At 46.6% G+C, this 72,089-nt stretch overlaps 1 protein-coding gene and 1 long non-coding RNA gene across 2 annotated transcripts; one reads left to right on the forward strand and one right to left on the reverse strand.

Annotated features, from left to right (window-relative positions):
* Nucleotides 1-3,216: 3,216 nt before the first annotated feature.
* Nucleotides 3,217-34,111, reverse strand: LOC139047042 (uncharacterized). Its single transcript, XM_070520985.1, has 5 exons — nucleotides 34,073-34,111; nucleotides 32,640-32,733; nucleotides 29,036-29,065; nucleotides 22,090-22,226; nucleotides 3,217-5,916 (listed from the first exon to the last, which is right to left on the reverse strand). The coding sequence occupies exons 1-5, from the start codon at nucleotides 34,109-34,111 to the stop codon at nucleotides 5,530-5,532; spliced, it is 687 nt and encodes a 228-aa protein (XP_070377086.1). The 3' UTR covers nucleotides 3,217-5,529.
* On the forward strand, nucleotides 11,552-15,661 carry LOC139061230 (uncharacterized). The gene is made up of 3 exons (XR_011515265.1): nucleotides 11,552-11,933; nucleotides 12,704-12,790; nucleotides 15,467-15,661. It is a non-coding gene; the product is annotated as an uncharacterized lncRNA (long non-coding RNA).
* Nucleotides 34,112-72,089: the final 37,978 nt, after the last annotated feature.

Genomic DNA, 72,089 nt, shown 5'->3' on the forward strand with positions numbered 1-72,089 from the left:
ACGAGTGAAAATTTCTGCTTGTTGATAAGCTCATCAATCTTTCCGCAGTGCTGATGTGGAAGTGGCCCGTTCAGAAGCATTTGTTGTTGAACGCATACTTGGGTTCCTTGGTGTTGAAATTATCCTTCCTTTCTCTAAATCCAAGGGCGAGATCTTGCATTCTGAATGTTTGCTTGCGCTCTCATTATTCGCCTTCACCGTGCTTTCGTCAGTGGTCGTCTGCTTGGTGAAGCGGGAGCGCCTATTGAACACTGCCTACTCACTGATGTAGAAGCTGAAGCAAACAGTCAGAAAGCTAGAAGCTTGCGCAATCTCATCCCAGGTTTTTAATCCAGTTTGACATTGAAGCATCCTGGTAGTATTAAAGTACTTAGAAAGAGGTTCCAGAAGCATTTCCAAGTTTGCCACTTGGTGAAATTTGTAGTTTGGAAACAATTTAGGCTCTTAGCGAGATTAGTAGTGAACAGAGGTTTTCACATGGCGATTGGTGTAGTCCAAATGCATGAAGAGGTCGCAGTACGAGTACTTAAGCTGATAGTGTCGGGTAACCATAAGCACCCGCAGGGGCCCCGTGACAGTGTCCCCTTTAACTTCAGATATGCTTCACTGCATGATGCTAATTATGCTTCGCCGCATAACACGATTCTGCTGCAGTGAAGGTGACCTAAACCGACAACAGCCGAGAAGGTGCAAACAGCACTGGGCTGCCTGGTTCTTGCTCTTGGCCTTTTCTTCTTTTCACAGTGTGCTTACTGTAAGTGCACTCCAGAGTTACAATGCAGGAATATGCATGTGTGCATAAGCTTTCATTCAAGAGTAACTCATGATCATAAGTTACGTCATCATGGTGTCGTACCATGTCACGGCACCATAAGCGAGACATAATAAAGGGGGCCTCAAAGGCTGCGGGAGAGACTAATCTTTTGTGCGAGATTGTGCTATCCTTGCTGCACGCAGTGCAATATTATATGACTCTCATGACTATGGTGGCATCGTCGATTATGAATGTTTCCTTACTGCGTTAAAAAAATGTGTAGTGCATCTTTCAGATAATAATGGCATTATAGCTTCAGAGTTGTTCAAGTTTGGGGTACTTGTTCACTAAAAGTACATTATTAGAAAAGCTTTAGAATGTCTAGGTCATAATTGCATTTGAAGAAATGTAAGTCTTCCTACACATAGCAATTGGTAGCTTACTGTGTGATGTTGAAGGTGCTTTTTATTCATAGGCCCTACGCAGAGAGCAGCAACACAATGCCTGGCATGTGACCAGGGTTCGTAACAGTGTTTGCATTTCCAGTGCTCGTAACTGATTCAAGTCGTAATGCATAAATTTGCTTTATGAATTCTTTGTAGACAGAAGATGCTTGAATATCGGTTGCATGAAATGCTCCAATGCACACTGTAAACGTACAGGGTGTCTTTTATTACCATACAGATTTTCTTGTTTTAAAGTTATGAGCGCGGCAAATGTGGCATTCTTGCAGAGGAATTCCTCTATTTTGGAACTCCACAAATTTGGAGGCAGTCACATTTTATAGCACTCTCATTTCTTACAAATCTTGAAAGTTGCACCTAATTGAAGATTTTCATCATTGAATTTCATTGGTAAATCGAGGCAATATTGGAACCGAGTGTGCTGGGAGCGCAGAAAAGAAGTTCCCGCTATCTCATCAGATGGAAACACCCCCGACAACAGGCTCCAGAAAGTCTGAAACAACATCTTGGCCAGTCATTGTAGCAGCTGATACAACACACTTTGCCTGGCAAGCTTGTGCGTCAGTGTGCAGTGTCAGGCTATCATTTAAGCTTTGTCCCACACTTCTTGACAGGGCACTGCCGCCTGATGTGGAGGAGGATGCACCAAGTTTTGATTGTACTCAATTGAGCGCGATAATGAATATTTCAAAATAAGTGCAATTTTCAAGATTTAGAAAAAAAAGGGTGTGTTCACATGCGACTGCCTCAAAATATGCCATTTAGAAGGCTGCCGCCAAGTTACTAATAAAAAAGTGACTGAATTTTTCAAAATTAATTTTCTGAAACTCGCATTAGCTGCAAAGTGTGTCCACCTCACCTAGAAACTCCTTTGCAAAAACGCCAAGCTCTCCGTGCTCAAAACTTTTTGCTAAATATCTGCATGGTTAAAAAAAAGCTAGATATGCATAATTGTTAATGTATGAAAATATTACACATTCACTTTTCAAAACTTTTGTGCTTCTATGCAACACCAGAAAATTTGGAAATAGAAGCTTCAGGTGACCTATCTGATGTGCAAGTTGCGTGGCCATATTATTGTTTTAATTTTTCGCTATTACCTTTTACTGTGATGTCGCCACTGCAGCAGCTCGATGGCTGTGGCTTTTCATTCCAGGTCACAAAGCTGCACCCAGGTAGAGGCAGAATCCAAAAATTCTGGTGTGCTTAAGCATAGCTGCACATTACAGAATCAGAGGCCCTCAAGATTTATCCGTAGCCCTCGTGTAGCCCACGAGTTCCATATTTTTTATTGGGATTGAAGAGTAACGTTTCTGCTGTATCCCTCTATTTCAGAATAAATAATGTGCATGCAAAATTATATCTTTATTACTTTACACCATTGCACCAATATCTGTTGTGCGTTGATTTTCTGATGTCCTTGCATTTGCTATAGCAAGGATTTTTAAAAATCAGCCACAAAAGAAAAAATAAATGGTCAAGGAACGAAGTGGTGTGAAGCAGCTCCCTTCTTTTTTTAAACGGCGGCAAGTTTTGCACTCGTGTGTTGGCAACACTGTTTCGCCAGTTGTGTACTTCAAAAGAAGTGTTACCTTTCTGCTTTGGAAATTCATGGTTTTGTTCTGCCAGCTGCTTGACCAAAACAAGCAAAATGTACTTTGGATATTCCACAAATTCATTCTGTATGCATTTGGTACAATAAAATTTGTTTCAAGAATGGACAAATGAAGTGATGGTTAATTGAAAACTGCAACATGCCGATTTTAGTTTCATGCTTCATTAATTTTCTCAGCCCCAAAGAAAGCATGCGAGGTTTGAAAATGCATCATGTGACATTAGTGCACTAGGTCTAGAGAACTGATTAATGCTGCACATACATTGAACATGGTGGCCATGACCATCCCTCATGAATTGGCATTCCCTGCCTAAACCACCTCACCAACACAGCTTGTTAACAGCAAGAAAGCTGACGGGGCTTCCAAGAATTTCTATGCACTATTTATTAGTATCGCCCTACTGAAATTGCTCCATTGCTTTGCTGACAATTGTCTTGACAAAAGTGGAAGCCGAATCGGTTGAGTTCGATCAGTTTTATTTACATACAACCTATTATAAAGTGGACCTTTCTTCGCCTCTTCAACTGTTCCCACAGCTGCTGCTGCCATCTTGTACGCCACATCGAGGAGGAGGGGCAATGTACATGGCAGGTGCTTGGGAGGATTTTCCAAGGAACTCTGGAAAGCTGTAATCAGATTGTGGGCAAAGTTAAAAACAAATACAAAAAGGGTGTAGAGTATTGTAACCTTGTTCATGTTGATCACACCACATGTTTCAGCTACAGCTGTAAGTGCCTTGTCTCATCCACCGAGCTACAGTTCTTGCAATGTTACACTTTGTGATACTCAGTATGAATTGATAAGACTAGCTGCTATTCTAGTGGTTGTGCAGGCCACAAGGGAACAGTGCCTGGCCTTTGTGCTTGTATGTGTCAATTTCTTTCAGTCTCGCCCAAGCCACACCAAAATGTTATCCACAAGCGTCGTGCCAAAATGGCCTGGCGACATTTCGTATTAAGCCGTTTGACCCATTTATTGCACTGATGCATACAGTGCAACCAAATGAAGGAAATGACATCGCCTAGGTGATTAGTAAATTACCCTTCTAAAATACCACAAGAGCAACTTTAACTGTGGCAAGAGCCTTAGCAAAAACATAAGACACAAAAGTGAAGGAATAGCGACATTTAAGTTCCCGCACCAACTCACCGTGACAAGAGCGGATTTTGACAGTGTCTGCTTAAGCTTAGTTATTTGGAGATACACGGAGTTGAATGTTTTTACGAGCATCGAGATGCCGCACTAGGCTAGGTTGCCTTTTATGGCTATAGAAAGTTGTATACTGCCACATGTCTATGCCTATATATTGCCCTATGCCAATCTATACTGAAGCTGCTTTGAGCAATGAGCGGCGTTTTATTTCAGTGCTAAGGATACATTGGGAGTAGTGTGCCTAGACAAAAGTATTGCGGAAGCTGCCGTGCTTACCTTGTGCTCGCTGAATGATCACGGGAGAAGGTAAAGATGCCGTCAGAAAGCACCCTTTGTATGGAAAAGAAAGCACTACAACTAGACATGGTGACAGTTGTGGGCAAACTAAAAATATTATAATGATAATTCAAGGTATGGTATGGCATGTTTATGCTATTTATGAAAAATAAACATGGGAAGTGTGTCCATGCCAACAATTGGCACAGGATGCAAAGCTGCAATACAGCACCACGGCGTCAAAACGACAGTACGCAAGTAGTAGTCCAGCATCGAAACTTCAAGCAATGTCCCCACACTGCAACACTGGGAGGTCATGCTGTGTGACATAAGCCTGTGTACACAGGCCAGCAGGCGCTGGTCCGTCGGGCACAGGAAGCAACTATTTCTCCTAAGGATTCAATAAAAGGATTTGTTTACCTCACACATCATGCGATGTGCCGTGTGAGGAAATGACAGTGCCACTACTCTTGCAGGATATGAATAGTGCACAACACCACCTCGAGCGTTGGAGCGCATGTCTCCCTGTGTACTGCAAACACAAGTGTTGCACGCAAGGTAACATTTAATACATCACTGCCAAATGCCATCAACGAACACAAACAGCAAAGAAAGCTTAGCTTAAATAATTGTCAGTGTGTTGGATCTGCATATTGTTTACATCCTGTCTGCATGCCACATTGCTCATTTGTTTAATGCATGTATGAGAGCACTCGCGTCACTGTTCAAAAGTGCATAGTTGCATGGTACTTTTTCCGATTTCGTGCACTTTCTTTTGTGCTGAAAAAATAACCACAGCGGCTATATTCATAAAAATAAAGCAGTTAGATATTTCTCAATAAGCCGTCAGTATTGAAGTTGCTCTAAAGGGCAGTCAACTGAATTGATTGCATTTGAGTACTGCAGGCTTAGTTTCTTTCGTTCTTTCTCTTTTAGAGCCTCGGCACAAGTTAGCTAAAACACCCTGTATATTGTACAAACACCCTCACTATCAGTAACAGTTATACTACAATTCTTATCCCTTTTGCACTGCATGGTCTCAGCAGTGCTCTGCATATGTTATTGCAGAAACTATAAGTATGCAATTGGAAGGAAAAATCCTAGCATTATGCCAGATGTGCATCCTTACCTTCCTGACATACCTTGCTAAGCAAAGCGATTCCTAGCTAAGCAGGAAAATTGAGAGGGCAACGGTCAGGAGCATCTCAAACCTGCCGGACAACGTATGGGTGGCCCTGAAAAGGCGCCGTTTGATGGCAGGCAACATTTAGTGTTGTGTTGACAGGTGCCGAGAAGCTGGCCTACAAAACTTCACGCATTCATATGATTTGTGGCCCTTGGTGTTGTAGAAGCAGCACTTGACTGCCTTGTAGACAGCGCCTGGTTCAGCACGTGCAGGTGACTTGACACAATGGCCAAACTGCTGAGCAAGACCATTAACAACGATCTTTGCCAACTGGTCGATTCCTCGGCCCCTGTGCACATGGTACCGATCGTCAGCAAACATGGGGCGCCTCGGCTCCTTAGATGCATTGAGAAATCGATGCTGGAGGGGGAAAAAAAAGAGGAGTGCAATTGGGACAACTGTTTGTAATGTATTCAGATCACTGCGATATGTACAGTCTGGAGCACAAACATGGACATTACAGGCACATTCGGCGGATTTTCAACGCGGTGAGCGTGCGGGCCTGTTCAGACTGGACAGCTTGCATGGCTGCCCGCACCGCCGAGGAGGCGGAGCATCTAATGTTTTTGTGGCGCACGTCTCGCCATCTCGTGGCACCTGTCGTCCATCCTCATCACGGGCACACCGGCGTCGTTACTGCGCCACCGTCGTCTCGTGTTCCGAATGGCTGTGGCAAAGCGGAAGGCTCCAGCGGGCGGGAAAAAAATTGGTCCGCGAGCGATTGGACGCCGCCTCATTTTGCGCCTGGCGAGGAGGTTTGCCTGCTTTAGCTGCCCCGTCTTCGGTGTGAACGTGCCTTTAGAGTCAAAATGAACAGCTTACACTTGCACATTTTTTTTTGGCTTGGTAGCGCGTTCAAGTTGCTTGCTTCTACCTAGTCTTTTAGATGTCTAGGCTCCTCACATCTTAAAGCTCCACACATTTTAACGTGGCTGAACAAATAGTGCACAAATCAGAAACGCGAGTTTCTGTGGCCTAGCCTTCTCACACTTGCTCGTGTCACCTGATCCCATATCTCAAGAACTTTCTGCACTTGCAAGGATACCATTCAAGATTTACCTTGTGTGTTTTTCTTATGGGGTGCCCACTGATTACGAGGATGCTGACATCGAAGGATCTCAAGCGGTTCTCAATCATTTTGGTGACAAACGGAATACAGTATGCTGAACTACAACTGACTTGATATCTGTCAGCACCAATGAATGCAGTAGTTAGTGTTCTTATTAAATAGAGTCCAGCCTAACAGCAGATGGACACCCATGGTTTGAATCCCCGTGTTGGCGAATTTAACTGGCTGAAATCAAGCATTTAAAAGACATTCACTTAGTTCCATCCCTTCAATCTGTGAGCGCAATGAAGATCAAAGGTCAGGTTATGTGGCTGCAGCACCTTCTGTTCATGCAACATAGCTTTGCTTTTTTTTTTACCCAGAAATTTAGCATGCGCATGCCTTGTGTGCAAGCCACATCTATTACAACAGAAACAGCATTTCCCACTCGTGAGCAAAAGTTTAGATGCAAGATATGGTAGAATGTTTTTATCTAGCTTACGCATTCACGCTGAAATCCAAGTGGTACAGCCAATACGTGCCTGTTCAACCAATGCAATGCATTGAGACACTTCTGACAGCGCATGGCTGTAACAGAAAAGGTTTAAAATTTTCACTAATGCCATGGACTTATGAACTTTTATGAATGTACCTCCAGCTTTCGCAGGCTTTCGAGTAGCTCAAACGTAAGGTGGCCTGTGAGTTATTGCTATCCAGTCTGAGCGTAATAGGAGCCAGTCAAATTAGTAAAACATATGAAGTCAATGTGCACACAAAGACTATATGTAGCATGACTTTGTGCCACAGGTAGCTAACAGCTTCCAATTCACAGTTCTTGTAATATGCTTGTGGCATCCATCTACAGTGATCTGTTTCATATAACAGGGATGTGTGTGTTGGCTGAAAACAAGAAAATATGCTAGAAAATGTATTAACCAATCGATGCAATATATACTTTCCGGTAGAGTTTTGCATAGAAAAGTTAGCAGATTCCATGCATACGTGAAAATCGGCTATAAGTGAAGCCTTTGTAATGTTCAGTAATATGTAATCACTCGTTCACTTCTATAGCTCAACACTCAATGCATGCCCTGGTGTCTAGTTCATTTTTGTCCACACTCGGCTGCCTTTGAGGCTGGCTTTCCGACTTGTCTGTGGCTGACTTTTTAAATTTTCTGTTGTATACTTAATTTCTTTCCTCTTGTTCTACTTGTCTACCCAGTGGTACATGTTGAGCTGCACTTAACCGGTAATCTAAGTTCCTATTTGGACACATGCCAAGTAGCACATATCCAGTGCCAGGCACACAGTGACCAATATTGGCAGGACTGCAGCAGCCACCACTCACTGATCAAGGAAGAGTCAAAAAGGGTTTCGTTTTAGAAACTATGAACATGGTCTTACCTCTGAATAGTGTGTGCATCTTAACCCTTTCATGGACGCAAACAGAGAACAGATTGCTTTGTGTCCAAGACATTACAAGTGCTTTTTTTGTGAAGTATTTTTCACATAACGTAAAATCTCAAAGCTGACCATTCTGTAATAGCAAAAAGGGAATACGTCCCAGTATACAGCCTCAAGGTCTGTTTCTACCTACTCGTGGTCACCTGTAATACGATTACAAGCATCCAGTGTAGCCAGTACATTATACATGAAGTTTGTGCAAGTTTTCATTATACTTATCCAGCATGCTTTGTATGAGAATCCTCATTCAGGGCTTTCCACTATCGCAAGGGATCTTAGAAAAAAGATGCTTCTTGAAAATCCTTGAAAATCCTTGAGGGCTATGCAGTTCTCATATTTAGCAATGTGGTTTGTTCGCGATGCTATTAATTTGATCACCTGTTTTGGTAGCTATGGGCACCAGAAATTTAGGCATCTAACCGCACCAAAATCCAGCTATTATGAAAACACGGAATTTCGATCAAAAGAGTCCATTTGCCGCTATGGTGGTTTGAATGAAGGATGGATGGATGGATGTGTGTTGTTTAGTGGCGCAAGGGCCAGGTATGGCCAAAGAGCGCCATGACTGATAATGTTGTGTTAAGCGCTGATTTGTGAGTGGCGATGGTGGAATGTAACATGGCTGTAAAGTGGCCTAAAATCAATCAGTGACATGGAAGCGTAAAATAGGATACAGCATAAAATTATGATAGTGATACATGTAGTGGTCTCTGGATATAGTACGCGTGATAAGTGATCATGGAGCTAGAATGCGAGAATATCTAAACAGCACTAATGCCTCCGGGGGCCTTTGAGTACAAAGGCTGAGAGGCAGGTGCTTTCTTTTATTGCACCTACCGCAGCAGAAACCTCTGTTAGAGGCTGTGCTACGGATTTCCTGGGGCTATAATATGGAAACTACCTACATCTTTTAAAAATCTAAACAGGGATTCATGTTTGAAGAAAGGTTCCCCTTATGAAAATGAACCATGAGTTTCTGTAGAGGACGTGATGTGTTCCTAAGGTGACATCAGACATGCATAAGGAATGCATCGTCTAATGTTTTTTGGCATCACAAGTACATCAGAGACTCAAATGACAATGCACCTTAAGATTTCTGATGAGAGGAGTATACAGCTTTTTTGTGTTATTGCTAATGTCAAAGTACATCACGTATGAATGTGTAGGATGCCAAGTCGTGAAAAATTCTTTGTAATGCGATAGCATTAAATGGCTCATGAGCCGGAAAATCCGGCATTGTCGGCCTGAGCACTCGATGTACAAAGAGGTTACAAACTCTCAACCTTTCATGGGAGTTAAACCCACTACCTTTGGCGGTAATTAAGGCTACGAACCCACGACCTTTGGTGTTAAGATACCGTTAATTAAGACAGTTATTGAAGATATAGTTAATTAATGCACTCGAACGCACGTACCACCCTTATTGGAAGTCGAAGCATGTTAATTAATATGTTAATTAATGTGCACCTGATTATTATGTCGTTAATTAAGACACTCGTACCCACGACCTTTGGTGTTAATGAAGGCGCTGTTAATTAAGGCGTAGTTAAGATACAGTTATTTGAGGCACTCGAACCCACGACCTTTGTTAATGATGACGATGCTAATTAAGGCGCAGTTAATTACGACCTAGGAATTAAGTCACTCGAACTCATTACCTTGTGTGGGAATCGAACCCACGAACATTGTTGTTAATGAAGGCGGTGTTAATTGAGCACAGTTAAGATACAGTTATTTGAGGCACTCGAACCCACGACTTTTGTTAATGATGATGGTGCTAATTAATGCACTGTTAATTAAGATCTAACAGACAAGTCACTCGCACCCAGTACCTTGGGTGGGAATCGAACCCACGACCTTTGTTGTTAATGAAGGCGATGTTAATTAATTTACTGTTAATTAATAGAGTCACTTAAGGCACTCGATCCCACGGCCTTAGTTGGTAAAGTTTATGTTAATTAAGGCATATTTAATTAATATATAGTTAATGAAAACACTCGAACCCATGATCTTGTGTAGGAGTTGTGCCCACGAACGTTGTCGTTAATGAAGGCGATGCTAATTAATGTACAGCTAATTAAGATATAGTTGATGAAAACACTCGGACCCATGACTCTTGGTGGGAGTCGAACTCATGAGCATTGGTGTTAATGAAGACGATGTTAAGTAAGGTACCATTAATTAGGATACAGTTAATTAAGACACTCGGACCCTTGGCCTTTGCTGGGAGTCGTTTTGATTCATCGTTGGGGGCAGTCTAAGAGACAAAAATGAAGAAAACGATATAACACAGCGTGAGCGCCGAGTACTCTGGAAACGCTTCCGATATATCAGGGCTAGGCACAAAACAACGACGTCATTTTCTTTCCTTTTTAAAGAGCACTGTAAGATTGTGTTACCCCGTTATCACATTTGGTAAACAGTGCCAAACTATAGCGTATGCCTTGTTCTGGGCAGTTCGATTACTCGGATGTGTTACTAGTCTTTAAGTGGCAAACCGACAATTCTGCAGATTGACATGATCATGACATGGAAAACTGCGCGTAAAAAATTATGGGGTTTTACGTGCCAAAACCACTTTCTGATTATGAGGCACGCCGTAGTGGAGGACTCCGGAAATTTCGACCACCTGGGGTTCTTAACGTGCACCTAAATCTAAGTACACGGGTGTTTTCGCATTTCGCCCCCATTGAAATGCGGCCGCCGAAGCCGGGATTCGATCCCGCGACCTCGTGCTCAGCAGCCCAACACCACCATAGCCACTGAGCAAGCACGACGGGGAAAAAAAAGAAAAGGAAAAGAAACTGCGCGTAAGCGGCAGCGTCTATTTGCTGGAACGCACTGTAGTACTTGGTTGCACGCACATCGTACGCCAGCGCACACTTCTGGCATATACCACATAGGACAAATGCACGCTGCCGAGACATGTGGGTTTTTCGAGGAATCTTCGTGGGTAGCACGATCAACACGGAAGGCACGAGCGACAGGAGTGCAACCCGCGCACGTTAAACACGGCAACACGAAAGCAAGATACGGACGACAGGGGTGTAAGCTGCGCCACACGAGCAGATTTGATGATTTCCGACTGACACTGTTGCAACGGGCACTAAAACATCGCACACTGCACATGTGTCGCTCGGAGATCGCGTCAACGATGTCTGAGGCTATATAGTTGATGTGAACGACAGCAGGAAGTTATTTAAATTGAAGTGACGGCCCAGGTAGCACGGGGAGCAGCGAAATGCGTAATTCACGGTTTTTATGAGAGGTAACTGAAGTGAAAATCGTTCGAATAGCGTCACCGCAACGGCTTTCTATAGGGTTAACATTTTCAGATCTCGAAGGCCATGCTTTTGCTGGCTGCAGATAGCCGAAGCGATTCAAATTGAAAATGCGTTATAGAATTTCTTTCTATGCCAAGCTATAGCTTACAATATAGACTTATCTTTGGTTCTCTTTGTCTTGCAACAGCTATGCGCAATTAGGCAGCCGCACAAATCCTCAGATGACGCTAGCCGAGACATTGGCTGGCCCCAACCGACCTGTTCGTGGCGCCACCTACCGTCCCGTTTCCTATCCAATCCAATCCAATCAGCCTGTCGCTCTGTTTTCGAGTCGGTCGGGTGTGCGAGCTGCAACGATGTGCTTGTTAGATCGTGTGTTTTTGTGTTTGCTGTAACCAAATGTGACTTAGTTCGCGTGCGCATAAGCGCCACAGACAACTTGTGTCTCGCTGCAAACTCGCCGTGTGCGTGGCGCGCCAGCGAAATGTGGACCAACGATGTTCATGCTGTGGAGTGCGTTCCCTTTGTCTCTGGTTGTCGTGGAAAGTTCGGTGGACGTCGCGAAGAAATAATGCGTGTTGTTAGCGTGCCACTGCTCGTCCACTATGCACCGGTATGTCTGCTGGGAGTAGCATCGAAGCACTGGCAACTTGGAGGGCGCTTTTCGACCGCGTCGGGCCGTTCAAAAGGTGAGTAACCGTGCTTGCTAACTACACACGTGTTGTGCGTGCTTCTCGTGTGGGCATAGGGTGCCTTGCGAACGTAGGAAAGAGAACTCCCACGACAACAGTGAAACCTATGCCGATGCTTGCTGGGTGTCAGAGTTTAGTTGCGCGAATTAATTGCCATAATGCAGAATTGAAAATCTTGATAAGCGTTTTCTTCTGATGAGAAAGATTACGTTCAGAAATAATCGTGTTCATCATGCGCGCTTGTGCGTGAGCTCCCGTTTTTCTGCTGAAGTCGCATGATAACGACTCATCTACCTCTTGACCGATTCTTACTGCTATGACGTTTCCTCGCTTATAAATGATTCGACGTTGTAGATAATCTCTGTTTACAAGGTTTTCGGTTTACGAGCAGTATTGGGGAAAAAAAAATGTAAGCAATCACAGCGTGCTACTAGTACAGGTTTGTTTTGAAGGGGTGTTGCCATAACTTCGACGTAAGTAAACATTACAAGGGATAGTTACTTGAGTTATGAAGGAAACTCTAGAATCGTTATGTAAACAAACATTCATGTAATGCGCTGCTGCTCCTGCGTGTGAAATTTTGCCTTGTTGAAGGGGTCCCTGTTATCGTGACATTCATCAGTAACTTTGACTTTGTGCTCTGTTGCCACCCTGCACCAGTGCATGCATTGTTTTCATGACTGTTTTTACATGCTCCTTGCATGTGTTCACTATGTGATAGTCTTACTGTGCCACAGCTATAAGTTAACACAGAATTCTCTTTGTAGTGGTGAAGCCGTGACCCACAACAGTGTCCACATAACCCGTGGCCATGGCTGCAGCAACACGGCGTGTAATCTGGATGGATATGTCAGGTATGCTTTAAGTGTACGTGTTCACAAAAGTAGGATCTCGGTATCATTAGTGGATAAGTGTAACGACATATTACTTAATGCATCTTGCTAAATAGGCTAAATATTTCTGCAACATCATTCCACTTGCTGCTTATTTGTGTTTGTAGATATTATGCACACATTATCTTGTTCTGTTAAAACTACACGTCACATGTCCTGACGTTTAGTATTTTTCTCGCATCAATTGCTTGGCTCTAAGTCCATTTTATTTTTGCCTATTACACAGTATGTTTCTTTTTATCTTGGTTTTATTTGTTTGGAACTGTTTCTTATGCTGTAGCCCATATTTCCCTGTTTTCATTTCTGCTTATGATACACACATGTGCTGTTTTTGTCCATGTAAGAATTCGAAGTGTAGTGTGCCATATATGTCACAGGTCTCAGCACGCAGTGTGCCTACCATTGTTTAACATTGATATTTACAATCATGTCTGTCTTGTTCTCAGAATAACTGTCACTGGCAAATACACATTTGATGAACTAGAATTTCTTGAAATGAAATAGGAAGGCCAGTATTCATTGTGCTGCAGTTACTTAAGTAGTGAGGTGTTTTCTGGTAAGCTTTCTATTTTTTCTCTCACTTTCTTCGTATTCTTTTCTTTGCAAGCTGCCCTTATTCATGCTGGTAGGCATTGTAGCAGTTGTGAGTGTGTTTACTGCAGCAATGTCACAGCTAGTTTGCACACACTAGAGGATGCCAACAGATACCCATCACTGTTTTTGTGCATTTCTGAGAACCAGCTGTGTCCACTCGGCGAAACTTGTAGTGTCCATTTGAATTTACCAATCAGTTCATGTAACATTTCAGGACAAAATTTACGCAGTGAGAGAAGGGAGACTATGCAACATGACCTTGGCTAACAACTGACTGTTTAAGTTTGGAAGGAAGGACTAACAAAAATTGGAAGGACTAACAAAAATAGCACTGGATGTGCACTTGTGTTGTGCACCAGTTAATTTGAGAGGGATGGCAGAAGTTATAATTCAAAGGCATAAAATCATAGTAAATGGTGTCTGCATAAAAAGAAGTAAATAGGCACAGACTAATTTCTATCCCTTGTAATCTACAAAGGATGCCTTTCTTCATGCATTGATAATGGGGGCTGGCTCACACTTATTGTTATTTATGTGGTGCGCCTGACTGATTTCTCTTGCCAATTTTCAGCCATGGGTGAAAACAGATAAACAATCCTAATCTGGGCTGAAGCCCCATTGCAGATATGTGTGGCCAAGTCGGACGAGCATACTGGTCTTTTGAATGAAATATGGGGATCTCACAGGTACATATTTAGGCACCAGCCAGTCTGCGCTATGTACATTTGACCACACGTGAAAGGAATACAGCACAGTGCCTCTGACACGCACTGGACAAATTTGGTGCTACCTTTAACCAAGCAAGCCTCGCTTGCCTCCTTGCGTTTCTCGATTAAATGTTCAATTCAATCAGTTCATGTAACTTTTCAGGACAAAATTTGCGCAGCGAGGGAAGGGAGACCATACAACATGACTGTTGTGCATATGCTGCCTAATTTATTTTTGCTGAAAATATACGTGCATTGCAGTCCACAAGTGAATTGACAAAGGCACCCAGGCATTGGAGGCTTGCTTAGTTAAAAATACCCAAAATTTGTCTCGTATCTTTCAGGGTTAATGTAGGCTACTCTTTTGATCACGTGCATATTTGGTCCAATGTACATCGGGCACGCTGACTAGCCGGTGCCTCAGCATGCGCCTAGGAGGGCACCATAATTCACTCAAAGGACCAGTGTGCTCGTCTTATTTGACCATGCATTGACACGACAAGCTGTGCACTGGATTTAGCTTGTTTATCTGTTTCGTTCGCCTATGGCAACCGACTGATACAACAAAATCAGTGAAGAATACCACAGCCAAAAATGGGACGTGTGTCAGTCGACGCTCATTATGATTGCATGACAAAGAGGAATACTCTCTAATGACGTGGCATAGCAACCACCATGCTTATTTATTAAATTATTTTTATGCAAGCTTGTTTGTCATGCTTCTACGCATTTGTTTTTCAACTTGTGCCCTCCCTCTGAAAGCAGTGCTCGGGTGTAAATGATAAAAAACCCCAGACATGGTGTGGTGTATTTCTTGAATGGGATATATGCCATCATTCAGGAGGCCAACACATGCATGACATAGTAGGCTTGGAATGTATGAGAACTGTGCCCGTAGCTGATGCAAATATTCTATAACGACTGGCACTTGGATGTCTCTGGGATGCATTGGGTTGCCCATACACAAACACTCCTACGCTTATTTCCATGCCAAGTAATTAGTGAGAATTTCTCATTCACGCTAGCAATCCACAGACACTGCTGTCCTTTGTCAAGTGGAAACCGATGTAGCTGAAGTAGTTCACGACATGTACACACGCCACAGCTGATCCATGTTGCACATTTGTTCAGCCAAGAGCAATTTCTGCTTACTGTAGTTACTGCTGCACCCAAAGGCCACACAGTGGTTCCTCAACTTTGTGTGAACCGACACCACATAAATTTTTCGCAGAACTAGCTATAACGTCTCCAGACCGTTCTGTAGCAAGTGATACAGCGTGTATTTCTGTGGTTGATTGCCAAGTTTTGTTAATTATCTGTCCTTTCTACCATGCAGGGTACACATGCACTTACTTCAAGATGACGACACTCCACCTCAAGAACAGCCTCTCCTCAGTGATAAGTAGCGAGATTAAATGAAAGGGAGATATCACATCCGTAACCAGGCTGATACTGTGTTTTCCTTTCATTTAACCTCCTTCTGCATTTAAGGAAGCATTGATATGCCCAATAAATGTTTTTGTTAAATTTCTTTCGTTGAGTAATGTCTAACATGCAGCATATGTAATGCCCATGTACATGTCAGAAGTGCTGCATCTTCACTGGACATACATGCATACAGGCTGCATATATATAGCACCAAAGATAGTCACGCACAGGTAACATATTTAAATAAGGTCTGACTGCCATTGGGACACATGAGAAAATGTTACCACACGTGGTGGCCAATTTTGTTATAGGAGTAATACGAGCACCGGCAGTCTAATGTATAAGCTCATTAGAGATTCGCTAGGAAGACGTGAGAAAGTCACAAGAAAACTGCTTTGGAGCGCACATTAGGAAGACATTTCATGCTCACAAGAAAAGCACTCGTCAAGAGTTCTACAGAAAGACGGTGGCCAATATGTTATAGAACGACATTAGGAATACATCAGAAAATTCCAAAGAAACTCATCAGAAAGTCTAATGGCTGTGATGTCAAAACTCGTCAGACTTTCATGTGAAACTCATCTCATATTTTCATAAGGGATATGCCTATAATCATTTGAGGATGAAGTGGAATTTGTTGCCGGTGAGGTAATGGAAAATGCTTTTTCCTATTTGCATCTAATTGTCTGCATTGTATCAGGATGTGAAGCACGGTAAGTGGCTCACCACACTTATCACACATGGGTGGATCACCACCTGACAAGAGGTATGCGTGTGTACTGTATGTATGTCCTATTCTAAGCCTGCAAAGTATTACTTCCGTGTGGCGGTTCTTTGATACCGGCGGCCAGTTGCCAAGATATGGCTTGATAACATGGAGTTTATTTTCTGTTTCTTTATCCCACAACCGCTGCCAGAAAGCCCTGAGCGCTTTCCTTATGGAGGGCTTAAGGTCCATTACAGGGACAGTCATGGAAATGTCTGCAGCGTTCGCGTGGATGGATGTGGCTAGCTGGTCAGCCAACACGTTTCCTTCAATCTCGCGGTGCCCCGGCACCCAGCATACCACGATTTGCTGCTTGGAAGCATAGGTGGTTAGTAATGCTGAGTAAAGAGATACAATGATAGGGTTTTTATATTTTTTGACAGTTTTCAAAGCGTTTACAACGCGCAATGAATCTGTGTATATAATTGCCTTTGGGATATTACTTTCTTTAATGTGTTTAACGGCAGCCAATATGGCGTAGGCCTCTGCTGTAAAGATACTTGTGCTCGTGTGCAGAACACCGGTATCCGAAAAGGATGGACCGATTGCTGCGTAAGATACGCCAGAATTACACTTTGATGCGTCTGTAAAGAATTCAGGACATGAATATTTGTGTTGTAATTCCAAGAAGTACATTCGTATATGCGCGAGAGGAGCGCGCTTTGTAACAGTTATGAAGGATGTATCACACTCTGTTGGTTGCCACTGCCACGGTGGGGGCCGTATAGCAGGGGACATAAGGTGGTATTCAAGCAGGGGAACTCTTGTTTCTTCAGCTAGGTCTCTGACACGCAGTGAGAAAGGCTTTGCCACTGTGGGCCTGTTGCGAAAAAGTTGACAACTGGACAGATCGTTCACGGTGTAATACGCGGGGTGCTGACTGTTTCCGTTTACTCTAAGAAAATACATGAAAGAGGAGTATGTTCTCTGCAGTTCAAGTGACCATTCATCCGATTCAACGTACAGACTTTCCACTGGGCTTGTTCTAAAGGCACCTGTGGACAGGCGAATCCCTAAGTGGTGGACAGGGTCTAGCATCTTTAGAGCCGTTGGAGTAGCCGACTGGTAGACTATGGCTCCATAGTCTAGTCGTGTGCGCATGAGTCTTTTATACAAGTTCATGAGACATTTTCTATCGCTGCCCCAGGTTGTGCGTGAGAGCACCTTTAAGATATTCATTGTTTTCATACATTTGATTTTGAGATACTTTATGTGCGGTACAAAGGTTAATTTCGCGTCTAAAATTATGCCTAAAAATTTATGTTCCTTGTTTACAGGCAGACGCTCACCATGCAACAGAATTTCAGGATCAGCGTGCAGGCCTCTTTTTCTCGAGAAAACGACACACGTGCTTTTTTGTGGGTTCAGTCTGAACCCGTTCTCGTCAGCCCATTTGGAGACCCTGTTAAGGGTTAGCTGGACCTGTCGCTCACAGATTGCAAGAGAACTTGATTGGAATCCTATCTGCACATCGTCAACATATGTTGAATAGAAGATGTTAAGTGGTATGTGTAGTCGAAGAGAATTCATTTTTACTATAAATAGCGTGCAGCTGAGCACACCGCCCTGCGGCACTCCTGTTTCCTGTACAAATTTCCGTGACAAAACATTGCCCACTCGAACACGAAATGTGCGATTAGCCAGATAACTTTCGATGACATTGAACATATTACCACGTATACCTAACTGTGAGAGGTCTCTCAATATCCCAAACCGCCACGTTGTATCATAGGCTTTCTCCATATCTAAGAATACCGATAAGAAAAACTGCTTATGGACAAAAGCTTCACGGATACGTGCCTCGATGCGTATAAGATGGTCACTGGTAGATCGACCCTCTCGAAACCCGCACTGGTACGGGTCGAGCAAATTGCTTGATTCGAGGAAGTGTAGCAGGCGACAGTTAATCATTTTTTCGAAAACTTTGGAGAGGCAACTTGTTAATGCTATGGGTCTGTAGCTTGATGCAGAGGACGGATCCTTTCCTTGCTTTAGAATTGGAATTACAATAGCCTCCTTCCAAACAGGAGGGATCTCGCCGGAAAACCATATAACGTTGTAAAGGTAAAGGAGGGTTTTCTGTGTTTCGGATGGTAGTTGTTTTAACATCTCATATATTACGCGGTCTGAACCTGGGACGGATGTATGACAACAGTTAAGTGCTGCCTCCAGTTCTGCTATGCAGAATGGTTCATTGTACGCCGCACTTTTAGCAGATTTTGTTTCTAACTTTTGTCGTTCTATTTGCGTTTTGTACTTTAGGAAGGCTTCGGAGTAGTGTGAGGAGCTCGATATGTATTCAAAATGTGCTCCAAGAAAGTTGGCTTGATCTTCAAGGCTTTCTCCGTGGCTATTTACTAGAGGTAAGGAATACGTTTGTTGCCCATTAACTTTCTTCACTCTATTCCAGACTTTTCTCTCATCTGTATAGGAGTTGATGCTTGATATAAAGTTTGCCCAACTCTCTCGTCTTGCTTGTCGGCGCGTTCTCCTTGCCTGGGATTTGACATGTTTGAAGTTTTCCAGGTTTTCAGCAGTTGGAGAATCTTGAAGTATCGCCCACGCTTTGTTCTGGCTCCTCCGTGCTTGCCTGCATGCATCGTTCCACCAGGGAACACGCCGCTTGGAACCCATGCCGCTCGTTTGCGTAATACATTTACAGGCGGCATCCAGTATAAAAGCTGTAAAATACGCAACTGCATCATCTATGGCTATACCAGACATCTCAGTCCACGTCATGTGAGTAAGAGTTCGGTACCGTTCCCAATCGGCTGAGTCAATCTTCCACCGAGGAACCTGCGGGGGAAGTTGATCTTGTTTCGGCGTGGTTAGGGTTATTGGGAAGTGGTCACTCCCATACGGGTTGGTAAGCACATTAAATTTAAAATAGGGTAAAAGCGTCGGCGATAAAATGCTAAGATCTATGGCAGAGTATGACTTGTTGGCTAGGTTAAAATATGTGGGCTTCTTCGTATTCAAGAGACATGTTCCGGAGGAGTAAATGACCTGTTCAATGACGCGACCTCGCGCATCACAGCGTGAATCGCCCCACAAACTACTGTGGGCATTAAAATCACCGAGAATCATATAGGGTTCTGGGAGCTCATCTATTAATGATTCTAAATCGCGTCTGTGAAGCTGATAATGTGGTGGTATGTACAAAGAGCAGATGGTAATGAGTTTATTTAAAAGTATGCCTCGAACGGCCACGGCCTCAAGGGCCGTTTGGAGCTTTAAATGCTGACACGCTACACTTCTGTCAGCAATAATGGCTACACCGCCAGATGATGCAACAGCATCCTCGCGGTCTTTGCGAAATGTAACGTACTTTCGGAGAAGGTTTGTGTGTATAGATTTTAAGTGTGTTTCCTGTAAACACAGCACTTTTGGATTGTGTTTGTGGATCAGTTCTTGCACATCGTCAAGGTTTCTGAGAAGACCTCTGACGTTCCATTGAATTATTTGTGTATCCATATTGGAAGTTAATAAGTGCTGTGTGTACAGAAACAGAAGTAGTGTTTATGGAGATTACGGAGATTAAATTACAGAGCCCTTTCGAGGCCCTGTAACGGGAGTTTTGCCTTTTCTGGAGCGTTCGAGGGAGCCTCGCCGCTCCTTAGGCGCTAGTTGCGCCTTGAGGATAGGTGTTGTGTCCATTGCCTCTTGTGAGGCGCCGGACACGTGCTCTTGCGAGCGAGAGGTTATCAGGGAGAGTCCCGCCTTGGAGGGCAAGACCGCTGCGCCCACCAGCCCGGAGGTCGTTGGGGCTCCTTGGGGGATTTGGCTGCGCCGGCCGTTGCCAGCGCTGGAAGGGACCTGGGAGGTTGAGGCAGCCTCGGCTGCGCCCACCTTCGGGATCGATGGTCCCCTCTCCACGGCTGGCGGAGCAGCGCTAGCTGCAACCGCCGCAGGGGCAGACGGCGTAACTGCCGACTCACTGTGTGTGGGTCGGACAGCCGCCGGAGGCCGTTGTGACGCTGCCCCCTGACGCGTCACTTCGGCAAAGCTTTTCTTGGGCAGGTATGAAACCCGCCTGCGTGCCTCTTTGAAAGTGATGTTTTCCTTGACTTTAATTGTAACAATTTCCTTTTCTTTCTTCCAGGATGGGCACGACCGCGAGTAGGCGGCGTGCTCCCCATCGCAGTTTACACAGCGGAGAGCGTTCTCACAGGTTTCAGTGGTGTGTTCTTTGGCACTGCATTTAGCACAAGTTTGGCGGCCTCGGCAGCTCTGCGAGCTGTGGCCGAAGCGCTGACATTTGAAACATCGGAGTGGATTAGGCACGTAAGGCCTGACACGGAGCTTTATGTACCCGGCCTCAATTGATTCGGGCAGGACACTTGAATTGAAGGTGAGAATTAGGTGTTTGGTTGCAATTTCTTTACCATCGCGCCTCATCTTTATTCTTTTCACATTAACAACATTTTGCTCATTGAAGCCCTCTAGGAGCTCTGCCTCTGTCAGCTGAAGCAGGTCATCATCTGAGACAACGCCGCGTGAAGTGTTCATAGTGCGGTGCGGAGTCACTGTCACTTGTACGTCCCCAAATGACACGAGACTGGATAACTTCTCAAATTGTTTCAGATTCTGGAGCTCCAAGAGGAGATCTCCACTTGCCAACCTTGTTGCCTTGTAACCTTGACCAAGAGCCTCAGTTAAGAACTTTGAAACTAGAAATGGGGAGATTGTGCGTACTTGTGTGTCTGACTTTTCCGAGTGAATAACATGGAATCGTGGGAAGTTGGGTCTTTCACGACCAAAGAACTTGAATACATCTTCGGTGCGCCCTCTTTTCTGAGGGCGATCAAGGAGGGGTGGGAAGGAATTTGCCATAGTAGAAAGTTTTCGGCAATAACGCCAGCCACCCACCATGGAGCCCAACAAGGGGACGTTACAGGGACTGTAAAAACAGGTCCTGCAAACGCCAGCTGTACGTTGTTACTATAACCAAATATGAGATAACCTAGGTTGGTTATTCACACAAGGTTAACCCTTGCTGCCAGGAAATATTGGAAGTAAACGGAAGCTAGGAGAAGACAGGAAAGATGAAAAAGTGAGAAAAAGACGAAGGCTGGAGGGAGAGAGAGACAGGAAAAGGCAACTACCGATTTCCCCCGGGTGGGTCAGTCCGGGGGTGCCGTCTACGTGAAGCCGAGGCCAAAGGGGTGTGTTGCCTCCACCGGGGGGGGGGGGGCTTAAAGGTCCGAACACCCGGCATTGGCTCAACCCCCAGGATCCCCTTTTCCCCGGACACGGCTAAGCCGCGCACGGCTACGCGCGGGAGGGTCCAACCCTCGTGTGCTCGGGTACGTGGTGTCGCAACACACCAAACGCCTGCTTACGCAGACGCAAACATTGTAGAAAGGGACGTAAATCTGCGCAATCGCTATATCGCGTTGTTTGACAAAGAAATGGACGAAAAAAATATGCTTAAAGTGGTTCAGAAACATATATCCACACAGGAATGTTCAATTGTTGGAATTACACTTCACCGCTACAGAGTAGCGAAGTTGCCCTGAAAAGTGGGACTAATATTTCCGACCGTCCAACAAAGGGTGAAGTGCGCACAGTATGTACCTCAACACTTGCTTTGTCCACCGCAGTAATGCGATTCTGTAATGGAGACACAACTACGACAAACGGTCTGCATTTCTACCGCAGCGAGCAGCGACAAAAAGTAAAAAATTTTCAACCGAGTCAAAAATAAGCCAAGCATGTTCCGGACGGTATGCAACGGCATGCCGCTAAACAAAGGGGGTGCATACCTCGGGGTTCAAAATCCGCAGACACGGCATGCGCTTCAGCGTAGCCGTCAATTTGCGGTTAAGCAAGCGACGCTTTTTCATTTTCTGCTCCGCATCAGCACCTTCTAGACAGCGAGGGAGCACCTTGAAAACAAGCACTACGGGGGCCACGTCTCGTTGGAGTTGAACAACCAAGGCCTAAAATTTAAAGGAAATCACAACTATCAGCGCTTAATGTTTAGAATTTTGTGATTTCAGTACACTCGCCTTGATGTTGTCGCATATTTCTTGTGGATCCACGTTGCTATCAAGGTCGTTTCCGCCAACATAAAGCACGGCGAAATCGACACGCTCGAAGCGCATCGTGGAGACCGCTCTCGCCAGTCGCACTGCATTGTAGCCAGCAAAACTGAAAGTGCAGGTTTTAACTGACTCAATTAGGCGCAGGCGCGACCTATTTAAGAATTTAACCTGACTGTCGCCGACAATGACACCGCGCAAGGAAGGCATGATTCAACACGATGCAGCGAAGGGTAAGAAGACCACGTGAACGTTAACCCACAGAACACAAACGTGAGCCAGCAGAAACCACAGGGATTTAGCAGCAGCACCTAGCAGCGTCTTTCCCTAGGCGTACAAGTACCTATCTGGGGCAGGGAGTACGGCACTGGCTCACGTCACATCCGGTTTGCCTCCAAACCGGGTACAGCCGGCCTGCGGGGATACGCTTCTGTAGCCACCAGGGGCCGCTCCGTGACGTCACTAGCTCCGCCCTCACCGCGAACCACCGCGCGAGTGGAGCGCCACCACTAAAACTGGTTCGCAGCAAGGACGAGGTGGCTAAGGATTACAGACATGGGTGAAATGCGCCCGCGCAATGGCGCGTCGAATTCCCCAAATCCCCACAAGGTTAAGCATCAGAACGGAGGTGTGGCAATGTAAAAGCGACTGGGCATTTTGTGTATGCTGTGCGGGGAGAGGGTAACGTTGAGTGTACTTGCAACCATAAGCGAGTGCGAAAAGAAATCTGCCCGAGTATTCTTATGGTGCTTTAAACTGAGGCACTAGGTGATGTAAACGTGTAGCGAGCTCAAACGGGGCACCTAAGACGACAGAGACGGACAATTGCTCTGTCGCTTAGTTTGTCCCGTTTGAGCTACACATCGCTTCAGTTAAGTTCGTAATCTCCTTGGAACGGAAAGAACTTAGGTACTATTGACCAGCAAAATCTGGCAGTCTGGCAGTCTATCAATGACTTGAGCATTTGATGTCTATCGCTCACTTATGGTGTGCGCACGAAGGGCATGGCTCTTCACATACCAACTTTAAGTTTCACGCAATTTTATCACGAGGAGGCATAGTGCTGCTTTGCATGTAGTTCAGTAGACAGTGCACGAACTTCGAACTATTCACGATTTATAGACAACACAGTTTTCGCCGCATCACTGCACGACATGCACGGGCGAAAACAGCGGAGCGCATGTGGAGTAACTGTTGCCGTTCGTCCTCCCGTTGTTCTCTTTCCGACCAGGGACTAAACACTTACTCTCCAAATCTTGCACACGGCACGCACATCCATGCAGTTACTCCCTTGAGGGACGAAAGCGCCCTTTTTGGGACTAACTGCGCAGTTACTCCCGTTTTCCCCGGAATTCTTCTTAGAGTGTATACGAAGCTTAGGGCGAAGACGGCAACGCGCAGCGAGAACTGGCTTGGACGTCTCGTATGCTGTACAGCGCCAAGCGAGGCGCAACCTTATGCGAACGCGAATTCGTTCATTGTCAGCGAAAATTGTTTGGCTCCTTAGTTTAGCTCGTAACCGGCCGGGAACATCGCGCCCCACAGACGAGCAAGCGATAACGCGAAAAAGACAAGCTCGTGGTTTCTTGGAGCACGTGGAGCGAATTTCGCTGCGTAACGTCACAAGGCACCCGGCGCCCTAGCAGACGACGAGGAAAAGACAGCGCTCTCCGTGCTCATGGCCCTTGCGCCGTGCCCTGTCAAGTGGTATCTGTACGAAAATAATGAACTACAGAAGCACCGAATCGCAACCAATATTAACTAATTTTTCTTACGTTCATCGATCAGGAACCGCTCTTCCACTACAACAGTAGGCGCAGTCCTTTCCTCTCAAGTGGCCCAAGCAGAGGCCGTGGCCCTTATACATCTGCCCCCACTTGAGCTCCGCCAGGACACCCAATTAAGCGTCATTTCACCATGTATCACATCTGAAGAATTGTCAAAATACCTCGTGGTCATGAGTAAAGAACACTTATAGAAGCGAAACCAAAGTTGAGAATAAGAAGAAGCGACTTACAAAATTCTGCCGTTTAGGCACTGTTTGAAAAGTGAAGCGATCCTACGTTGACACATAGGTAACTCGAGCTTCATGTAATTCATAACGGAAACAGTGACTGCTACGCAATGTTTTTTTTTGCTTCTGCTGTGTTCGTGACCATTCAAAGGTGGTAATGTAATAATAAAAGAACTGCTCAACGGAAAAACTGTCCAGCGTAACCGGTCTGTGCAGGAAGAATTCAAATACATTCGGCAGATATAAATTGCAAGGTTTAAACCCGTGTAAAAAATGAAGAGCAACCGCTAACATATACCGAAGAGATATTTCCGTCTGCGCGTCATCTAGCATCAATCGGCCAAGTATATATATGGCTTCAGTTTAATTCTTACAACACCGCAGAACAATGCACCGCGCCAAACCAAAAAAAAAAGATATTCACTTGAAAACAAGCGCGGAAGATCTGCCGTTTCGTCCTATAGCTGCTTTGATAAGCACAGCGCTTGTTTCTTCATAACGCCTGCAGAAAAAAGTGTGCTTACCTTATGTCAGCTGGGAAACGGAAAACATATCGACCTTGCCTCGCTCCCTGAGCTGCCACATCACACAGCCGCACAGCGAGCTTTGAATCCTTTCCTCAGTTTTTCCGACATTACCGCAACATTCGCACGTACGGAAAAAGTGTTAAACTGCAGGCAATACGAAAAAATGCGCGCGCGAATAGACGGTGGCAGAAGCAGACGAAGAGAATGGCAGCCGAAGCGATAAGAGCGAAAGTGCCGCCTGTTGGCGCAACAAGTGAAGCGACCAAATAAAGGCGCAAAGAAAATGGCCAGAAGCACACTTTATTTCAACATATAACTGCATCGCTTCACTTTATTGGTGTGTAGTTTGAACAGATAGAGCCACATATTCAAAAGTTATTGAATTTTCCTTTCACTACCAGTGTCGTGGCGACACTTTATTTCCAATACCGAAAATAGAGCGTACTAGGGCGCGTTCGCTTCGGTGCTCTGCGCATGCGTCGTTCCTTCTCCTTTGAACCATAGAGAAAGGGATTGAACAAGAGCGGACACTCGGTGAAAATTGGAAACAGGAAACACGTCACGCTATACTTTTAACATCGATGAATTGGGGCCGCGAGCATCGAGAAAAAGAAGAATGTGAAATGAGATTAACAGAAATTGTTTTATTTTTTTATTCTTTCCCGGAAAAATTAAAAATATCTGCGTATAAATTAAGTTAAACTTTGCGGCTTACTTTCGTTGCCTAGCGACAGGCGAACTGGCGAATGACGAGCCAAATGTTTACGTCATTCGTCAGACTCACCACCGAAGCGAGAGCGACCGGCCGCGCATCTGAGCGTTGGCCTGTTTGGTCGCTCGACTCGCCCGTCTAACTGTTTTTCTATTTTGGGATTTAGCCTGGTTTGGTGGCCTCCCGCCGAATTATTGCGTTCATTCGGAACTTCGACAAGGCAGCACTGCACTATTGGACTACGGCAAGGTGAGAAACTTTATTCGACAGTCTGCGACGCACTTCAGGCAATTAGGCTTACTGCCCGGCAACTAGGCTAGACTTGTGACGCAGTTAACGTAAAACAGCGTGGCCGTCGTGGAGCAGTTAATTTGAATTAAAGAATCGCACTGGGAGATGTTTGCGACGCTTCCTGTAAGCCACAATATTGTTTTAACTAATTTCAGTGGTATTTGGGCACGCTATAGTCGCACAGGGTGCTGTGACGCAGTTTCGCGTGTACTGAATTTTACTGCGACAAGTTTTGGCGCTTTCTCTGACTGCCAGCATTATTGAAACTAATTTCATTACTTTTTGGGCCACCTTTCGAGCACAGTGGGTGCGCCTGGCGCTGTGACTCGTTTAGCGAAAATCAGCTCGGCCGTGTTGCGCGGTTTCGCGCTTTAATGCACTGACAAGTTCATGGCGCTTTTCTTTCTCTGACGCTCAACATTGTTGAAAATTATTTTCGATACTTTTATGTTATGAGGCCCGCTCGCCGCGCCTGTTGTGACTCAGCGAAGAGCAGCTCGGTCGTGGTGACAGTTAGTTTGGCGCGTACTGAATCTTACTCCGACAAATTTGTCGCAATTTTTATGTCCCCACAACAATCTAAGCCTTCTTTCGGTACCCACGCTTGTCGAAAACGCGACGAGCAATCGTCAAGAGTGATAACACGGGAGTGCGTTGCTTGCGCCTGCAGAACGCAGAAGTGATAAGCCAAGGAGCTCAAACGCCAGGAACTAGTAATTCGAAAATTCTGTCTTGTGAACGGCACCCACGCATTTTGTCTTGAGTGCGAGTAGGGCATTCTGCAAGCGTCCAGCATGCTCTGGTTGAGAGCGTTTGTTGTGGCCACCTCTCTGTATTCGTACCGTACTATCGCGTCGGATGTAGCCAAGTTCGCGAAACGCGCCGTTGCCCACGCATTCGTGCCATTAAAGTGCAGGAAATAAGTATTGGGAAGAGGGGAATGTTTGGAATTAGAATGTGTTTGTGGTATGTACGGTATTGCTTGGGATGAGTCGGGTATTTTCTACGCCGTGTATGTAAATACGAACTGCTCTTGTTTGTAATGCCACCCACTCACCACTTTCGCACGCTTCGCCTCTACAGGCATTATTCTTAGATGTTAATACCAAAATAACGCTTGTAATTTTTTTCAGCTCACGTCGTCAGGTGGAGCTTCCTGCGTAAACTATTGCTGCTTACTTGGTGCCACAACGCTGGATGAATGCACAAAAAGCCCGCGACGAGCATTTACAAAGAATAAAATAAACGTTAATTTTTCCACATTTCACAAGGTGTCTTGAGTCTTTATGAAATTGCACGTGGCACATATTCAATGGAGACTTGTGAAGATCGTTCGCAATCAATTTTACTTTATAAAATAATTTGCACATAAATATTTATTAAATAAAAAATAAGTATGTAAATAAATATTTGCTGCAAAAAAAAAAAAGAACGGAGCCGGCGTGACGCGCACCAGCTAGAATTCAAAACGCGCGCGCACAAAACCGAAACCGGAAGTGTGATTCAGGTTTTAACATCGACGGCTTGGTGCGCTGCAGTCAATTCAGCCGCTAGGCTCTATGGGAGTGTCCGCTCTTGTTGTATTCCCTTCTCTATGGTTGAACCAGCAACGGGAAGTGGATTCTTGTGGCGTTGGTTTGTTTGACCTGCTGTAACATCTTTAAAAAGAAATGATGAAACTTACTTTCGGAACCTCCCTCGCAGAAGCCGAATCGTGCCGTGCCTTACTATGCGTGAAATTTCGCAACTGTGAAAGCATCTTAGGCTGCAACGACAAACGAGGGCGACGAAAATAAAGATGCGCAGCCAGTGGTGCGCGCACATGACCGATAAGTTAGTTTGTGGATTACTCGGACGCCGCCTCCTGGAGCGCCGTTCCTACACAAGGAGGGTTCCGTGTCCACCTAACTATCCATTTCGGGCGCCATTGATTGGCTGAAGCTGTACGAGCGAGAAGAAGATAGGTGTCACAGGCCAGCCAATCAGAACTTCAGCCGCAGCCGAAATGGACAGTCCATTACAAAGACACTTAGGGAATTATTCCCCCCCCCCCCACCTCCTCTTTGAAAAAGAAGCTCAGACAGGCCTTTGCAAGTGTAGGTCGACCCGTAGTATATCTTCGTGTGGGAAAAAAATCTCAAGTTGTGAGGTAACAGGCTTTATTATGACTTGGCTGTCACCCATCCAGTGAGCATGAGCCCCAGCGCACCGAAGAACAAGGCGCCGCCGGCGATGGCGTCGCAGACAAACATGTTGGACACGGCCGCGGAGTATTTCTTGAAGAACGGCTTCTCGTGTTCGTACTGGTGCTTGCACTCCTTGACGCCATCGTTGACGCAATTGAGAGAACCCTGGGAAGACCTGCGGAAAAGCGATGCGGGGTCACCTCGTAGTTCCCAAGCCTCTCAAACATGCTGGTCCGATACTTTTTCGCCGGATCGAAAAGTGCATATTACGTGTATCCTTGTGACAAACAAAAATTGATGGAGAAATAAGTAAAAGAAATCAACACTGTAGTTGGTGACCCTCCTATGTTTTCTACTGCCAACTAAATGTGTTGCAAGAAACACGTGGTTCTACTAAATTCGCAATCATATTCATATGAAATACGGCCACAAATTGCTTGGAGAGCACTTGTACGTTTGCCAGCCTTCACATACGATGTGCCTTAGGCAGAATTATCCATCAATACGGCGTTGTGACCTATCTGAGCGTGATGAGGAACATGGGTATATGTGAAATACCAGGGAGAGTCATGTTTACGTGGCAGCACAAAGTCGAAAAATTGCGTATAGTTAGCATTGCTAACACGGACCTTTTTTAAAATAGTTTGGCTGTTTGCTTTTCTAGATGTCGAATATTCCCTGTTAAACATTATGGTTCCTACAAGGATCACCTGACCAGACAAACAACTGTGATTTAGGGCGAAATAAAGCGAGCAGATTGGAAAAGTGCTGTGTGGGATTGTCATCCGCGCTCTTGCGACAAAGGAATGACAACCCAGTACTGCAAACAATCACGAGGGCGTTTATTGCACCTTTCATACATCAACGCCTGCTAGCCCAGTACCTATTCACAAATCATGGCGATGGGCGCGCATCAAATCGCGAAAGTCCGACTCACCGCTGCCGGATAACGAGCGAATATGTTCGCCTCATGCTGGACACCAACGCCTGGTCACTCGCGTGTACGGTCACATGAACGGTGGCGCGTTCGAACGAGGCCACGCGAGACGGTCTCTCAGAAGCATGGATCGGCGCACGCGCGGAACGTCCGCGCCACTTGCCGATCCGCAGCCAAAGTGGAAGTGCCATCTCCTTTCAGCGTCCAAGTAACCCCGTCGTTAGGTGGTGTTAGCACGGACACGGTCAAGCAGCGCGACTGCTTGACATTCAAGCACATTCGAGACATGGTCAAGCAGCGCAGCTGTCGCTCACTAAGCACTGTAAGTGAACTGGGAGAAGCAAAAGGTCTCACCGAGATTTGAACTCGGATCGCTGGATTCAGAGTGCTAACGTTACAACATGAGACTGCACACTTCCGACGCCGGGAATCGAACCCACTATTCCTGGGTGAAAGCCAGGTATCGTATTAACTAAACCACGCCGGATCTTTTGTTATGCGAAGCATATTAACGTAGGTTTCGGGCCTTCGCGCGACGCCCGGCGGTGGCCACCATTGACCCTGAAGTGGTGTCACGTGACATGACGTCACGTGATGACGTCACACCGGCTGCAGATGGGGCCTCATATCGCGCCGTCCGTCGCCTCCCGGCGGTGGCCACCATTGACCCTGAAGTGAGATCACATGATGTGACGTCACGTGATGACGTCACACCGGCTGCAGATGAGGCCTCATATCGCGCCGTCGTACGTCGCCCGGCGGAGGCCTCCACGCTTCGGTTCGCGCCGTCGCGCGCGACGTGGCGGCGGCGCCACCATCGCTGCATCACGTGATATGTGACGTCACGCCAGGGATGAAGCGGCGCACACCCGCCGTCGCGTCAGTCTCTGTGCCCGCAACCGCGCCAGCGTCTTTGCGCCGGGCGTGTATGCGGTCAAGATGCCTTCAAACGCTAAGGATACGCTAAGGTTAAGCCCAGTGGATGCTTAGTCCAGTTAATTAACGTCCAGTGGATGCTTCGTCGATCCACTGGGCTTAACCTTGATAAGCCTCCAATTTTTTTTCTTGTCTTTATTGCCAGTCCTCGAGATGTCACAACACACATTCCTTAGATATATACAACAATATATTCAACGACACCAAACACAAGGGAAATGAATACAAGAACCGAACAATAAATAGTACTATACACATGCGTTGCCGTCCGCTATACCGTAGGATGACGTTGTCTCATGAAAATTCTTTGAGCGCTGTCAGAGGTTCAACCCTGTACAGCCACTCAGGAACAGGCTGTTCCAACTTCTCTACTTCCACGTAAGATTGCATGCATTCACGTAAGTATAGCCATGCCAGTCGGGCATCCGGATCACAATGGGCGCCCGCCATTCTTGTGCGCCATAAACAGTGGAGGGCCGTAAGCATAACGACCTTCCTCGCCATTTACTGGTAGAAACCCGATTCCGTGGGGATCAATCGGTAACTCCTTTTTTATAGTTCTTTGCAATACGTCCCAGAAGAAGACCCCTTCCCAACAGTGGATGAAGACATGATCTATAGTTTCCGTTTTTTTTTAATAAGGCAACGTGTTCTCCATGGCATGTAGAACCCATGTTGTTCCAGGAAGATTTTAACAGGTAAAGTGCCGGTATGTAATTTAAAAAAGAATTATTTCGTGGCTGGTTGAACTGGCATCATCGTCACTCTTCAGTACGTCTAGGCCTGGGTCTCCAGTGTACACGGCAATGTACGTGGGTACAAGCAAGACACTGTCACGCAAATCACGGTATAGCTTTTTTCATTTTGCACTCCACAAATTTGCATTTCAAAAGCGAACACGGAAAATGGCAACACTCTGAACTATTTCTCGAAAGAAACCACGGACTGGTCCTGGAATTATTTCGGTACCTACAAGGAATTCGGGAAGTGATCTTGACAGCCTGATTTGGATCACGGTGCGCAGAATTGGGTCGTTTGTGTCTCGAAAAAAGAAGAACCTGTTCACCAATTGACGCAAGAAGAGGTGCGCCAACCCCAGACGGCCATTCTTCACACGCCGGAAAAGATTGTCTCGGCTGCATCGCTCCCAGATCGATGCCCACATGAATACAGCAAATACGCGGTTCAATTTCTGCACATTAATCCATGAGCACTGCAGTACCTGCATTACGCACCAGATCTTTGTCACGAGAACCATGTTGCACGCTGTAGCTCTTGCAAACATTGACAAGTGACCGGCGTTCCATCGGTCGGCTTTTTCTGTTACTTCTTTTGTCCGCTCCTTCCAGTACACGCTACTGTCCTTGTAGGCATCAAGGGGTACGCCAAGGTATTTAATTGGAGTCGTGACCCAGTTTACGTTCGAAAAGTAGTCTGGTGTAGACGCCCATCTTCCATGCCAAAGCCCCAAACATTTTTGCCAGTTAATGAAGCTGTTAGTGACGTTACCAAACTTTTTGACGATATTAACAGTATTCATTACACTTTGTTTGTCTTTACAGTACACAGCCACATCGTCAGCGTATGCCAATAGCTTCCCCTCTGCTGATTGAAGACAAAGCCCCTTAATACATTCATTTTCGATGATGGCCTGACAGCGTTTCTACGTAGACACAAAACAGGAGTGGACTGAGTGGACAACCCTGGCGAACGGAGCACTTCACGTTAATGGGGGCCCCCATTGTCTGATTAACTATAAGTCTGGTATAGCAGCTCCGGTACGCCATGGTCACCCCCTCAGTGATTATGTGGCCAAAATTAACGTGTTCAAGGATGGTGAGCAATATCTCGTGAGAAACGCAATCAAACCATTTCTCCAAGTGAATCTGGAGGATCACTACTGCATCACACATGGCGTCACAATGCTCCAGCACACACTTCATCTTATGAATGTTAGTAAAAATGGTTCTGCCGCGAATGCCACACGTCTGGTGTGGGCCGACTACCTTAATAACTGACTGCACACGTCGTGCCAGCACTTTCCACAATAGAGACTTTTAGCTTGTACGCTATTTCGGTAAACGGGAGCGGTTTGGGCGGATTACCGCATGGTCAGGGCGTAAACGTGAGTGGTGAAGCCGCCTGGTGTTTTAGAGCGCAACCAGACAAACGCATAGCTAAAACTGCAGTAACTCACCATATCCTGCTTCGCCACTCGTGCAAATTTTTGGCAGCGGCGTAATTGTGAACACGATTACGCCACTGTCGAAAATTTACGCCAGCAGCTAAGCAGAATATAGTAATTAGCTCTGTGTTTGTGTGGTTGAGCTTTGCGCCACTAGCTGGCGCCACCAATCTGGCCGCTAACCTTGACGCCCCCTCTAAACCTGAAAACCGCCCGCGCTTGCCCGAATTCCAGACACGCTAAAAGTCTCTAATAATTTGTAGTCGCAGTTAGTAAGCGCTATGGGTCTGTAGGAGGAAAGTTGTTTGAGCTTTTCGGTCTCTTCTGTTTTCGGTATTAGTACTGTATGGGACTGGCCAAAGAACAGAGGAAATGTTTTTAGTTCGAAGGCTTCGTTGAAAACTGCGACTAAAATAGGAGCTAGGTGGCCTTTAAACGATTTGTACCAAGCGGCACAAAGAGCGTCTGGACCTGGTGACTTGCCAGGGTTCAGGTCTTCGATGGCCTGCATCACGTCATGTTCTGTTATTGGTCGTTCTAACGTTTCTTTAACTTCGCTCGACAGCTGTGGCATTCGCTGCAAAAATAGATGCTTGAAATCGTGCATGTTGACATGCCTGAATGCAAAAACCTTTTGGTAATGTTGAAAGAACGCACACCCTATGTTATTGTTATCGGTTAATACCACCCATTCATATTCAATGGGCTCACTCTGCTTACGTCTGGAATGTTTTTTTTCTAGTCCGTGCTCTCTTCGTTGGCGCTTCCCCGCATGTTAGTCTTTCTGCTCTAGCGCGCACCAGTGCGCATCGATAGCGCTCTTCGTCGAACACTTCGAGCTTTTTCTTAACAGCGCGCATATCGTCTTGATAAGCGCCCGGTTGCTTGCATTTCAGCGTCGCCAATTTTTCCAGCAATGTTTTTAAATACTGTTCTTTGGCCTTCTCTTCACATAGCAGTACGCTACTTCTTTGAATTTCTTTCATTTTTATTGTTTGCTTCAGCAACTCCCATTCCTCGCCAATCTTCCCAAATCTGTCTTTTCCAAAAGAATTAACAGCAGTCACTACGTTTTCGTTAAAGGTTTCATCCCGTAGCAGCTCAGCAATCATTTTCCACGCTTCCCAGACGAATTCTTTACGTTTTTTGGCAGCCCACCCTGCATTTTACTATGCAGTGGGCAGAAAAGGATTCAGCAGTAACAGCATATTACTGGCATTTTTCTGCTAAATCGTATGAAAGATAGATACGGTCTAATCGTGCGTGACTTGTGCCCTGAAAGTGAGCGTACATCACGTCTCGGTCATCCCGAAAACACTCAGCGACATCTTCTAATTCGTATTCTTGTATAATCTGCGCCAGGATATCGCTGCTTTCATCATAAACTACGCGTCGCGTACACCTAACCTCGGCGTTCAATACACAGTTGAAATCCCCTACACAGACTATCATTTTGTGCACATGGCAATGATGCTTTAAACTCGAAAAGAAATTTGCCTTCTCTTGAACAGTATTAGGCGCGTAAATGCAAATCACGCGCCGTTGGACATTGCAATAGCTGAAGTCATAAACGAGAAGTCGACCAGAAGTGCACGAGAAGTAATCCTTTATGAGAAGACGAGGAAGCTTCCTCACGAAATGCACACACCCTGCCGAAGTCCCTAAGGCGTGGCTCACTACCTTGTAGTAGTTATTCGGGAAGCTTTGGACCATGCTCCCGGTCTCCTCCTCACCGTCTACCTCGGTTTCTTGCATGGCTAAAACGTTGAGGTCGTGGTCCGCTAGTAGTCTGCAAACGTGACTGTTTCCTTTAGGCGGCCAGACGTCGAACGCTTAGCGTGCCGAGGCTAATCGATGCGTTGGTAGTCATTACTGATGTAAGCCGGAGGGGAGAAGGCCCGGAGCATGGTGCTCACCTTAACGTCTAGCTGACCGCTAGCCACCTCCGTGGCCATCCGGTGGCCGTCGTACGGGTTCCTCTTTGGTCGGGTTCACGGTGGGTGTACACTGTCAGCCTCCATGTTCGGCCTAAGCTTGAGAGTGGAGCGCCTTCAGGAATGCGTCTTAGCGGCCGATGGGTCGGAGTCACCGCCAGCCGTTCCGTCGACTTTCTTCTCCTGTTGCAGGAACCTCTTGACCGGTGCCAAGACGCCTTCGACGCGGGCGCTGGCAGGGGTGGCGTTGAAGTCTTCCTCTGCCTGCTTAGCATCCGTAGCTCACTGGTGGCTCTCATTATCTTGCGGGGCCTTCCTCACGCTATCGAGTGTAGCTGCTGGCTCCTTGGGGGGAGGGACGTTGTTCCGTCCTCTTTTGGTCGGCATGGTCGTCCTGCTAGTTTCTGCCTCCAGGTTGCCGTTTCCAGCTCCCTTGGCGGCTTCCTCCGCCTCGGTCACGTCCATCACATGGTCTAATGTCGACGACTCGCCCTGCGCCGAACCCTTGGCTACTGCGTATGACCGCGGACAGTCCGCGTCGTTGTGTCCAAAAAACCTGCACCGGGAGCAACGGGGAACCTTACATTCTCCACGAACGTGGCCAGAGCCCCGGCAGCGCAGGCACTGAATAGGACGACCTGGGGCTACCACCAGCGCCAGCTCGCCGGCGACGCGAATCTGGTGGGGCAGGTTATCAACCTTCATCCCAGTTTTGAGCTGCAGCAGCCCTGCTCAGGTTGTTGAGCCCTTGTCGGAAACGCCATCCACTCGCCAGCGCTCGCGGATCACTTCGGTCACTATGCCAAAGGAGGCTAGCGCGGTCTTTACGTTTTCGTCATCCACCCCATGCCGAAGCCAGTGGATACGAAGCTTCACCTGTTGTTCCTTGGGGTCGATGACCAGGCAGCGACGCCCCTTCACCTGCAGCTCCTACAGTGCCACCAGCTTTTGAGCAGCCACGGGTGTCTTCATCGTTACCGCCCATACAAGGTTAATCTGGTACGCTCCAAGCGCGACGACACCAGAGAGCATACCAACAGCTTGAAGTGATTCCCGGAAATCCTCTAAATCTGGCAATTCTTATCATCCTCCGTCGAAAACCTGTTGCCGTGGCTAACAGCCGCATATGCCACTCCACTGAAGCCCATGATCCTACGATCCGTTTAGCTCGGGAACCGGAAGCAGAATGCCACAAGACACGCCGGGTTCGAGACATGGTCAAGCAGCGCGGCTGTCACTCACTAAGCACTGTAGGTGAACTGGAAGAAGCAAAAGAAAAAAAAAACTTCTCACCGAGATTTGAACTCGGATTGCTGGATTCAGAGTACTAGCGTTACACCATGAGACCGCACACTTCCGACGCCGAGAATCGAACCCGAGCCTCCTGGGTGAAAGCCAGCTATCCTAACCACTAGACTACACCTGATTTTTCTTCTTTATTCCGCGTGTTTGCAGCACAAACCAAGTACACGTTTAAATGCTCGCATATGTTAACCATACTTTGGCTAACACTGAATAATAAAATCGCTTCAGCTTGATCAAATGATTGAGTATAGACACCCACTCAGGAGGCTCACTCTGGCCAGGATATATTTCCCGTATATACGCGACACTCTCGATGAAGTTGATTGTCGCCAGACGGGTATCGACAGTATCCCGGGGCAAGCACCAGTTTCTACTCCAGGTGGGATGTATCCTCACTTCAGGGGCCCTATGGCTTGCACTGCCTCATTGGCCCTGGCATCGAGGTATCGTTGTGGCTCCAGGCCCTCGGAGACGAACTTAGCCTCCCAGGTTTGGATGAGAAAAAATTTTGAATTGGTTCCATCGCTTTCAAAAATATAATAAATTGCTCATGTGTCTATATTTAAATAGAGCGAGCTGCAAAACACCAGAAGAAGAGTCTATCTAAAGCGGAATGTGTAGACAGAAAGTCAAGGCCCAGCATGAGGTCACGAGGGCCCCAGTGCTCTAGGACATAAAATAAAACAGAAGTATGATGTCCGGCGACACTCACGCGAGCCGGACACAGGCCACTAACGGCTGGTGTTCCACCGTCGGTGACGTGAACCACAGGCGAAGAGGCAGGAGTGAGGACTTTCTTGAGACGATTCAGAAGCTGAGCATTCATTACATATACGTGGGCGCCAGTGTCAATCGCAGCCGTAGCAGGTACACGGTCCACGTTCACTTTAATGAGGTTTCGATGTGTGGCCAAGGTCAGAAGAGGATTTTTGCGTCGGGTTGGTTTGGAAGCAATATTGTGTATGTGCATGCTGTTTAAAGTGGAAATATAAAACAATGTTAAAGGGAGAAAACACGAAAGAGGCAGCCACCGTTAGTGCTTCTTATTGGCTTGTCCTCCTATTGGTAGGATTCGCAGAAATGAAGCGAAAGCAGAGATTAAAAGCCTGCACCAATTATGATGCAGTGAGCTATCAGCCACAATAAAATTTTAAGTGAAAAGGTCGAAGCAATACAAAAGAAACCTCAATTGATGTGGGTGACGAAACTCTGGCAAGGACGTTCTAGGTGCGTGTGCGGGGCAGAGGGTGGTATGATTCGGCACTGCCGTAAGGTGGGGGGGGGGGGGGGGCGGAGCCCCCTGTCCCCGTAGTCGGCGCCTATGACCCCTCTCGGTAGATGGCTTCTGACGGCAGTGCTGACTGACCAGGAGCAACACAACACTGTAATAATACAGAGAGGTTGAAACTAAAATGGACAGAATCATGGGTGAGTGACGTTTGTCGCCAACCAGTTTTGTTTCTTTTTCTTCGTGGCGTCTACTTTCGTTTAACATTGTCCGAAGAACATCCCCGCTAAAAGAAGGTTTTAGGCTTCGAAGTATAAACATAGCTTTGTGCCTATAAACAGATAGATAAATAAAGGACGAAAAAGAGAAGGAAAGGAAGGACAGCAGTAGCTATCAAGCGCAGTCTGTTGACACCTGAACAGCGGTCAGCAGCGGAGGAGGGGTGAGGGTAAAAGAGCAGGGGGAGAGATTAGTATAGAGATAAAATGGAATATTTACAACAGAGGGACTAAGTTAAAAGAAGAAATAAAAATACCGTGAGTGCACTGACTTTGTCGAGCCATTTTCTCACCGTCAATGTTAGGTCCCGCGGAACAGCCGGATCTCGAGGCCCGACTGGTACAGGAAGCCAGAGTGTGTTTGTAAGCTACCCAGGAACACGTGCCTATGAACCATCTCGGTAGGTGGCTTCTGACGGCAGTGCTGACTGATCAGGAGGAACACAACACTGTAATAATACAGAGAGATTGAAACTAAAATGAACAGAATCATGGGAGTGACATTTATCGCCAACCAGTTTTGTTTCTTTGCATGAACATGAATGAGGATTAAGGTGACATCGGCCGTGTTTTAGTGCCACAGTGAGGGCTCCTCAAATCACCGAAGCTAAGCAGCGTTGATCTGAGCTAGTACATGAGATGGAAACAACCTCCAGGAACGCTGACGGGTGATAGCTCCGGCTCCCGCACAATTGTTCGAATGTCCGCTTTGAGAGATACAGTTACGGTAATGGCAGCGAGGGTAGACCCCTTGCCCCACAATTACAACAATTCCTCATCACCAAGAATGCACCAAAAACTCAAGGCAGACGAGCAGAAGCTATCCACACAAAGATCGGGGTAAGTGGACGACACCGCCAGCTAGCGCCCCTACTCTCTGTCGATGGTGTGCTTCAATTCTCGCGTGCGCGGGATGTTGCCTTCTCCCCTTTCGAAGGACCTGCGTTTCCTATCGTCCCACGAACCGGCCGAATGGTTTCGGGCCCTCGTCGGCATGTGGAACCATGCGGACAAAGCCGTTCCAACTTTAGTCATCAATATGTGAAGTGCTCGGGCACCAAACATCAAATGGGATGAAAACGGAGAATTTTCTTTCTGTACGACCCACGGGCGAAGCGCAGAGGGCAGCACTCACGTGAATAAATAGAGATTGCGAAATCTTTACTAACCGAATTACAGGCTTGTTGTAACAACTGATGACGGTACTGACAGCACTATAGTGTTTCCTTTATTCTGTCGGTGTCTGCGGATGCGGTGCTCTCATGTATGAAACTCCATGTCACTTCGTGACCCATGCAAGTCGGAACAAATTTTTCAACCCACACGCCATTGTTTTTAAATTTGAGGCTCCAGGTACGTTCAATCATGTTTCTTGTTCCCAAATAAGATGCATATATTTATTGTTCTTTCGCATATAATTAGAACAACTTCAGAAAACCTTGGTTTTTGGGCACTCCCTTTGCCAGGCGTCTGAAATCCTTGGTACCCACAATCCCTTTTGTCAGTAATTCCCCGGAAAAAAACGAGACAGCACCTTGTACAAGGAGAATAATGAAATCGGAACGTAAGCGTGCCACCTGGGGCGTAGGACACAATGGCTGCATGATCCTGTCCCAACTGTCACCACCTTAGAAATGTGATGGTTTGGGTTAGTTGGTCTTCCATTTTAGTCTCTGTGGTACAGCGCGAAGTGGGACAGGCGCGAAGCGCTTGTCCTCGCTTTTCCTGTGTTCCCCGTCCCACTTCCCGCTGTAACACACTGCCTGGAATGTCACCACCTGCCCATCCACCTACTCCCCCCATCCCCACCCCTTTTGGTCTCTAATGATCCCTCGCCATCTCGGCCACAAGGGAGAACGCGTCGATTCTGCATTCGCGACCGACAGCACCCTTGTTCGGTCGGGTGCCATTCTCGCTGTTTTATGGAAACTGCCAGTTCCTCCGCAAGCTGAGAGGACGTGAAGAGCGCCGGCATCCAAGGAATGCTCTCACTCCGCACCTTTGAGATAGCAGTGCTCAGCGTTACAAAATATCTTAGCTACGGTGCAGACACTTATTTTTTCTTAGCCTATGTGTATATAAATATATATATATATATAAAGGGTGCCCCGCGTAACTTTAGCAAAAAATATATGCAAATGCCACGTAGCTGGACCGAACCAAAGTGATCTTGTTTACCATCACATGGATGTACTCAGATTATTCTTTCGCCCCTCCTAACTACATAATTCGTCCTAATTTAACTCCTGAAATATTACAATCAGATCAAAAGTGTCAATGAGAAAACTGTGGAGCAACAAGAAAAAACTCCCGGTACAGCTTTCTGTTGCTCAATACGTGCTATGTAAAAGTGTTTTTCCCAGCGTGAAAGGAGACTGCGCTTACACGCAAAGCGCCTCGATCGGCCAGTCGCGCCGCAATTTTGTGTGTAGAGAGAGAGAGAGAGAGAGAGAGAGAAACGTTTATTAAACGAAACAGTGTCCCGAGCGAGGTCGGGTATCACCCTAAGGTGGGAGGGCTCCTTAGTCCAGGAACCCTCTGGCTTCGACTGCCCTCTTGGCCCTGGCGACGAGTTGTCGCTGGTCTTCCAGGTCCCCGAGGGTTAGCTTGGCCTCCCACGTTTCGAATAGGTCGTTTGCTTCTATTGCTCGTTTTGCGTGCGTGTCTGGTTGCATTTCGCTGCCTTCCTGCCACGGGCATTCCAGGAGCAAGTGTGCCAGAGTGTCGGGTACGTTGCAAAGTGGGCAGAGGTAGCCGTGGAGCGTCGGGTAGAGGCGATGCATTATCGTTCCGTGCGTGTACGTATTATTTTGCAGGCGTCTAAGGATTAGGCTTTCTTCTCTGTCGAGTTTAGGGTGCGGTGGAGGGTACACTCGACGATCGAGCCTGTAATGTTGCAATATGGCCGAGTAGTTGGTGGATACGGCCTCCGGCTCTTCTGTCACGGGTCCGAGAGCGCGTGGGGAGAGGGGAGCCCGGCTGACGTGCTCGCGGGCAGCGGCGTGGGCCGCTTCGTTCCCCTCTAGGCCCTCGTGTCCGGGTACCCACGTTACGCAGGTGTACGGGAGCGGAGTGCTTCGTCTTTTTAGTATCTTGAGTGCATCGGCCGAGATGCGGCCCCTCAAGAAGTTTCTGCAGGCGGCCTGAGAGTCGGTGAATATAACCGCTGCGTCTGTACATGTGGTGGTGGCGAGAGCGATTGCCGCTTCTTCAGCCGTTTCCGGGTTGCGTGCCTTGATGGTTGCCGATGCTAGCTCGGAGCCTTGGGAGTCTACGACGCTCAGAGCATACGCGTTTCGATGCGGATACTTGGCCGCGTCGGTGTAGCGGGCATTCGGGTCATGCCTGAAACTTCGTTTGATGGCGTTGGCTCTAGCCTGTCTTCTGCTCTTGTGATATATGGGATGCATGTTGTGCGGGACACGTGCGATGCAAATGCAATCTCGAACGTCCGGTGGTATTCGTTCTTTCTTGTCCGTGTCTGCGACATACGTCTCACTGTAGTTTAGGTGTCGGAGTACTGATCTCCCTGTGGGCGTGAGCTTGAGTCGTTCCAGCTGGCTGTTCTTGTGCGCTTCGGCGAACTCTTACCACGTGTTGTGGACGCCCATCTTAAGGAGACGTGATGTAGAGGCCATGGCGGGTAGTCCCAGGGCGACTTTGATTGCCTTCCTTATCATGATGTTCAGCTTTTCTATTTCAGCGTTCTTTAAAGCCAGGTACGGCGTTCCGTATGTGATGCGGCTGGTGAGGAGCGCCTGTATTATTCTTAGAGTGTCTTGCTCCTTGAGCCCGCTTCTTTGGCTTGAGATCCGTTTGACGAGGTGCATTAGTTGCGAAAGGGTGCGTTCTAGTCTCGGTAGGCTGGCAGCTACCGATCCGTCTTTGTGGATGTGGAGTCCAAGTATTCGCATAGTGTCGACTTTCGGGATTGTTGTCCCGTTGAGTGTGATGCTGGGGTCAGGCTCTTCGTAGTTGGGTGGTCGGCCTCTCGTTCTTGCTTTCAGGATGAGGTGTTCAGACTTCTCTGGGGCGCAGCGGAGGCCGCAGTTTCGGAGATAGCTTTCGATGGTGTCGACGGCTTCTTGTTAGCTACTTTCTTGCCTTCCAACGTTCGTAGCTCCGGTCCAGAGCGTGATGTCATCAGCATACATCGCGTGACGCAGATCTGGTATGGTCTCGAGTAGTGGGGGTAGCTTGATCATAGCTACGTTAAAGAGTAGCGGGGAAATGACCGACCCTTGCGGGGTGCCTCTGTTTGGAAGTAGGAAGCTTTCACTGCGGATGTTGCAGATTCCGACTGTTGCCGTGCGGTCCATCAGAAAGTTTCTGACGTATGCGTAGGTCCTAGTGCCGCAGCCGGTTCCTTCGAGATTGTTGAGGATCGCGTCGTGGCTAACGTTATCGGAGGCTCCCTTGACATCTATTGCCACTATGGAGTATTTGCTTCGATTGTTTAGGTGATCTAGAAGGCCTTCCTTTAGTTGTAAGAGTACATCCTGCGTTGAGAGGTGCTGCCTGAAACCGAACATGGTGTCTGGTAGGTGGTTATTGTCTTCTAGGTACTGGGTAATGCGGTCGTGCACCATATGTTCGTAGAGCTTTCCCGCGCACGAGGTGAGGGAGATCGGGCGTAGGTTCTCCAAGCTGAGAGGTTTGTTGGCCTTGGGGATCATGGTGATGTCCGAGTGTTTCCACACAGCAGGCAGTTCTCCTTTCTCCCAGCACTCATTGTAGTAACAGAGGAGAGCCTCGGTGGCCTGCTGCGGTAGGTTGCGTAGGTGTTTGTTAACAATCCTGTCTTTACCTGGGCTGGTATTTCTAGTCAGCTTGGATAGGGCTACGTGGATTTCGGCCTGCGTGAAGGGTCGGTCGAGTTCCGGGTTCGGTTTTCCAGAGTATTCTTTGCTGCGAGTTGACGTGGTAGAGGGTGCGTCTCCGCATAGTTTCTTTTGTAGTTCTCGCAGGAGGTGTTCTTCTGATCCGGCGTGGTTGTGGATAAGACTGTGAAGACGTTGCTTCTGTTTCGTTTTGGTGGGTTCAGTGGCCAGGAGTGCGCGTAGGAGGTGCCAGGTCCTCTTCGTGCTCAGAGTCCCCTGTAGCTTGTCACAGAAAGCGTGCCAGTTCTGCCTGACGAGGTGGTCCGCATAGTCTTGAGCCTGTTTACCGGCTTTTTTTCACGCTAGGAAAAATACTTATATGCATTCTGTAGTGAGCAACCAAAAGCTACATCAGAAGTACTTCGTGTTCCTCAAATAATGATATTTGAAAAATTGAATGAATAATGAAGACCAATTAGGTCATTAGGGGGAATTACAAAATTTGAGTATCTCTAAGAAACGGCAAACAACATTACACACAAGTCCCAACGGTTCAGTTTATATACTTTTATCTGCAAAAAAAACACCAGTGAGATAGTGCAAACGAAAATGAGAATACAAGCCTGCGAGTGTACCGACAGTGGCATAAAAAATAGTTTACGAACACAAGCACGCGTAAATTTAGTGGCGCCATGAATACCAACACGTGCGTTGGCTCGCGTCAAAGTCAACGAAGACAACCGTCAAGGACAAATTGCTCCAACATACGTTGGTGCTATAGCAGGAGTGAAAATTTGTGAGTACATACAGTGGCATTATGAAAAAAAAACGAAGGAAAGCAAATCAGGTAGGCAGTTTGTGAATAGCCTACACGTCAGCAGGCGCACATAGTCGTGTGCACGACTGAATGTGCACATGTACTGTGACCATTGCCTATGGTCAATTGTAAAAGTCGAAAGCCACCTGTACTGTGACCAAAGCCATAGCCATGGAATGGAATGTAGGCAGGGGTGACAGGTGAGGGGTCACAGTTGCCAGGAAAATTGTTCTTTTGTACTTCACTGCAACGTTTGTGCGACCTTGAAGACGGCCAATACACCCCCACCTGGTTGTTTCGGACAACTGCACTGTGACCTGCATTGACCTCCGAGTTGAACGAACTACGTTCCATTGAGGTCTTTGCACAAGTGGTATACCTTGTGTCTGCGGGCAGGCTGCTTTCTTTATATATACGAAGTGCATCCGCGTTTGAAGAGGAAAACAAGAGATAAATGTAAACATTCTATGACAAGGTGAACTAATAAGGATGAGAGCAGGGGGAGAAGAATTTCTAATAAATGATGCGGGAACATACATATCATTTCATAAACGTTCTATATACCAGGTCATATATAATCGCTTAGGAAATGCATCAGGTAAGCGGGAAAACCCTTCAATGGTGCATCAAATCGTCGTTTCGGCCGCGCAATTAAATGCAAAATAAAAGAGAAAATGTTGGGAACCCTGACAGCTTGAAATGTGCGTCCGCACATGTTGATACCATACCAACCAAAAGTGCTGGGAATACATGTATATCTAAAATATTAATGAGAGGCCACGAAACTTGCGGTGATTACCCGAGTAAATACGATATACATTACAATAAGAAGACCGCCCACTGGCAATCACGTGTTCCAAAACTTCATTGGGTGTCGGAAACCGTGACATTTGGTTTTTCGCGCGCAGCTTGGAATGCTACCGGTCAAGACGCCATCGCTCTTCTCACTGCGTGAAGTGGGGGAAAGAGGGCTCGCTCATTGTTTCCTGGTCATCCTATCTTTCAACAGGAGTCTCGTAGAATAGGGCAAGCACAGTACTATGCCAAACCCGTCGCACCTCACCGCGCGAGTAAAGCAAGTTTGAAGATATCGCCGTGCGAGCTCCGAAATTAGAAGGACTCGAGGGCATGTTTTGTGTGCACTTCAAAAGCGCTTCCACAGCTGCCTGTCAACAAAACTGGGCACTCAGAAGAATTTCTGAAATCTCACGTTATCTGCTGTTCTCCTTGGTACAATTGCACAATAGGCAAAACTGCTGGCTTGGTCTCATGCACTCATAATGTACAGTCGCCCAAATCTTTCATTGGTGTGTGGGAGCGGCGACTTTTCCGTGCGTCAGCGCCGTTTGACGCGGCGAGGCTGGAAACAGCCTAGTAGACGATGGGCCCAGCTGAGCGCGCTTTGTCCGCATGCGCTTAGCCTCAGACTGTTTCCAGCCTCGCCCCGTCAAACGGCGCTGACGCACGGAAAAGTCGCCGCTTTCGCACACCAGTTAAAGGTTTGGGCGACTGTACCGTGTGCTACCCTTTTCTTGTTTCATTTTTTTTCTACCAGCAGCCACAATTGAGTTAGCTCTCGTTGGACTGCATCGATGGCGAGGTTGCAAACACGTGTGTTTGAAGGAATGTGGGTATGCTCGGCGACTAGTCTAAGTCAAACACTGAAATCTGGAGAAAGAATACATCCGCGTTTTGTAGGAATCCTAATGCTCAGGGGCACGACATTTCACAATTGTTGGAACTTCCGTGAAAAAGCACGATAATTTTTTTCCACAGTTTGTTCCAGGAGCCAAAAACGCCAGCGAGATTTATTACTTATTGGAAATCCTTTGCTTCAAGCACTGCTTTGTAAAACTAGTGAGTGCTAGTAAATACAAGGCATCGAATGGGGCTCTACTGATGTGCAACACCCGTGTGAATGAGCGTGTCCGCATACAAGACTGTCAATTTTCACGATGATGACCGGCAGAAAAGTTGGTTATATTCGCAGCACCCTTGTAGATTACTCAATCAACATAACACAATTTTCCCTTTTTAGAATTATCGAGAAGGGCTTGCTGCTTGATCAAATTGCAGAGTCGCAAGTTGAATAGCTTTACCTCTTCTTCAGTGAGGCGTGAGGAAGTAGAGGCATAAATGCCAATAATTCGTGAACTATTCATCAGCACACAAAACAACCTCGCGTAAATGATAAGTGCATCTGTAACGTAGAAAAACACAAAAGCTTGTTGTTCTGCATTGAAAAGTGAAAATTATATTCATGCATAAACGTTAATTTACTTGCCAGTATATAATAGTGGACATACAAATTTTATTTCCTTTACACGCAATATGTTTTAAGGAAAGCGTGTACCACTTTTCATTGGAAGGCAAAGCAAGCTTTTCCTTGTTACGCTTAATACTTCTGCCAGAAGCGCAGTACGACGGTGACTAGTACAGCAGAAACACCGTTTTTTGCTCGCACTCTTTCGAGTGCCGTCAGGTAACGCTTCAGCTTAGGTGATAATACTATGTGTTATTGGGAAGCACAGAAAGAAACCTTTCTAATTAAATGTAATTCGTATCTGTCTAATAAGCGCGGAAAGCGCAGCGCGACCGCAAACACTGACGAAAATGCAAACCGCCGCAGTGGCACCGCTACCAGGATCCACACTGCTCGACACCTCGAAGGCGGCGCAGCGTCAAACACTTTTGTACCCGTCGCGCTAGCTGCGTGACTATGGTGTCGCTTCAGGTTGCGGTACCGACCGCATCAGCCACATTTCGACGTATATCGAATGCAAGACCAAAGATGAGTGTTGCAAAGGATTTCTGCCCTTCATCGGCGAAACTTGATATTTTTTTACGATCATTGTAATTTTCGTTTAGGTTAATTGCGTACTTCATAATAGAGAAGTACATTTTATCGAAGACACAGAATGTAATCTAAATAAACTAATATGCGTGTCGTCACAATAGCGTATTGCCTCTAATAACGTGGCAGAACGTGTACCATGACCTATAGCTAACGCGCGTTATGCACAAGTGCAAGCCGTCGCCGGCGACCTGAACATACGTGCAATCATCACTCAAGCCGAAAAAATTCAAAAGAACACATTCTTTATTGTCGGTCTGCCACAGGAACTTTAAGGTTGCTTCAGAGGCGTTGATCGTAGCCGAACGAACTTGCAGCTGCAGCAGCCGTTCTCATCTGCTATGTGTCGGATCAACGAGTCGTCAATCCTGCGCAGAGTACAAAGTGCTGAACGGCCTTGGAAACCGCGATGTCGTCTCTTCCGCAGAGAGTACAGCTCGTGGGCTTGAAATGGCATTCGTATAGGCAGTGGGCCTCCAGATCTCGGAGCTCGATTTTACACCGGCAGCCATGCACCCCGTAGACACAGTACACCAGTTTGGTGGAGATACTCGGTGAGCAGGTCGCCTCACCAAGAGCAGGATCGGAGAACCGGACACCATCCTTGGGACAGAGGCCGTACAGGAACATTATTAGCTCACCGTTGACCTGGTGCGGTCTGCCGGCGCGGTCGTAGGCGGTATACCAGCACACCAAGCACACGCCATGGCCGCAGGGAAGCTGCCTGGTCTTGGGAGGAAGAGCGCCGCAGATGGCGCAAAAGCAAGATGCGGGCAAAGGCTCCAAGAATGTGATGCGTCGCATATCCAAGAAGGGGCACTCTGTAAATCCTTGCAGGACATAAGTAATCGGTGAAGGGTTCTCGTAGCGCGCGTAGGGAATCTTGAATGTCGGCGAAGGTTCGCTTCCACGATGAGTGTCGTTATGGTCCACAGGAGTTTTCTTTTCCGGGCATCGCGCAGAAATGTTCGCCGATGCTGCTTCGATCGCCAATTCTGGAGTCGTCTGGAGGCCTTTACCCTCGAGCACGACGTCGTCGCATGTCGTCTGGACGTGGTTGTGGGATGCGGCAGAAGGCTTCCAAAAAGGCCTTCGAAGCTTCCTTCTGCGCTGATTGCCGGCATCTTTGACAGCTGTTTCTTTCCCCGAGGAATGCGAAGAGCGATTCACACATGCATCACGAGCCGAACCTTCAGAAGTCGGGCGCGCGCACTCACTTGCGACGATGATCTTGTGGTGTCTGCTCCTTGACCGCATCATGACTGGATGTGTGCTTCAACGTCGACGTGGCGGCAATGGGCTTCAGTCCCTCGTCTCAACAGGTCAGCGGCTGCTGGCTGTCACCGTCGTGGCTTCGAAGAGATGCGTTGCGATTCCGGGCTTCGAAGCGTGCACCGATGAAATTATAGCGCAAACAGTGCAGCTGAACTGGCTTTGAAACCACTGCGTGCTTGAACTGGCTCTCGGAAGGGTGGCACTGTCTTTTAAAGCCTCCAAGGTGCTCTTCGCCTCCACTTTCTGAGGAGTAGTGGGAAGGAGAAGGAAAGGGAAGGAGGCGGCTATGGATAGTCGTTGATTGGCTTTCACGACGTGCGAAGGGTGGTCCGTAAGTGGTCACGTGGTTGTGCGTTTACGTGCGCGAGTACCAGAAATGGCGAAAGCGAGAGAGGAGAGGGTGAAAACAAACACTCCGGAAATCCGTGAATGTGTGCAAGAAATACAAGCACGTGTTTCACATTCCGTATACCCTTCTATATTTAGTTTTTTTCTTCTTAACGCTGTTATGTGTTATCAGAATAAAAAAATATATCCAGTTTTTTTCTTATTTTTTTACCCGAACGGAAAAGGCATTACAACTCGCGCAATATTTGCTGCGGTGGGTCTTGAGCTCCCGGAGGCCTACACGGCGCCGTAATCTCGGGTGGCTGAACAATAGTCCAACAGCGTGCGCTTCAGCCTTGATTTAGCAAAAGTGGAAACACCGGGCTACAACCCTGAAACCACAAAGCTCAAACTGTTTCCGGAAACCTTTTACGGGAAATAAAATGGCGAGTGTGTGTGCGCGAGTTTCCTGACCCGTTCAGTCTTTAAGTCATTGGCTTTAGGTAATTATGTTTGAGCAGTAAGTTCGCGAGCTGTATTTCACTTTCTCTCCTTGGGAAAACAATTTCATCAATGCAAATATATGACAAAAAAGGGGCGAATGGTGGCGTGTCACCAACACGCGGTATTTTTGCTGGTAGAAGCTACAATGAGCTTGGTTTGCATTTACACAAGTTGGTACTAGTGCCCCTGCTGTCCTTTACTTATTCTGCGTTCATGAAGTATAATCTTACTGCCATAATTAGCACGCAAACTTATGTCTAACACTTAATAAAGCGTCTCTTTTCTGTGGAGTTGTTGTTGACCTCCCTACGTTTTCAACTGCTGCTTAATCACTTTGGTTGTACCATATTCAATTTCACTAAGACAATACCAACTCAGCAATCACAATTAACCAGATGAACATGTTGCAAGCAGCTGACAAATCTGAAAAAAAAAGAAATATGGAAGTAAACATAGGCTATAATGGCGTCGCTAAAAAAAATAAAGAAAGGCTTGGTTCACAATCACCCCATGTTGCTTGCACTTCGCTTGCGCTGACGAAATGTCTACTTAGAAAAGTATTCCACACGGTCATCCCAATCGATAGACAAGGATTGGAAATTAATATGTGTTCGCCATGTAATACCTGACCTTCTGCCGACACAATGATGCGTCAAAGGCATAAAGACTGCAGATTTTGGTGCTTCCCAATTTCAATAGTAACAAATTTGAATTCGGGCGTTTATCGCAAAACTGCAGAGCTATTTCAAATCACAGACTAAGCCGTCTCTTCAATGTTTTAAGTACGCATGACATCTTCGATCATCGCAAGAATGATCAAAGACTGAATTTATATCTCCCAGCTGCTGCGGTGACGTTTCAATCACTTTCAAGTATTCCTTGTTATTACGGAATAATGTTTTTCCTCTATATTGCTTTCTTTTTGCATTCAATTAGGCCGCTTATAAAATAGATCACAATTACGTGGACTTGCACAGAATCACACCTAATTCCAGCCAATCTGTATATTTCGAACGCTTTCATCAAGTATTTCGCTGCCTGCAATTATTACCTACGCTTGAAAAGGTTGGCGAGATATATTTCGTCTGACAACTCGAATTACAAATTTATTTCTTGGCGGTGAGGTTTAGTGCACTGGCTATGTTCTACTTATTACAGATAGGTTAATTATACACGCCTCCTAATTCTCATGATCGTATAGAGCAGTTGGACCAGTAAGTTACTGCTAAGGCTGCAGTTGACCCTGGAAATTTGATGTACGTATGGGAATCTTAGATAACATTTCTCCTGTTTGTGTTGAAATTTTGAACAAGATGCCTTGTTCAGTTTGCCAAATGTGTCGTGGACGCATTGTAGAAGACCCTAGGTGTATGAACAAACCACGTGGCTAGAGCGTACGTCGTTGGAAACGACCGCACCAAGATGCAGCCACTGTTTTTTCTTTATCAACTTCTGTAATAGCATCAAGAGGTCTCAGAGATATATTAACCAGGCCTACTGGTTATAATTGTGTGCTTATTATTACAAACACATTCAAGAGCTCTCATCTAAATGTTTGTACCTGCTTGTTCCAGCGTATTGTACTTTTGGATGAGATACGGCTGTATATATTTGCTTTATTCAGTTATGTGGCCATATTTTCTAACTCCGTGAGACCTAAAGTTTGAATGTATAATGTAAATATTTTTACTTCATTGCTGAATGTAAAATTTGCATTCTACAGCTACAGTTGTGTGGTTGACATAGCGAATGATTTCCCCGGTTTACTAATAACAGAAATTTGAGTATTGATGTCTAGTGGTATCGGCTCATAGCGCCTGTTTTTGGTACTGTTAATATGTCGTTTTAACTTTTACCTGACATATTTCTTCTATTCTACAACTGCTTGGACCAAGGCTGCTGCAAACCGCAACACTGAATCTTTTCTTTTGTTTAAATGTATATTTATTTGTATTTTGTCACAAGCCTAGTCTTCTCATTTACCGTCAAACCAAGTTTACGCTTCCTTTATTTAATAGTTAACAAAATTTCTGTAAATTCTTGGTATATGGTATGTTCCTTCCCTTTCTTCTTATTTCGTGCAGATACGTGGATGCCTTCTCTTTCAAACCAGTTCTCAGCTGTACTTTTCACGGAACGCCGATTGCTGGAATTCAGTTTCCTTGCCCAGGTTGGGGTCCTTTACAATGTGGCTCTCATTTACGCAGAAATTGACGGCTGGCTCACAATGCCGAGTTAACAGTGGAATTGAAACCTGGGAGGCACTTGAAGTTCGTCAGCATTGCCCCTTCTGTGGCCGTTTCTCACTGCCAATCTACAGAATTCCAGAGAGATTTTCTGAATAGTTCCTACTTTCCCTGCAAACCAAGCACACTGGATTGGTGCAAACTAGGTATACCTGCTAACAAAAAAAAAGAAACACCATGTCACGGTTTACTGTGTGTGCCGATGAAGGAAACGGATGCCAAGTGACTGTGAGGCGACGTGCCTATTCGTCACGCTTGTCCGTCGGGTTTGTGCGACGGGATTATGCGCCAGTGCAAATACGACTTTCTTTTGTCCTACGTTCACCCCATCTTCGCCAAGGTGTGGTTTTAACGCGAAGATTTTTTACCCTCTCCCTCCAACTTTTTTACTGCATGCTCCTGCATTCTCGCACGCAGCTGCGGGTGGGTAAAGGGGTGTTCAGAGCGTACATATATAGACGCAGCTAGGGGGGGGATAGGGGGGTTCAGAGCGTGCATTATAGACCTTTTCATCGGGTGAGGAGCATAGGGCGCACGGAGAGGCTTTCCTCCTCTCTGGCTTGGGCGATCCAACGCGGCGCAGCTTGGAAGTATTGCTGTCGCGTGCTGCGGAACGATTTCGAGATGTTTAAATCGTACTTTGTGAACTTTACACCATGTCAGTTCATATAAGGTCGTCAGGGAAGCCTTTCGATGTATCGGTAACTACAGTTGGCGGAAATACGTGTTGGGGGCGCAAAAATGTGACGCGCATAATCAGCCGCGGTGTACGCGCATTATCACTCGCGGTGCGTGTATGTGTTCTTTGCTATTTTGCTTATATCGATCTTAATTCAACAAAGAAAACCGGCGTCTCTGCATTACCAGCTATAAATGGTAAATCAGCTGACTGTCTGATCGATTGGCGTAGGGAGTAAAACATAAAACATAAGAGCGCATGCTCGTGCACGGCCAACCTAAGGCAACCACGAAACATCTGAGCGGCAGGCTCTATCAAATATTTGTGATACATTGTCATCGTTCTCACGTATTTCAAGTCTAGTATGCTTGAAATTACCATATGTCTACGCTAGCCTTGCTGCATGAGGCCCATGGCGCTGCTAACACAGCGATCACTGCGGTTGGTGAGCCAGCACGATATATATATAAGCTGTGTGCTTCGGCATTGCCTTTTTGGCCTGTATACAGCCATAATATATGAGAGGGTTCGCATAAAAAGAATGCGATGGCTATTTTTGAGCGCAAAATTTCCGTAATACGTGTGAGTGCGTCGTAGAGAACTGAATGAACACAACCGAAAAAAAGAATTCGGTTATCATCCTTTTTCTCTAAAAAGCAAAAGAAAACTGACTAGCGCCGCACAACGTTTATAAATATATAACCGCTGATGCCGTGTGCTTGGACCATGCGCTATTTAGAACAAAGATATCTGTAATCCAGCACCTACTACTGCTTAGGACGCTCGCGCAGTTCGTAAACGGTCGCTTTGCTGGACAAGGTTAATTCAGACTGTAAGGCAGGCTGCTATTCCTATCCAAAACTATTTTATTCATGGGTGGAAACCTCATCCATCGAACCAAGTAGTCACGCAATGTAACCTGCAGCGAACAGTTTGAACGCTTGTCAAAGTATAGGAGCACAGATCCTATCGTAGCAGAACGGTACCCATGCTGTTACGATCATCCCATATGTTTCATCTCTCCTAAACCGCAACTCAGAAATAGAGGATAATACTGCAATAAGGTGACATTAGTGATTGGAACATTCAGAAATATACAATTGATCTCCGAGGCTGATTGGAGGCTCAAATATGCGCGCACACATCGCGCTGCGTCTTCCGTCTACATCAACGCCAGCAGAAATTCCGGCCATGACGCCTTAAACCACTTCAGCACGTGTCACAGAACCGTTTATCACGTATAAGACGCACGTCATACTAAACAGACCGCACGAGTGCGAAAACAAACGCCAGAACCTACCGCCGAGCGTATACCTGCCATGCAAAAGACCGCTTTCACCCAAGCCAGTATGGCGCTGCTCACAGGCGGCGCCACTGCGTTCACAATTATGGCGGAGCCTACGAAAAAACGGTCTATAAGAAAAGAACGTGGAAGAGAGGTGAGGCGACGCGGGAAACTCGTTTGGACATTTCTATCGCGTCCCACGTGCACAACGCTTTTTGGAGATCTGTGGGTGTCGTCACATTAGCCTTTTGACAGCTTTAATTATCCGTGACCCCCCGCAGCGCTTACCGTTCTAATAACGTACAAGCCTCAAGGAGTGGTGAGTAGAGTGGTAAAGATGGGGCAAGGAGGCGAGGCAGAGAATCGGTAGAAGCGGAGTAATCACGAAATCAGTGCACAACAGCCTCAGCTCTCTTCGCTCGCAGTTACCCTATGGGGCGGACGGTTGGGAGAAGGAAGACGCTACCTTAAGGAAATAAACGTGAGGAAACGCTACTCTGGACACAGACATGACACCAGTTGCAGAAGAACTGAAGTAATTATACGTTTCTGCAATTTCTAACAAAAAATCCATGCAAATTTGTCAACTGGACAACTAACGGACGGTTTGTAGATGCAAAATCACATTAAATAACCACAGGTTCTATGCAACACTAAGCCAGCGGTCACACGTCAAATCAAGATTTCCGTCCTCTGCGGCTATAGCCTTGCTCGACGTTGCGCGTTCGATCCCCACCATGGCAGCCGATTTCGACTGCAGCGACATGCAATAGCGGTCGGGTACTTACGTTTAAGTGCACATTAAAAAACAGCTCGGTACGAAAATTAATCCGGAGTCCGCCTCCACGGCGGGCCTAATAATCCGATTGTGGTTTTGGCACGCAGAGCCCCGCCATTCTTCCACCAATTCCGTTGCCGTGCGATGTGCCATGTGAAGCAATGACAGTGCTCAACCATCTCATAGGTAATAAGCAATGATGCAGAACCACGCCTTAAGCAAACACGTCTCGGTGTATGTTCATTGCACTACGCAGACAAACAGCAGTGATGCCCGCTAAACAACAATTGCCACCAACTCACTGCTCTCGTATTGCAGTAAACGCTGAAGGTATTAGTGATTCGCAGTCAGCATTACCGCTGTTTATCGCCACTCAAACTAAACAACACAGAAACATTCCCAAGCCCAGTAGGAATTGATTTTTACATGGGTTCCCTAAATGCGTGGGATCCACATAATTGTACTCCTTATTCTTCTGTAGCTGACAAGGCCCTCTAACATGAAGCAAGGAAGAGGTTGGTCTCGTCATGTAGGGCATGAGAACGCCTGCGAGACGCCATGCCCAGGTCTTCTCTGCCCGTTCGTGCATGAGCACGCACGCCGAACGTTTCTGTACTTTTTGTCTTGGAGCACATCGCTCACCCTCAATGATGTATTATACATATGCTATTGTTTTACCTCATCTCGTCTTCCCTGTCGTACCCTCTCCGGTGGTCAATCTTGTTCGGGCTCTAAGCAAACGCTGGTGAAAGTCGCAGAAATTCCGCCCCCGTGGCCACGGGATGTACCAGCTCGTAACGGTTGGTGGCAGCCTTAGCAACCAGAACTCCCATTGTTTGCCCTTTCTGTCAGAACTCCAACCTTCCCTTTGACCCTGCCGATTTGGATTCTGGTGCGGATTCTCTTCCAAAACATGCCCCCTGAATACAATAAAGCAAGGCGAAAAGCACGTGTACAACATATTAGAACAATGTATGAAAATAATCCCACGTACAACACAATATACACAGACGCAGCCGCGTATTCGAACGTGCACTCGAACGCCAGTGATGCCCAAATGAACATCAGGAGGTAAGCAGTGGCAATCATCGACGCGAAAGCACGGCAACAATTTACGGCTTCCGTTAGGGCAGGTACTCCCACGGCTGCCGAAACTTTCGCCGTGGCAATGGCCCTCGCTCACGCGGAACGCACGCAAAAGAGCGTCACCATAATAACAGATTCACAAGAAGCATGTCGCCTTTTTCTCAAGGGCCACATGACCAAAACATGTCACTCAATAATACCGACGAAATTCGCCCATCATCACCGTATCCTATGGTGTCCAGGTCATACAGGCCTTCAGGGGAACGAACTGGCCGATTCGCTAGCCCGAGGTATTATTAACCGGGCCGACTCGACTGGGACGGTCCCAGGTAGCCACTGTAATGACCCCAATCCAACGAATGCCCGGGAGATTCTCGCTCATCAGCGTGCAACCAGAAAAAAGTACCCTCCCCCTCACCCACAACTCAGTGGAGAGGAAGCCGCCAGCTGGCGCAAAATTCAGACTGGAGTATTCCCCCACCTTAAATTACAGAATGCCATGTTCCCCACTCGCTACAGGCCCGACTGCCCGTGGTGCGGAGGCATACCAACACTACAACACATTACTTGGTATTGTGAATCACACCCGTTTGATAAAACACACCACACAATGGAGCAATGGGAGGCACAGCTAACCAGCTCAGACCTGGCGGGACAACAGTCCTTCATAACACAGGTCAAGCGGGCGGCCGAGGCCAGCGGGGCCTTGGACTAAAGGGTCTCCGACCACTGCACGTAAATCGTTTATCAATAAAAGTTTCTCTCTCTCTCTCTCTCTCTCCCTACTTTCGTTATTGTTGTGCTTTGACGCTAGTTGCTATAGAACACGCCCAGGCTTATTATCTACTTTCTCCCCCTTGGAGGGTGGGCGTGAGTGGGATACGCGCTCATAAAGACGCTGCTAAAGATAACAGGTGCTGCCCTGAAGACTTGCCCCGAGGTCGAAGCCTTGGCTCCAGTGTCATTACTTGTTCCATTAGTACCAAGGAGGATTTTTATGTATCCTCCTTGATTAGTACTCGTCACCTCAATTGAACTTATTTCTTGTTCAGGCAGAGAGACAGAGCACAAGGTGTTTGTCTGGTACTATAAAACATTTGTGAACAAGGGAGACTGAAGCTTCATTTCGGCAACAAAGTGTGTCCTCGGCAGTGGACGAGAAGGGGCCCTTTTTTACAGACCAATGATAGCTCCATGGCTTATGGTGTCAATAGCAGCTATCCAGGAAGTCGCGGGTTCACACCCACATCGACCCTCGTGTACCGTGCATCATGGGTACGTGAAAAAATCCCGAGTTAAACTTGTTATTGAGTCCCCTACTACGACATGGGACCGTTTTTTGATCGCGGTTTTGGCAGAGGCACCTCGAGGATTGTAGTTGTTGTCCTTTTGTCAAAACGTTGCTCATTTCTTGACGTTGCGGAATGTTTCACCATTGCTATCTATTTCTCCTAAGAAAATTTTGTATTGTTTGAGCTAAGCACTTCGATCTACACAAAGGTTCTCGCATATACGAAGTCACCTGGGGCAAAGAATTAATGAATTAGTCCGGGCGTATTACGGGCCAAAACCCCGATTACATTGGGAAGTACGGCGTAGTGGGGGTCTTCGGATTAATTCTGACCGCCAGGATGTATTTAACGTGACCCCTGTGCACGGGACACGGGCGCTAAGCGACCGCGGCAGGTGTGGGTCAAAGAGAAAGGGGAAAACAGTAGTGCGCCATACTGAGACGACATGTCACTGAGAGGTGACTGCGTTGCTTGGCGTCACACGCGAAATGTCTACATTGGAACACAACGGAAACGGGTTTATTTTTTTTTTCATGGAACGCCGTTTCGTTCAAGGATGTCAGATCGAGATTGCAATATTTCAGTTTTTCTTTATTATAAACGTCATAACTAATTTTGAATTAGAATAATTATTCGCGGTTTTTCTTTTATATTGTCACGCGGTGGTGACGTTAAGAACACAGTAGCAATACTGTGAAAGACAAAACTAACTTTTACTTGGTGAACCTGTGCCCACAAAAACAGGCTACACTTATAGCACAACGATAGCGGCGAACACGGTCGGCGATCGTCGAAAATCTGATCAGCGGGTCCAGCGCGTCCGCTTTTATACATCCGTCGTCGAATGTTCCAGAGTAATCGCTAGGACCCGCGTGCCTTCTACAAAGTTCTACATTATTCGCGTCCCGCACACATGCGATCACATTACACAAGGCTTGGTCACAGACAGCGGATGGAAGCATCGAAAACATTCCAGAAACTTCCGATACCTGCAGGCGCGTCCTGCGCTGTAGCATAACATTTGTTAGGCGGTGAAACGTGTCGCGCGATAAATACAAACAAGTACACGTGTCAATATATAGATCCAAAGCATCAGTGGCTGTGTGTATGGCTGAACAGAAGGCGAATGTTGGCATTCTTGATACCAGAGATTCTTTCAATGAATAAGAATGGCAGAGAACTATCATGCCGCCGTGGAGCTTTTCTGGGATGTTGTTTTAATCCGCGCAGCAATCGATGACTGAGTGCAACTCCCACGTAACTATGAACTTCAAAGCTACAATGCACTTGGAGGTGGTTAGCCTTGCCGCTTCTGTAAGTGGTTCAAGCGCTACAACAAAAGCAGAAAAGAAACAGAGAAACTACTTTAGCTCCACTGGATACGACAACTTAATATATTTGACACAACCCAAGAAACATGGGTGTTGGCAATTTCCTGCTTAAATATTTTATTGCTCATCAAGTGCACAATTGATGCAATTTTCATATAGTGTTCCACTGTGCATCACTACCTGGAATTAATACCGCAGCGCTCTCATAAAGCGAAGCATTCGTTGCTAACTTCAGGCGTTTTGAGTGTGCCTAAGCAAGGTGGCATTTTTCAAAAAAAAAAAATGCAGCGGCCGTAAGGAGCTTGTCGTCATTACATACAAGGTCTACGATGAGACGTAAATACATTTCAGCAGGTTTGGTTACTCTCAAAAGACTAATTAACGAAAATTCCAAATTAGGTTTTGGTGTATATTTTGCGTGCAGCTCTTTATGTGGGCACGGGAGAGCGGCAAAAATGATGTCGCTCACGAATCCCCTTTTCTTGCATGTGCAGCTTGTTGCCCTAACCGGCGTGTGGCTTTCCCTGCTTCCCGGTCGACCAAGTGTTCCTTTATCGTCACCTGTGCTGAACTCAAGACCACCCCTGACAGTCCCGACTGCAATCAGCGAAGATGACTGCTTCGCCCTACGTGACCTGCGCAGTGCTTTTGCATTGCACTCAAGCGGCACATCGACAACACCAGCGCCATCACTCCACAGCGAGCCCTTAAAGGACTGGCGTCGGCTGTCCGCCTTCAGTGGGCACGGGAGAGCGGCAAAAATGATGTCGCTCACGAATCCCCTTTTCTTGCATGTGCAGCTTGTTGCCCTAACCGGCGTGTGGCTTTCCCTGCTTCCCGGTCGACCAAGTGTTCCTTTATCGTCACCTGTGCTGAACTCAAGACCACCCCTGACAGTCACGACTGCAATCAGCGAAGATGACTGCTTCGCCCTACGTGACCTGCGCAGTGCTTTTGCATTGCACTCAAGCGGCACATCGACAACACCAGCGCCATCACTCCACAGCGAGCCCTTAAAGGACTGGCGTCGGCTGTCCGCCTTCAGTGGGCACGGGAGAGCGGCAAAAATGATGTCGCTCACGAATCCCCTTTTCTTGCATGTGCAGCTTGTTGCCCTAACCGGCGTGTGGCTTTCCCTGCTTCCCGGTCGACCAAGTGTTCCTTTATCGTCACCTGTGCTGAACTCAAGACCACCCCTGACAGTCACGACTGCAATCAGCGAAGATGACTGCTTCGCCCTACGTGACCTGCGCAGTGCTTTTGCATTGCACTCAAGCGGCACATCGACAACACCAGCGCCATCACTCCACAGCGAGCCCTTAAAGGACTGGCGTCGGCTGTCCGCCTTCAGTGGGCACGGGAGAGCGGCAAAAATGATGTCGCTCACGAATCCCCTTTTCTTGCATGTGCAGCTTGTTGCCCTAACCGGCGTGTGGCTTTCCCTGCTTCCCGGTCGACCAAGTGTTCCTTTATCGTCACCTGTGCTGAACTCAAGACCACCCCTGACAGTCACGACTGCAATCAGCGAAGATGACTGCTTCGCCCTACGTGACCTGCGCAGTGCTTTTGCATTGCACTCAAGCGGCACATCGACAACACCAGCGCCATCACTCCACAGCGAGCCCTTAAAGGACTGGCGTCGGCTGTCCGCCTTCAGTGGGCACGGGAGAGCGGCAAAAATGATGTCGCTCACGAATCCCCTTTTCTTGCATGTGCAGCTTGTTGCCCTAACCGGCGTGTGGCTTTCCCTGCTTCCCGGTCGACCAAGTATTCCTTTATCGTCACCTGTGCTGAACTCAAGACCACCCCTGACAGTCACGACTGCAATCAGCGAAGATGACTGCTTCGCCCTACGTGACCTGCGCAGTGCTTTTGCATTGCACTCAAGCGGCACATCGACAACACCAGCGCCATCACTCCACAGCGAGACCTTAAAGGACTGGCGTCGGCTGTCCGCCTTCAGTGGGCACGGGAGAGCGGCAAAAATGATGTCGCTCACGAATCCCCTTTTCTTGCATGTGCAGGTTGGTGGTACTTCATCTCTTAATTCTAAGCGATCGAACAATCTTTGCCTGCTGCTGCTCCCGTGCCCCAGTCTGCTTTACGATACTCTGTGCGAATGCATTTTTGTTGTGAAACGTTTACTGCTTTGCGGGGATATAGAAGAAAATCCCGGTCCGCTAAACGCTGACTCTAGCAAATCGCACAAAGAATTGCTTGACGCCATAGGAGCCCTTTCAACGAAAATCGACAATCGCCACTCAGAGGTGATGCATGCATTTGCTGAGCTAAAAGAAAACCAAGAGGAACTTTCACATACAGTCGCAGATCTTGCATGCAGATTGGCAAATCTTGAATCTACTGTCGAATGTCTTGAAACAGCGCTACCCACAGCAGATATCAGTAGTTCTGTTGCCCAGGCCGTTAAGTCTGAAAGTATTGCGTTGGCCTCGCGTCTTGATGATCTAGAGGATAGGTCACGGCGACATCATTTACTGTTTTTTGGCATCCCGGACAGCGTTTCCGAGACTTGGACACAATCGGAAGAGCATATCTGTGAGCTTCTCTCACGCCATTTAAATTTGCGTATCACAGATGGCATGGTGGAGAGAGCACATAGGTTGGGTGCTTATGTTGCAAATAAGACGCGCCCAATCATCGTGAAGTTTTCTTCCTTCAAAACCAAAGAAAGTATTCTCTCACAGAAATCTAAATTGAAAAGTACAGGTGTTTCCATTAGCGAAGATTTCTGCAGGGCAACGCGATTGACACGAAAAAAACTTCTCGAATTCGGCAAGTCTAGCGGCCAGCCTTTCTCACTTCGTTTTAATAAACTAGTCATTAACAATAAAGCCTACATATACAGCGCAGTCACTGACACTGTTTGTGAACTGGTATCCCCTGGAGAGGCGCGTGCAACTTCCACTCGCAAAGCACCTGCTAACCCAGCGCATGACAGATCGGCGTAGCTATCTCCCCTATCTGCAGATGGTGCTTCAATCTTTTTCACCAATGCACGCAGTATTCTTAATAAACGAACAACTTTATCATCTCGCATTGAGGCATGCTCAGCTGACATAGTTGTCCTTTCAGAAACGTGGCTTTCGGCAAAAATAAGAAACGCTGAGATTTTCGAATGTGAAAAAAGCTACAATATCTACCGGTACGACCGTGATGTTCGTGCTGGCGGGGGTGTTTTAATTGCTGTGAATGACCAACTTTCTTCATCTAATGTTCCAGTAGTGTCTGCTTTAGAACTTGTGTGCATACGTGTTGTTATTGATAATCGTGACTGCATTTTTTGCGCTTGCTATAGACCCCCAACAGCACCAAAATCTTTCTGCGATGATTTACATGATGTTCTCAACAATCTAACTGTTAGGTACCCTACGTCACCTTTGTTTATTATGGGGGACTTCAATTTTCCTAATATTCTGTGGAGAAGTGATTTCGGGTTCCATACCCTGGCAAAAAGCTCATCCGAGGATGCTCAATTTCTGAATATCTGTTCAGACTTTAACCTGTCACAGTTAGTACATGAACCCACCCGTAAAACTTCTACGTCATCTAACATCCTGGACCTTATTTTCACTACTGTGCCTGACCTTGTTTGTAAACTAACTTACCTCCAAGGTGTAAGCGATCACTCCATTATTAATTTCACGTTGAAGATGCATGTATCTACCAAGAGAGGATCTAAAATTATTGTTGACTATACCCGCGCTGACATACCCTCAATGACCAGTGAACTGGAAACGTTTACCAGCAACTACCTTATCAAATTCGATGAACGATCTGTCGAAGAAAACTGGAAGCTCTACAAAAATAAATTGCTCGACTTAATTACCCGATATGTACCTCGAAGGAAGATTCCTTATGACTCACGCTCACCTTGGTTCAATAATCACCTTAAGCGACTTCGCAACAAAAAGAAACGTATCTTCCGTCGTGCCAGAGAAACCAATCTTGCCGATCGCTGGGATGCTTACCATCGTGCAGAAGCTGAGTACGTTTATGCGGCTAGCAATGCCAAAAAAACCTATTTTAATGTCACATTGCCATCCCTCTTACTAACTAACCCGCGTAAATTCTGGAGTATTGTTGGCGACAAGAAAGCTGACTCCATTCATTTAGTTCATGTAGATGGCAGTGATGTTGACGAAAACCGGTGTTGCAACGTGTTAAATGAAGTGTTTACCTCATTCTTTTGTGATCATAACTTTGCCGATTTACCAAATATTCCTGATTCCTTGTTCTGTGCTATGGATCCCATATTATTTGATTGGGTTGGTATTAACCGTTTGATTGATAATCAAAAGATCTCAGCTTCTGCAGGTCCTGATCTTATTAATTCAAAAATGTTAAAATGTACTGCATTATTTTCATCTATAATTCTATCTAAACTGTATACTCAGTCAGTACAGTGCTCATCGCTTCCTTCAGACTGGAAAACGGCGAGGGTGGTTCCAGTCCATAAATCAGGTAACGCATTATGTCCCGAGAACTACCGACCCATCTCATTAACCAGCATTCCATGCAAACTCTTAGAACACGTAATCTATTCTCACCTCATCGATTTCCTGGAAAGCAACTCGTTCTTCCATCCATCTCAACACGGTTTTAGAAAAACTTTTTCATACGATACTCAACTTCTTTGCTTCACTAACGATTTGTTTGCCGCCTTGGATCAAGGATTCGATATTGACTGTATTTTTTTAGATTTTGCCAAAGCTTTTGATACCGTATGTCATAACCTACTTATCCATAAACTTAATCAGCTTAATATTGACCCAAATGTGTTGTCTTGGATTAAACAGTTTCTTTCTAATCGAACTCAGTATGTCACAACCAATAACTCTTCATCTGCATTGTTAACAGTTACATCCGGAGTGCCACAAGGCTCCGTCTTGGGGCCTCTACTCTTCTTGATTTATATTAATGATCTCCCTAACTGTGTAAAGTCATCATCAATTAATTTGTTCGCAGACGATTGCGTAATATACCGAAAGATTACTAACCCTGATGATTCAGATAAACTGCAAGAAGATCTTCACAACATATCACTCTGGTCTAAAAAATGGCTCATGAAACTTAACGCTAACAAGTGTAAATCAATGCGCATATCACGTAAAACCAGCGATAGCAATCAGTGTCGATATGTACTGAATGACACTTCATTAGCATCCGTTAACGCTCACAAATATCTTGGCCTTCACATAACTAATGATCTTTCATGGAATTTGCATACTAATTATATTACTGCTAATGCTAATCGTATGCTAGGATATCTTCGTCGTAACTTTTCTAACGTTCCTACTTCGGTAAAATTGACGCTCTACAAAACCCTAGTTCGCTCAAAACTTGAATACGCATCTGCCATTTGGGATAACAATCAAGCATCACTAACCGTAACACTTGAAGCAATTCAAAATCGAGCAGCTCGCTTTATTTTATCTAACTATTCCCGCCATTCCAGTGTTACATGTATGAAAATAACCCTGAATCTGCCAGATCTTTCTTTACGCCGCAAATGTGCTCGTCTTTGCCTATTTCACAAGGTTTATCACTCAAACCAGGTGCTCAAGAATCAACTTATCACCCCACCTTCCTACACTTCGTCCCGTTCAGACCACAGATATAAAGTTGCCGTCCCATCCTCCCGAACGAACAAGTATCATGATTCTTTTTTACCCCGCACAAGTGTCGACTGGAACCACCTTCCTGCTTCCATCGTTCAGATCACAGATGCAACTTCATTCAAAACAGCAGTCTACCACGCTATCGCTTAACGTTTGCCTGCATACCATTGTCTGCATATTACATTGCTTTGTATGTACCACTCCTTTCTGTAGTGCCTTAGGGCCTTGAAAGTATGTATAATAAATAAATAAATAAATAAATGTGAAAAACGTGTAGGGCGTCACAATATATGAAACGCGACTTTCTTTGTCAAAATGCAAACAATCGCACGTAATTAGATATATTCGTAATCTAAGTTGAAGGCCATATCCCGGCAACATCAAGACTAAGTGCTTCCTGCTTCGTGTCAAACGTCAACGCCCTGTAAATAAATTTGAGACCAAGTTTGAATGACAGCACGCCGCAGCAAATCCCGACCCGACCCACAGCGGCATGTCCTTGCCAGGTAAAGCGTGCCGTATGAGTAGGCGCCGCGATTGGCCGACACGTTCAGTTTCAAACGTCTTCACGGGGCTTTTCAGTTTCATATAGTTACCCTTACGATGGATTGAATACTAAAGATAGTTTAAAATGTATATTTATAAAAACAACTCCAGCGCCGGCCAGTTGAGCGGACAACTCAAGACACCGGAGAAGTGCGTCGTCTTCGTCGGGGCGCCCGCTCGCGTGGAACAAAAGCAACACGCAATATGCATCTCATATGCATATTGTATGTCATACGCATGCAAATACATGCAGTATGCATTGGCCCTCTTTCTCGCGCTCCCGGAGCGCTTGTTTTCGATATTGCCTGGATTTACCATGGAAATTCGATGATAAATATCATAAATCTGGTGCTATATTCAATACCTTTAAAAAAATTAGTGTGCATTTATATGTGATGGCCTTGAAATTCGCCATTCATACTTCTCCAAAGACGAAGATGTTATGAGGTGTTCTATAATTATTTTTTTCAAAGTAGCCTAAGAAGGCGTAATGTCTGTGTGCTTCGCCGCAGAGCCATAATTTACACTCAAATATGAATTTTTATTCCATAATCAATAGCACACTTTTTACGAAAACAAGATGCCTCGTGCAATGCACCAGATATGCTGTCGGTGAACCGTATCATTCTCGTGTCCGGCGTTCGCAGCAAGGTTCAGGGGCAAACGATGTGGCAGCATCAACGCCAGTGTTAACAGCCGTAGCAGGGTGCAATGTATCCTTTCGTGTAGAAAAACCATGGTCACGGTTCAATTTTCCCTCTGCTCTCAAATGCTGTTTGTGTCTGACCAACAAAGGAGCAAACGCCCCTGCAGCACTGCTGACCACTTATAACGACATCAGTTCTATGAATCCACCTAAACCCTCCCTGTTTTTGTGATTGGAAAGCTGGGCGCGCATTCTGCTCACTGCAACTTTCTTTCTCTCTCTCTTTCTTTGTCCTTTCCGTTCTGCACGCAACCCAACGCCTGGCACAACCATGCAGTGTCCTCCAGCGTGTACGGATTCTTGAGAAAATCGTTGACGCCCTCGTTTTCGCTTTTGCACACTGTCAATTTCGACAACCGGGGCGAAATGGAATATTTAGGTAATCTTGAATGGCATTAGTTGAGCGCGTAGTTTAGACAAGGAAAAAAAAGGTCTCCTTTTTTGTCCTCGTCGTTAGAACGCGTTGAACTATAGTGTTCTGGCAACGAGCAAAAAGGGCATGTTTGCCAAACACTCTTAGGTAATAAATGAGATTTGAAAAAAGCATACAAAGTTTATTTTTGTCTTCGCACAACACTGTCTGCCGTTGGCCGGTGCCCTATTCTGACTTCTGGCATTATCGTTTCTTTTTTTTTTCACAGCAGCCTATATCACCGCGTTTTACAGCAAAGAACTTCTGCTATCGTTAGCGCTAGAACCTCTGTCTCCTATCAGCCGCACATCAAAAGGTATCTCCAGTGTCTCTCAGCCTGACTGCGTAGAAATATTAACGAAGGTGTCCTTCCAGTAAGCCTTCTTCAGTTTACTCTCTTATACAGAGCATCCAGATTTTCAAGCACAAAAAAAGTAAATACAATAATGTGCGCTTGATGAAGATCTACGTGCTATGAAATATTAAATACATCCGGTCAGATGCGCTTGTTCTTAAGTAATCGTTTTAAGCAATCTTTTTATGCAATCTTTTTAAGCAATCTTTTAAGTAAAAACGCTGCAGTCACCACTTCGTCTCGTAAGTGCAACTATTTGTTTTTTGGAGGGGGGTGCCAGTGCATTAGTGTCTATGAACGGTAAAATTGCTTTCAGTTCTCGACTGCCCATCTAGTTGTCGATTGTGCTGACAATTGTGGCTTGTGCTGCGATCTGCCAGCCTCCTGGTTACCTCCGATGATAAAACGACCGCTCCGGAAGGCGTCCGTTCCAGGTTCGAATCCCGGACCAGGACAAATTTATCCTTACCTGCGAAGCGTCATTTCTGACTAACCCCCATGAGAGAGAGAGAGAGAGAGAGAGAAAAGCAAAGGAAAGGCAGGGAGGTTAACCAGAGATTATCTCCGGTTGGCTACCCTGTACTGGGGAGGGGGAAGGGGATGCGACAGGTGAGAGGGAGAAGAATTTAAAAAAAAAGGAAACTACACACACACGCACGTACACACAAACTGTTTCTGTGGGCACTGTCACGCAGCCCGCTAAGGCGTTCCTAGTGTTATGCAGTGCACCGTACAATCCTGCGTCACACAGTGAAGTCACAATCTGTCAGAAAGTCCAGTGTCTTTTAAATACCGCAGCAGCGCCTTCATAGCCGATCGCGCTGATGTTCGCGTAGGCCAGTATCCAAGGATCTTGTTTTCTGTTATTGGGCGCTTGTCCAGTTTGTCTGGGGTGGCTGAGAGGCCTGCTCTTTGCGGGTTGAAACGAGAGCACTCGCAAAGAAGGTGCGCGATTGTTTCATTGCACCCGCAGAAGTCACAAAGTGGGTTGTTGGACATTCCGATAAGGAAGGAGTACGCATTTGAAAATGCTACTCCAAGCCATAGACGAACTAGAAGGGTACAGTCGCGTCGTGGAAGCTCGGGCGGAATACGGAGTTGTAAATTAGGGTCCAGGGTATGAAGTCGTGCACTTGTGAAATCGGATGAATTCCACTGAACTAATGTCAGGTCGTTTGCCAGTACGGCAAGCTTTTTCGCTGCGTCGGCTCTCGAAAGAGGAATGGCAAGGCAGCTGACGCCGTCATGGGAAGATCGGGCAGCTGCGTCTGCTCGATCATTGCCGTGTATGCCACAGTGACTAGGCAACCACTGATATATAATTTCATGTCCTTCGTCAACTATGCGATGGTGTACTTCTCTGATCTCTGCGACGAGCTGTTATGTGATCCATGGCGCAGTGCTGAGAGTACACTCTGTAGGGCTGCCTTGGAATCACATAAGACTGACCATGCATGCGGTGGTTCCTCGTGAATGAAATGGAGAGCCGCACGCAAGGCTACCAGTTCAGCAGCTGTCGTTGATGATACATGCGACGTTTTTAGCTGTATGTCGATGGATCTTGTTGGTAATACCACAGCAGCAACTGAACTTGCAGATGTGACTGAGCCATCGATGTAAACGTGTACGCGGCCACTGTGCACCTCATGTAAAAGTTGTAATGTGGCCTGCTTCAGGGTAAAGGATGGCATGTTAGCCTTTTTAGTGATTCCTGGGATGGTGAGGCGTACTTCAGGTCTGTGCAGGCACCATAAAGGTGAGGATGGTCTTGCTGCAGGCATGTAGTTCATTGGCAATGAGGTGCGATTGGCAACAATCATACGACTGATAGTTGCATGTAGCCTTTCTGCGGGTAGAGCGGCGAGGTGGTGAGAAGGTAGTCGGGCAACGTGGCGAATATGCGCTCTGAGAGCGTCGGTGACCAAGTACGTTGATATTGGGTGATCTCGAGCTATGACAATCGTTGCCGCTGTAGACGCACACCTCGGAAGACCGAGACACGTCCTTAGGGCTTGAGCTTGTAGTCCCTGGAGTACACGCAGGTTTGTTTTGCAGGTGTTACCAAGCACAGGGAGGCTGTATCTTGCGAAACCGAGGAACAAGGCGTTATAAAGCTGCAGCATTGATCGCACGGATGTGCCCCATGACTTTCCGCCGAGAAATTTGAGGAGATGTATTATTGTCAGCAACCTCTTCTTTAGGTACGAAACGTGCGGGCTCCAAGATAGGTCACGGTCGATAATTAACCCTAAAAAGCGGTGTTTACGTGCATTTGCAACTGCTTGTCCGTTGACACTTACAGAATAACGCTTCATTGCCTTCCGAGTGAAAGTAACGAGGCAGAATTTCTCTGAAGACAGCTCTAAGTTCTGTTTTCGCAAGTACCGTGATGTTAAGGCTGCCTTTTGTACCCGTGCTCGTACCTGCAGTCGTGTTACAGCAGACGCCCAAATGCAGATGTCGTCGGCATAGATTGATACTTGAACTGTGTTGGGCAAGCATGTGACTAGGCCAACGAGCACTAGGTTGAATAGCGTCGGGCTCAACACTCCGCCTTGCGGTACTCCACGGAACGTTTGGTGTTGAGTCGTGGCGCCTTCCTCGGTCATCACGAAGAAATGCCTGTCAGTCAAATAACTGCGCAGCCACTGAAAAGTGCGGCCACCGATTCCTGCTCTTATTAGAGCCTCTATAATGGCATAATGTGCTACATTGTCATAGGCACCTTTTATGTCAAGGAATAATGCCGCAGTGAGTCGTTTCATCCGTTTTTGATGTTGAACATACGCGACCAAATCGATGACATTATCTATGGATGAGCGCCCACGCCGGAAGCCAGCCATAGCATCTGGGTACACGTTGTAACTTTCCAGGTACCATTCCAGGTGAGTCAAAATCATTCTTTCCTATATTTTCCCTATGCAACTGGCCAGAGCGATGGGGCGGTACGATGACAAATCTAACGGTGATTTGCCAGGTTTGAGAAGCGGAACCAAGCGGCTGCATTTCCATTCACGTGGAGCCAAACCGTTGCGCCAAGACTCGTTGTAAAGGTTTAGCAGCATGAGTCGTGCTTTCTGCCCAAGGTTGGCGAGCGCCGCATAGGTAACGCCGTCCGGCCCAGGTGACGAAGAGCGCCTGCAAGTCGCTATAGTGCCGCTTCAAGCTCCTCCACCGAAAACATTACATCCATGTGGGAGTCCCGTGGCACAGGAGTGGCACATGGTGTAAGGGCGCGTTGAGGCTGCGAGGTGGCAAGTCTTGAGCAAAATTCTTCGGCAACGTCTATTTCGCTGCGACCTTGTTGCAAAGCGAGGGACTTGAAAGGAACACGCTGTTGTCGTGATACACGAAGTCCACGCACAGTTCTCCATATCTGAGATAATCGCTGACGTGGATCCAACGACTCACAGAAACGTTTCCATTTTTGAGATTGAAGTGCATCAATGCGGCGTTGAATCTTCTTTTGCAGCCGCCTTGCCTTTCTGAGATCATTGATGGATTTGGTTCTCCTGTATCTTCTTTCAGCCCGCCGGCGAACTGCTGGTAGTCGCTGCAGTTCGGCTTCAAATTCTTCGTATTTCGGGAAAGGCTGAAAATCACGCGTAGTATCTTGCATGGCTTTTTGAATTTCGTTTTCCAGACTTGAATGGTTCCCTTGCTGACATACTTCCTCCATGTGCGACCGAAACGCCGACCAGTCAATTCTCCGCAGTGTCGTGGAGGGGCATTTAGATAGTCCCTTGAGCTTCAAGTACGTCGGAATGTGGTCGCTTCCACGGGATTCGATGTCTGGATACCATTGCACGTTTCTTTCAAGACGCCGAGAAACCAGGGTCAAGTCTAGGCAGCTGCTGTATGTAAGCCCGCGTAAATATGTTGGGCTACCATCATTGAGGCAGTAAAGGTCGTGCTGTGTGGCAAAGGATGCTAGTCTCCTTCCCCTGGAGTCCATCTTCAAGCTCCCCCAAAGCGGATGGTGAGCATTAAAATATCCGGTGAGAATCGTAGGGTGGGGTGTCGCTGATAGCACGTCGTGCAGTCGTTTAGCGTCGAAGCCGCGTGAAGGAGCAAGGTAAACAGCGACGAGTGTGAACGTAAGCTCGTTCGTTTTCACAATTAAACAAACGTACTGGTTGTCGTCGTGCGGCGGGACTGGGTGCAACACGTATGTCAGATCACATCTAATATATACAATTACCTTGCTCACATCACCACAGGTAGAGGACATGAATGCCTCATAGCCAGAAATGCGTATAACATTCTGCACGTTCGGTTCGCAAATCACAAGTATGGGAAATCGGTTTTCGAAAGCGTAGTGTCTGAAATCTGAAATTCTCGATTTGAGACCACGGGCATTCCATTGCAATAGAGATGCTTTCTTGACTTCCTTGTGGAAGGGCAGCGAGGGGCGGGCCATGGTGCTATGCGATGCTTTCAAGTACTGGAGTCAGCGCGTCCAGCGCTTGCAGTGCGCTACGAGCAGCCGGAGTGTCCATGTTTGTCAGTAGTAGACGCATGACATTCGTGAGGGATTTGAGCATAGCAATCACTTGGGAATCCTTGTCTCGCATTTGGTCAACTGAAGTGACTAACCCCCATGGGTTTCCTTTGAAGCTTCACGCTACAATTGGGTGGATCAACATTTTTTTTCTTTTCAGGATACTTCTTTCACTCAACGGGGTTCCGCTGAACTGATTTGCTATAAAGAGTGCCTGTGTTGACTGTGACCTTCGCCTCAGGAAATCGCGGTTTTACGGCAGTGAAATATTTCTATATCGTCTATTAATGAAACAATTCGAAAAATTTTTGCGTTACAACGCTCCATAGAGGGCACGTAACAACTTACAGCGTATGAACATAATTTCCTCTGTCGCCTGTTAGGAGTCCTTTATGCACATTACGTGTTATGTATTTTTTGTTGTTGTGCGCGAATTATTTCAACACTGTACGTCCTCATCTGCTTATACGCTCATCGAAGTCCACAACATGACCGTTTGTGTGTGTTTGTGACTGTTAATGAGCCCATTGTGGTGCAACTTGCATTTGACTTTTACACTGTGATACTCATAGGCGCATAGGACTGCGCTGTGGCTTTCTCATCCTATGAAGTGATTTTTCTTTCTTTTTCATTTTCCAACATATTTTTTTTATATCGTTCTTTCCGCTATGAGAAAAGGAGTATCCGTCACCATTATAAGTTGACTACGTCTCTTTCTTTTATTTTCATTTCAATAAAAAAAAGGTGAAGGCATGACGGCCGCCATCTTGCGCGTAGTTCGAATGCTCCCACCACGCGCTGTAACTCAGCTACGTTTAGAATGGTGAGACTGGTAGGCAACGTACAACTTTCAGAAGTTCTTGGAAGCATCAACCAGCCTGCCGACGAGATAAGATAGAGACGTTTAAAGCATTGGTAGAAAAAAAAGCAGGAAAAAGATTGATTCGACCGGATCTGTCACAACCATAGGAAACGGTACAAGGTAGACTGAGCAGTTTTAATGGATAGGCGTATACAAATATGCTATGATGAAAAGAAAAACATGTATAGCTTGATCTGCTCTTCGCCGTCTCAGCGTGCTGTAGTCTGTCCCGTTTACGCCAGGTGATCTGCTGTAATTGTCAAAAATGACTCCCCCTCCTCTTCTTTTCAGAACGACTGCTGCCTAGCACCATTGTTATTATGCTGCTGCGAGTGGTGGCCTTATCACTGCTGATACTTTCAACAAGGGCTCGGTTTCGGGCTGCTCCCCCTTCACCTGCCTGTCACGCGACGTCACCATACTGCAAAAACTCACCGCCTCAAAGTGACGTGTACGCGTTAGAGATGCATTATTATGCCAAACAAAACTGAATTTTCTTCTGACCAGACGCAAGCTGCCCTGTACCGAAAGGAATAAAAGATGGCTGCCGCCGATCGCTCAAAACTTTTTTGCGTGGCCGTGTAACGTTTTCGAACACTTTCGGCACGTTTACGACCTCTTTCTGCCAACTCCTCCTTCCTGAGAATCCGTTTTATCTTCATTTTTAAGCTTCCGTTGCATGCCACCGCGATATTCGACGAGCCATCGTAAGCTAAGTAGGTGGAAGTTAAGTGGACCAATCACAGACGCCGGCACCACCCTCTTCATCCGGTTGTAGTTTCTCAATGCAGTGGCTTGGCCCCATCCGAACCCTCTCCACTTGAGCATGCTCCTCGCCTGTTGTGAGCCAATTAGATTATACAAGGCGCTCAGTGTGGGCAATCTTATTCGTTTTTCAAGCAAACAAAAGTGACCTCCAATAAACGAGGAGAGCATCTAATTGGTCTGTTGAGACAATGCTTGCGTCGGTGGTTACGCAAATTTGACATCAGGCGATTGGAATAAACATATTGGAATAGTTGTACGTTAGTGGGCCCCATTCCAGATCGCTTCCCATACATCGATTCGCATAGTGTGTGGCAGCTGCATAATTTCCCTTTCTTTTAGCATTCTGCAAACTACGCGTCCACTAAAAGTAGGTTCTATGCTTGAAATGATAAATGTAGCTTTATGCGTATAAACAGATAAATATAAAGGGAATGAAATTGCTAATTATTGCAGTGAATGTCTGGCGCAGTCTGCTGACACCTGAACAGCGGACAGCAGTGGAGGAGGAGCGGCGATAAAACAGACGGGGCAGAGTAGTTGAGATTATAGAGAAAAAACGAAATATTTACGACAGAGCACCAAAGTAAAAAAAAAGACAGTTCGTTTGTCGAGTGACTTCCTCGAGAGAGGTTGTCACCTTCACTGATAGTCTCAAAGAAGTCGCAGTTCTTTTGTATAAGCTATCCCGGACCACATGCACGTGCACGGAAATTAGAGTCGTGTGTCCCGCTGAAACCAGTTTTGTTGCGACCACATGTGCTTAAATGATATTGCGCGACATAAAAAACGACACGGACGTGAAAGAAGACGACACACCAAGCGCAAACTTTCAACTAAGTTTATTGTGCCACTGCGTCATTTTATACATGGCAGGCAACGTAGATCGCGCATGCGCTTACAAGGACATGAAGTGCGAAATCATGTAACATGGTTACGTGTCGTGTGATGCCGCGTCCAAGTAACGTAATTCTTTTTCTGTGAGAGCCAGAGACGGGAAGCTGACACACGCATCACCCAATTTTGCGATCATCTGCGCTTCAGATATCTCACGGATGAGCTGCGTACTGCCACTTTTTTATGTCGCGCAATATCATTTAAGCAATGGATTACCAACTTGCCCGGAATGCTGCTCTCATTAACCACATGTGTCGCGTGACCTGACGCCTATTTCCCTGCGTTCAGAAGCCTCCCAGCAAGCTCTTTTCCATTTTGGAGGTCTTGCATGTGCGCCATAAAGGGTGCTTTTTATATACATACGCGACAGAAAGGCTTGGCGTGTAGTCAACTGAAGCAGTATTGGGCTTCTGCTTCCCGAAACAGATGTATAGTTAATGTAAGGGCCAGGCTTTTCTTTCTTTTTATTTTCTAAACTGTTTGTAAACTGTAGGATCATGAACGGTTATTTGGCTGTAGAACAAATGTTCCTAGGCCATCGGTCGTGTCCTGGTGCAACAGTACCGACTCCTGCAATCGCCGAAGCTACGCAGCGTTGACCTGTGCTAGTACATGAGGGAGTGTTTACCTCCACTAATGCGGACTGTTCATTGCTCTGCCTGAATATGGAACAGTTCAAATGTTCACGTTGTGCGGCATACAGTTCCGGCAACGGCGCTGAAGGGTGTCTCCTAGCCCCAAACTAACAACTCCACATGATCAAAATTGCATCAGAAGTAGGAAGGAAGGAAGGTAAGGAGACTCTGTCCACGGAAAGGTCGAGGTAAGCGGGCGCAGCTGGATAGGGTCCTCACTCTCCGCCTGCGGCCTGCTTCCCTTCTCGCGTGGCACACGACGTTGCCTTCTCTGCCTTTCGAAAGACGTCGTGTGCAGGCAGAATGGTTTTTGGCAGTCGTCGGCGTCTCGAAGCATGCGGCCAAAGCACTTGCAATGCTTGTTATCGGTATCCTCTGGCGCCGAAATAGAGTTGTCATAACTAATGACATTTCAGTGCGTACGGCCCAGGCACAAAGCGGCAGCACTCCCGGACCGGAAGTCACGAGATAAAACCGGGATTGCCTCGTCATGCCTGATTACCTAGAGCCAGCAATTGTGCGGGATTATTTCCTATTCCTTTGTCCATGTGCCTTTAGCCTTCTGGTTGACTGTTG

This window comes from Dermacentor albipictus, chromosome 6 (genome assembly GCF_038994185.2).
Source record: "Dermacentor albipictus isolate Rhodes 1998 colony chromosome 6, USDA_Dalb.pri_finalv2, whole genome shotgun sequence".
Lineage (NCBI taxonomy): Eukaryota > Metazoa > Arthropoda > Arachnida > Ixodida > Ixodidae > Dermacentor > Dermacentor albipictus.

Bases quoted from the DNA above. Each gene is read 5' to 3' on its own strand.
- LOC139047042 (XM_070520985.1), bottom strand. From the start codon at position 34,111: ATGGCCACGGAGGTGGCTAGCGGTCAGCTAGACGTTAAG. The intron at 32,734-34,072 runs GTGAGCACCATG...CTATTTTTGCAG, and splicing joins GCGGTCAGCTAGACGTTAAG to CGAATGCCACAGCTGTCGAG. The intron at 22,227-29,035 runs GTGAGTCGGACT...TGGCCCCCGTAG, and splicing joins TCGCTCGTTATCCGGCAGCG to TGCTTGTTTTCAAGGTGCTC.